We start from the raw sequence: 72,089 nt of genomic DNA on the forward strand, positions 1-72,089 counted from the left end.
CTAGAGACTCCGAAACGACAGACCTCGCAACTAGAAACTCTGCAACTAGAAACTGCACAGCTAGAAACTTGCAACTCGAAACTCTGCAACTAAAACTCCGCAACTAGAAACTCCACTGCTAGAAACTACACAACTAGAGACTCCACAACTACAAACTCCATGACTAGAAACTTCACAATTAGAAACTCCACGACTAGAAACTCCACAATTTGGAACTTTGCAACTAGAAACTCGGCAACTAGAAACTCAACAACTAGAAACTCCACAACTAGGAACTTCACAACTAGAAACTCCGCAACTAGGAACTCCCCAACTAGAGACTCCATAACTTGAAAAACCACAACTAGATACTCCACAGCTACAAATTCCACATCTAGAAACTCCAAATTTAGAAACTCCGCAACTAGAAACTCCGCAACTTTAAACTCCACAACTAGACACTCCATAACTAGGAACTCCACAACAAGAAACTCCACAACTGGAAACTCCGCAACTAGAAACTCCGCAACTAGAAACTCTACAACAAGAAATTCCACAACCGGAGACTCAACAACTTGAGATTCCACAACTGAAAACTCCACAACTTGAGACTTCGCAACTAGAAACTCAACAACTAGAAACTCCACAACTAGAAACTCCACAACTAGAAACTCCACAACTTGAAACACCACAACTAGATACTCCACAACTACAAATTGCACAAGAAACTCCAAATTTAGAAACCCCGCAACTAGAAACTCCGCAACTTAAAACTCCACAACTAGAGACTCCATAACTAGGAACTCCACATCTAGAAACTCCACAACTACAGACTCCGCAACTACAAACTTCGCAACTAGAAACTCCACAACTAGAAACTCCACAACTTCAGACTTTGCAACTAGAAACTCGGCAACTAGAAACTGCACAGCTAGAAACTTGCAACTCGAAACTCTGCAACTAAAACTCCGCAACTAGAAACTCCACAGCTAGAAACTCCACAACTAGAGACTCCACAACTACAAACTCCATGACTAGAAACTTCACAATTAGAAACTTCACAACTAGAAACTCCACAACTTGAGACTTTGCAACTAGAAACTCGGCAACTAGAAACTCAACAACTAGAAACTCCACAACTAGGAACTTCACAACTAGAAACTCCACAACTTGAAACACCACAACTAGATACTCTGCAACTACAAATTCCAACACTAGAAACTCCACAACAAGGAACTCCATAACTAGAAACTCCGCAACTAGAAACTCCACAACTAGAGACTCCATAACTAGGAACTCCACAACTAGAAACTCCACAACTACAGACTCCACAACTAGAAACTCCACAGCTAGAGACTCCACAACTAGAAACTCTACAACTAGAAACTCCACAACTACGAACCTCACAACTAGAAACTCCACAACTAGAAACTCCACAGCTAGAAACTCCACAACTTGAGACTTCGCAACTAGAAACTCGGCAACTAGAAACTCCACAACTAGAAACTCCACAACTAGAAACTCCACAACTAGAAACTCCACAAATTAAAACGCCACAACTAGATACTCCACAACTACAAATTCCACAACTAGAAACTCCACAACTAAAAACTCCGCAACTAGAAACTCCGCAATTAGAAACTCCACAACTAGAGACTCCATAACTTGAAACACCACAACTAGATACTACTCAACTACAAATTCCACATCTAGAAACTCCAAATTTAGAAACTCCGCAACTTTAAACTCCACAACTAGACACTCCATAACTAGGAACTCCTCAACAAGAAACTCCACAACTACAGACTCCACAACAACAAACTCCACAACTAGAAACTCCGCAACTAGAACCTCCGCAACTAGAAACTCCGCAACTAGAAACTCCACAACTAGAAATTCCACAACCAGAGACTCAACAACTTGAGACTCCACAACTAAAAACTCCACAGCTAGAAACTCTACAACTTGAGACTTCGCAACTAGAAACTTGGCAACTAGAAACACAAAGACTAGAAACTCCACAACTAGAAACTCCACAACTAGAAACTCCACAACTTGAAACTCCACAACTAGAAACGCAACAACTAGAAACTCCACACCCAGAAACTCCGCAACTAGAAACTCCACAACTAGAAACTCCACAACTAGAAACTATGCAACTAGAAACTCCGAGACTAGAAACTCCAAAGCTAGAACGTCCGCAACTAGAAACTCTGCAACTAGAAACTCCACAACTAGAAACTCCAACACTAGAAACTCCACAACTAGAAACTCTACAACTAGAAACTCCACAACTAGAGACTCCAAAACTAGAGACTCCGAAACGACAGACCTCGCAACTCGAAACTCTGCAACTAGAAACTGCACAGCTAGAAACTTGCAACTCGAAACTCCACAACTAGAAGTTCCAACACCAGAGACTCGACAACTAGAAACTCCACAACTAGAAACCCAGCAACTAGAAACTCCACAACTAGAAACTCAACACCTACAAATTCTACAACTTGAAACACCACAACTAGAAACGCAACAACTAGAAACTCCACACCTAGAAACTCCGCAACTAGAAACTCCACAACTAGAAACTCCACAACTAGAAACTATGCAACTAGAAACTCCGCAACTAGAAACTCCACAGCTAGAACGTCCGCAACTAGAAATTCTGCAACTAGAAACTCTGCAACCAGAAACTCCAACGCTAGAAACTCCACAACTAGAAACTCCACAACTAGAGACCACAACTAGAGACTCTGCAACTAGAAACTCCCCAGCTAGAAACTCCGCAACTAGAAACTCCGCAACTAGAAACTCCACAACTAGAGACTCCGCAACTATGAACTCCACAACTTGAAACTCTGCAACTCGAAACTCTGCAACTAGAAAATTCCCAACTAGAAACTACACAACTACAATCTCCACAACTCGAAACTCCGCAACTACAAAATCCACAACTAGAAACTCCACAACTGGGAACTCTGCAACTAGAAAATGTACAACTAGAAACTCGAAAACTAAAAACTCCAACTAGAAACTCCACAACTAGAAACTCCACAACTACAGACTTCACAACTAGAAACTCCATGCTAGAGACTCCACAACTAGAAACTCCACAAATACGAACCCCACAACTACGAACACCACAACTAGAAACTCCACAACTAGAAACTCCACAACTTGAGACTTCGCAACTAGAAACTCCACAACTAGAAACACCACAACTACAGACTCCACAACTAGAAACTCTACAACTAGAAACTCCGCAACTAGAAACTCCACAACTAGAGACTCCATAACTTGAAACTCCACAACTAGAAACTCCACAACTACGAACCTCACAACCAGAAACTCCACAACTAGAAACTCCGCAACAAGAAACTCCACAGCTAGAAACTCCACAACTTGAGACTTCGAAACTAGAAACTCGGCAACTAGAAACTCCACAACAAGAAACTCCACAACTAGAAACTCCCGAAATTGAAACGCCACAACTAGATACTCCACAACTACAAATTTCACAACTAGAAACTCCACAACTAAAAACTCCGCAACTAGAAACTCCGCAACTAGAAACTCCTCAACTAGAGACTCCATAACTTGAAACACCACAACTAGATACTCCACAACTACAAATTCCACATCTAGAAACTCCAAGTTTAGAAACTCCGCAACTTTAAATTCCATAACTAGACACTCTATAACTAGGAACTCCTCAACAAGAAACTCCACAACTACAGACTCCACAACTACAAACTCCACAACTAGAAACTCCACAACTTGAAACTCCGCAACTTGAAACTCCAACGCTAGAAACTCCACAACTAGAAACTCCACAACTAGAAACTCCACAACTAGAAACTCCACTACTAGAGACTCCGCAACTATAAACTCCACAACTTGAAACTCTGCAAGTCGAAACTCTGCAACTAGAAACTCCACAACTAGAAACTCCACAACTAGAAACTCCACAACTAGACACTTCGCAACTAGAAACTCCACAACTAGACATTCCACAACTAGAAAACTCCGCAACTAGAAACTCCACCACTAGACACTCAAAACTTGAGACTCCGCAACGACAGAGCTCGCAACTAGAAACTCTGCAACTAGAAACTGCACAGCTAGAAACTTGCAACTCGAAACTCTGCAACTAAAACTCCGCAACTAGAAACTCCACAGCTAGAAAATCCACAACCAGAGACTCCACAACTACAAACTCCATCACTAGAAACTTCACAATTAGAAACTCCACAAGTAGAAACTCCACAACTTGAGACTTTGCAACTAGAAACTCGGCAACTAGAAACTCAACAACTAGAAACTCCACAACTAGGAACTTCACAACTAGAAACTCCACAACTTGAAACACCACAACTAGATACTCCACAACTACAATATCCAACACTAGAAACTCCACAACAAGAAACTCCATAACTAGAAACTCCGCAACTAGAAACTCCACAACTACAGACTCCACAACTAGAAACTCCACAGCTAGAGACTCCACAACTAGAAACTCTACAACTAGAAACTCCACAACTACGAACCTCACAACTAGAAACTCTACAAGTAGAAACTCCGCAACTAGAAACTCCACAGCTAGAAACTCCACAACTTGAGACTTTGCAACTAGAAACTCGGCAACTAGAAACTCCACAACTAGAAACTCCACAGCTAGAGACTCCACAACTAGAAACTCTACAACTAGAAACTCCACAACTACGAACCTCACAACTAGAAACTCTACAAGTAGAAACTCCACAACTTAGGACTTCGCAACTTTAAACTCCACAACTAGAAACTCCGCAACTAGAAACTCCACAGCTAGAAACTCCACAACTTGAGACTTTGCAACTAGAAACTCGGCAACTAGAAACTCTACAACTAGAAACTCCACAACTAGAAACTCCACAAATTGAAACACCACAACTAGATACTCCACAACTACAAACTCCACAACTTGAAAGACCACAACTAGAAACTCCGCAACTAGAAACTCCGCAACTAGAAACTCCCCAACTAGAGACTCCATAACTTGAAACACCACAACTAGATACTCCACAGCTACAAATTCCACATCTAGAAACTCAAAATTTAGAAACTCCGCAACTAGAAACTTCGCAACTTTAAACTCCACAACTAGACACTCCATAACTAGGAACTCCACAACAAGAAACTCCACAACTACAGACTCCACAACTACAAACTCCACAACTAGAAACTCCACAACTGGAAACTTCGCAACTAGAAACTCCGCAACTAGAAACTCTACAACAAGAAATTCCACAACCGGAGACTTAACAACTTGAGACTTCGCAACTAGAAACTCGGCAACTAGAAACTCAACAACTAGAAACTCCACAACTAGAAACTCCACAACTAGAAACTCCACATCTTGAAACACCACAACTAGATACTCCACAACTACAAATTCCACAACAAGAAACTCCAAATTTAGAAACCCCGCAACTAGAAACTCCGCAACTTAAAACTCCACAACTAGAGACTCCAGAACTAGAAACTCCACAACTAGAAACTCCATAAGTAGAAACTCCACAACTAGAAACTCCACAACTACAGACTCCACAACTAGAAACTCCACAGCTAGAGACTCCACAACTAGAAACTCCACAACTAGAAACTCTGCAACTAGAAACTCCACAGCTAGAAACTCCACAACTTGAGACTTTGCAACTAGAAACTCGGCAACTAGAAACTCCACAACTAGAAACTCCACAACTAGAAACATCACAACTAGAAACTCAACAACTTGAAACACCACTACTAGATACTCCGCAACTACAAATTCCACAACTAGAAACTCCACAACTAGAAACTCCATAAGTAGAAACTCCACAACTAGAAACTCCACAACTACAGACTCCACAACTAGAAACTCCACAGCTAGAGACTCCACAACTAGAAACTCCACAAATACGAACCCCACAACTACGAACCCCACAACAAGAAACTCCACAACTAGAAACTCCACAACTTGAGACTTCGCAACTAGAAACTCCACAACTAGAAACACCACAACTACAGACTCCACAACTAGAAACTCTACAACTAGAAACTCCGCAACTAGAAACTCCACAACTAGAAACTCTACAAGTAGAAACTCCGCAACTAGAAACTCCACAGCTAGAAACTCCACAACTTGAGACTTTGCAACTAGAAACTCGGCAACTAGAAACTCCACAAATTGAAACACCACAACTAGATACTCCACAACTACAAATTCCACAACATGGAAGTCCACAACTAGAAACTCCACAACTAGAAACTCCGCAACTAGAAACTCCACAACTAGAGACTCCATAACTTGAAACACCACAACTAGGTACTCCACAGCTACAAATTCCACATCTAGATACTCCAAATTTAGAAACTCCGCAACTTTAAACTCCACAACTAGACACTCCATAACTAGGAACTCCACAACAAGAAACTCCACAACTACAGACTCCACAACTACAAACTCCACAACTAGAAACTCCACAACTGGAAACTGCGCAACTAGAAACTCCGCAACTAGAAACTCCACAACAAGAAATTCCACAACCGGAGACTCAAAAACTTGAGACTCCACAACTAAAAACTCCACAACTTGAGACTTCGCAACTAGAAACTCGGCAACTAGAAACTCAACAACTAGAAACTCCACAACTAGAAACTCCACAACTAGAAACTCCACAACTAGAGACTCCATAACTTGAAACACCACAACTAGATACTCCACAGCTACACATTCCACATCTAGAAACTCCAAATTTAGAAACTCCGCAACTAGAAACTCCGCAACTTTAAACTCCACAACTAGACACTCCATAACTAGGAACTCCACAACAAGAAACTCCACAACTACAGACTCCACAACTACAAACTCCACAACTAGAAACACCACAACTAGAGACTCCGCAACTATGAACTCCACAACTTGAAACTCTGCAACTCGAAACTCTGCAACTAGAAAATTCCCAACTAGAAACTACACAACTACAATCTCCACAACTCGAAACTCCGCAACTACAAAATCCACAACTAGAAACTCCACAACTGGGAACTCTGCAACTAGAAAATGTACAACTAGAAACTCGAAAACTAAAAACTCCAACTAGAAACTCCACAACTAGAAACTCCACAACTACAGACTTCACAACTAGAAACTCCATGCTAGAGACTCCACAACTAGAAACTCCACAAATACGAACCCCACAACTACGAACACCACAACTAGAAACTCCACAACTAGAAACTCCACAACTTGAGACTTCGCAACTAGAAACTCCACAACTAGAAACACGACAACTACAGACTCCACAACTAGAAACTCTACAACTAGAAACTCCGCAACTAGAAACTCCACAACTAGAGACTCCATAACTTGAAACTCCACAACTAGAAACTCCACAACTACGAACCTCACAACCAGAAACTCCACAACTAGAAACTCCGCAACAAGAAACTCCACAGCTAGAAACTCCACAACTTGAGACTTCGAAACTAGAAACTCGGCAACTAGAAACTCCACAACAAGAAACTTCACAACTAGAAACTCCCGAAATTGAAACGCCACAACTAGATACTCCACAACTTCAAATTTCACAACTAGAAACTCCACAACTAAAAACTCCTCAACTAGAAACTCCGCAACTAGAAACTCCTCAACTAGAGACTCCATAACTTGAAACACCACAACTAGATACTCCACAACTACAAATTCCACATCTAGAAACTCCAAATTTAGAAACTCCGCAACTTTAAATTCCATAACTAGACACTCTATAACTAGGAACTCCTCAACAAGAAACTCCACAACTACAGACTCCACAACTACAAACTCCACAACTAGAAACTCCACAACTTGAAACTCCGCAACTAGAAACTCCAACGCTAGAAACTCCACAACTAGAAACTCCACAACTAGAAACTCCACAACTAGAGACTCCAAAACTAGAGACTCCGCAACTATAAACTCCACAGCTAGAAACTCCGCAACTAGAAACTCCGCAACTAGAAACTCCACTACTAGAGACTCCGCAACTATAAACTCCACAACTTGAAACTCTGCAAGTCGAAACTCTGCAACTAGAAACTCCACAACTAGAAACTCCACAACTAGAAACTCCACAACTAGACACTTCGCAACTAGAAACTCCACAACTAGACATTCCACAACTAGAAAACTCCGCAACTAGAAACTCCACCACTAGACACTCAAAACTTGAGACTCCGCAACGACAGAGCTCGCAACTAGAAACTCTGCAACTAGAAACTGCACAGCTAGAAACTTGCAACTCGAAACTCTGCAACTAAAACTCCGCAACTAGAAACTCCACAGCTAGAAAATCCACAACCAGAGACTCCACAACTACAAACTCCATCACTAGAAACTTCACAATTAGAAACTCCACAAGTAGAAACTCCACAACTTGAGACTTTGCAACTAGAAACTCGGCAACTAGAAACTCAACAACTAGAAACTCCACAACTAGGAACTTCACAACTAGAAACTCCACAACTTGAAACACCACAACTAGATACTCCACAACTACAATATCCAACACTAGAAACTCCACAACAAGAAACTCCATAACTAGAAACTCCGCAACTAGAAACTCCACAACTACAGACTCCACAACTAGAAACTCCACAGCTAGAGACTCCACAACTAGAAACTCTACAACTAGAAACTCCACAACTACGAACCTCACAACTAGAAACTCTACAAGTAGAAACTCCGCAACTAGAAACTCCACAGCTAGAAACTCCACAACTTGAGACTTTGCAACTAGAAACTCCGCAACTAGAAACTCCACAACTAGAAACTCCACAGCTAGAGACTCCACAACTAGAAACTCTACAACTAGAAACTCCACAACTACGAACCTCACAACTAGAAACTCTACAAGTAGAAACTCCACAACTTAGGACTTCGCAACTTTAAACTCCACAACTAGAAACTCCGCAACTAGAAACTCCACAGCTAGAAACTCCACAACTTGAGACTTTGCAACTAGAAACTCGGCAACTAGAAACTCCTCAACTAGAAACTCCACAACTAGAAACTCCACAAATTGAAACACCACAACTAGATACTCCACAACTACAAACTCCACAACTTGAAAGACCACAACTAGAAACTCCGCAACTAGAAACTCCGCAACTAGAAACTCCCCAACTAGAGACTCCATAACTTGAAACACCACAACTAGATACTCCACAGCTACAAATTCCACATCTAGAAACTCAAAATTTAGAAACTCCGCAACTAGAAACTTCGCAACTTTAAACTCCACAACTAGACACTCCATAACTAGGAACTCCACAACAAGAAACTCCACAACTACAGACTCCACAACTACAAACTCCACAACTAGAAACTCCACAACTGGAAACTTCGCAACTAGAAACTCCGCAACTAGAAACTCTACAACAAGAAATTCCACAACCGGAGACTTAACAACTTGAGACTTCGCAACTAGAAACTCGGCAACTAGAAACTCAACAACTAGAAACTCCACAACTAGAAACTCCACAACTAGAAACTCCACATCTTGAAACACCACAACTAGATACTCCACAACTACAAATTCCACAACAAGAAACTCCAAATTTAGAAACCCCGCAACTGGAAACTCCGCAACTTAAAACTCCACAACTAGAGACTCCAGAACTAGAAACTCCACAACTAGAAACTCCATAAGTAGAAACTCCACAACTAGAAACTCCACAACTACAGACTCCACAACTAGAAACTCCACAGCTAGAGACTCCACAACTAGAAACTCCACAACTAGAAACTCTGCAACTAGAAACTCCACAGCTAGAAACTCCACAACTTGAGACTTTGCAACTAGAAACTCGGCAACTAGAAACTCCACAACTAGAAACTCCACAACTAGAAACATCACAACTAGAAACTCAACAACTTGAAACACCACTACTAGATACTCCGCAACTACAAATTCCACAACTAGAAACTCCACAACTAGAAACTCCATAAGTAGAAACTCCACAACTAGAAACTCCACAACTACAGACTCCACAACTAGAAACTCCACAGCTAGAGACTCCACAACTAGAAACTCCACAAATACGAACCCCACAACTACGAACCCCACAACAAGAAACTCCACAACTAGAAACTCCACAACTTGAGACTTCGCAACTAGAAACTCCACAACTAGAAACACCACAACTACAGACTCCACAACTAGAAACTCTACAACTAGAAACTCCGCAACTAGAAACTCCACAACTAGAAACTCTACAAGTAGAAACTCCGCAACTAGAAACTCCACAACTAGAGACTCCATAACTTGAAACACCACAACTAGGTACTCCACAGCTACAAATTCCACATCTAGATACTCCAAATTTAGAAACTCCGCAACTTTAAACTCCACAACTAAACACTCCATAACTAGGAACTCCACAACAAGAAACTCCACAACTACAGACTCCACAACTACAAACTCCACAACTAGAAACTCCACAACTGGAAACTGCGCAACTAGAAACTCCGCAACTAGAAACTCCACAACAAGAAATTCCACAACCGGAGACTCAAAAACTTGAGACTCCACAACTAAAAACTCCACAACTTGAGACTTCGCAACTAGAAACTCGGCAACTAGAAACTCAACAACTAGAAACTCCACAACTAGAAACTCCACAACTAGAAACTCCACAACTAGAAACTCCACAACTTGAAACACCACAACTAGATACTCCACAACTACAAATTCCACAACAAGAAACTCCAAATTTAGAAACCCCGCAACTAGAAACTCCGCAACTTAAAACTCCAGAACTACAGACTCCAGAACTAGGAACTCCACATCTAGAAACTCGACAACTACAGACTCCACAACTACAAACTTCGCAACTAGAAACTCCACAACCAGAAACTCCGCAACTAGAAACTCCACAACTAGAAGTTCCACAACCAGAGACTCAACAACTAGAAACTCCACAACTAGAAACCCAGCAAATAGAAACTCCACAACTAGAAACTCAACACCTACAAATTCTACAACTTGAAACACCACAACTAGAAACGCAACAACTAGAAACTCCACACCTAGAAACTCCGCAACTAGAAACTCCACAACTAGAAACTCCACATTTAGAAACTATGCAACTAGAAACTCCACAGCTAGAACGTCCGCAACAAGAAACTCTGCAACTAGGAACTCTGCAACTAGAAACTCCAACGCTAGAAACTCCACAACTAGAAACTCCACAACTAGAAACTCCACAACTAGAGACCACAAATAGAGACTCCGCAACTAGAAACTCTCCAGCTAGAATCTCCGCAACTAGAAACTCTACAACTAGAGACTCCGCCACTATGAACTCCACAACTTGAAACTCTGCAACTCGAAACTCTGCAACTAGAAAATTCCCAACTAGAAACTACACAACTACAATCTCCACAACTTGAAACTCCGCAACTACAAAATCCACAACTAGAAACTCCACAACTGGGAACTCGGCAACTAGAAAATGTACAACTAGAAACTCGAAAACTAAAAACTCCAACTAGAAACTCCACAACTAGAAACTCCGCAACTAGAAACTCCACAACTAGACAATTCGCAACTAGAAACTCCACAACTAGACACTCCACAACTAGAAAACTCCGTAACTAGAAACTCCACAGCTAGAAACTCCACAACTTGAGACTTTGCTACTAGAAACTCGGCAACTAGAAACTCCATAACTAGAAACTCCACAACTGGAAACTCCACAACTAGAAACTCCACAAATTGAAACACCACAACTAGATAGTCCACAACTACAAATTCCACAACTTGAAAGTCCACAACTAGAAACTCCGCAACTAGAAACTCCGCAACTAGAAACTCCCCAACTAGAGACTCCATAACTTGAAACACCACAACTAGATACTCCACAGCTACACATTCCACATCTAGAAACTCCAAATTTAGAAACTCCGCAACTAGAAACTCCGCAACTTTAAACTCCACAACTAGACACTCCATAACTAGGAACTCCACAACAAGAAACTCCACAACTACAGACTCCACAACTACAAACTCCACAACTAGAAACTCCACAACTGGAAACTCCGCAACTAGAAACTCCGCAACTAGAAACTCTACAACAAGAAATTCCACAACCGGAGACTCAACAACTTGAGACTTCGCAACTAGAAACTCGGCAACTAGAAACTCAACAACTAGAAACTCCACAACTAGAAACTCCACAACTAGAAACTCCACAACTTGAAACACCACAACTAGATACTCCTCAACTACAAATTTCACAACAAGAAACTCCAAATTTAGAAACCCCGCAACTAGAAACTCCGCAACTTAAAACTCCACAACTAGAGACTCCATAACTAGGAACTCCACATCTAGAAACTCCACAACTACAGACTCCACAACTGCAAACTTCGCAACTACAAACTCCACAACCAGAAACTCCGCAACTAGAAACTCCACAACTAGAAACCCAGCAACTAGAAACTCCACAACTAGAAACTCAACACCTACAAATTCTACAACTTGAAACACCACAACTAGAAACGCAACAACTAGAAACTCCACACCTAGAAACTCCGCAACTAGAAACTCCACAACTAGAAACTCCACAACTAGAAACTATGCAACTAGAAACTCCGCAATTAGAAACTCCACAGCTAGAACGTCCGCAACTAGAAACTCTGCAACTAGGAACTCTGCAACTAGAAACTCCAACGCTAGAAACTCCACAACTAGAAACTCCACAACTAGAAACTCCACAACTAGAGTCCACAACTAGAGACTCCGCAACTAGAAACTCCCCAGCTAGAAACTCCGCAACTAGAAACTCCACAACTAGAGACTCCGCAACTATGAACTCCACAACTTGAAACTCTGTAACTCGAAACTCTGCAACTAGAAAATTCCTAACTAGAAACTACACAACTACAATCTCCACAACTCGAAACTCCGCAACTACAAAATCCACAACTAGAAACTCCACAACTGGGAACTCCGCAACTAGAAAATGTACAACTAGAAACTCGAAAACTAAAAACTCCAACTAGAAACTCCACAACTAGAAACTCCGCAACTAGAAACTCCACAACTAGACAATTCGCAACTAGAAACTCCACAACTAGACACTCCACAACTAGAAAACTCCGCAACTAGAAACTCCACAACTAGACACTCAAAACTTGAGACTCCGCAACGACAGACTTCGCAACTAGAAACTCTGCAACTAGAAACTGCACAGCTAGAAACTCGAAACTCTGCAACTAAAACTCCGCAACTAGAAACTCCACAGCTAGAAACTCCACAACTAGAAACTCCACAACTAGAGACTCCACAACTAGAAACTCCGCAACTAGAAACTCCACAGCTAGAAACTCCACAACTTGAGACTTTGCAACTAGAAACTCGGCAACTAGAAACTCCACAACTAGAAACTCCACAACTAGAAACTCCACAACTTGAAACTCCACAACTAGAAACGCAACAACTAGATACTCCACAACTACAAATTCCCCAACTTGAAAGTCCACACCTAGAAACTCCGCAACTAGAAACTCCCGAACTAGAGACTCCATAACTTGAAAAACCACAACTAGATACTCCACAGCTGCAAATTCCACATCTAGAAACTCCAAATTTAGAAACTCCGCAACTAGAAACTCCGCAACTACAAAATCCACAACTAGAAACTCCACAACTGGGAACTCCGCAACTAGAAAATGTACAACTAGAAACTCGAAAACTAAAAACTCCAACTAGAAACTCCACAACTAGAAACTCCGCAACTAGAAACTCCACAACTAGACAATTCGCAACTAGAAACTCCACAACTAGACACTCCACAACTAGAAAACTCCGCAACTAGAAACTCCACAACTAGACACTCAAAACTTGAGACTCCGCAACGACAGACTTCGCAACTAGAAACTCTGCAACTAGAAACTGCACAGCTAGAAACTCGAAACTCTGCAACTAAAACTCCGCAACTAGAAACTCCACAGCTAGAAACTCCACAACTAGAAACTCCACAACTAGAGACTCCACAACTAGAAACTCCGCAACTAGAAACTCCACAGCTAGAAACTCCACAACTTGAGACTTTGCAACTAGAAACTCGGCAACTAGAAACTCCACAACTAGAAACTCCACAACTAGAAACTCCACAACTTGAAACTCCACAACTAGAAACGCAACAACTAGATACTCCACAACTACAAATTCCCCAACTTGAAAGTCCACACCTAGAAACTCCGCAACTAGAAACTCCCCAACTAGAGACTCCATAACTTGAAAAACCACAACTAGATACTCCACAGCTGCAAATTCCACATCTAGAAACTCCAAATTTAGAAACTCCGCAACTAGAAACTCCGCAACTTTAAACTCCACAACTAGACACTCCATAACTAGGAACTCCACAACAAGAAACTCCACAACTACAGACTCCACAACTACAAACTCCACAACTAGAAACTCCACAACTGGAAACTCCGCAACTAGAAACTCCGCAACTAGAAACTCTACAACAAGAAATTCCACAACCGGAGACTCAACAACTTGAGACTTCGCAACTAGAAACTCGGCAACTAGAAACTCAACAACTAGAAACTCCACAACTAGAAACTCCACAACTAGAAACTCCACAACTTGAAACACCACAACTAGATACTCCACAACTACAAATTTCACAACACGAAACTCCAAATTTAGAAACCCCGCAACTAGAAACTCCGCAACTTAAAACTCCACAACTAGAGACTCCATAACTAGGAACTCCACATCTAGAAACTCCACAACTACAGACTCCACAACTACAAACTTTGCAACTAGAAACTCCACAACCAGAAACTCCGCAACTAGAAACTCCACAACTAGAAGTTCCACAACCAGAGACTCAACAACTAGAAACTCCACAACTAGAAACCCAGCAACTATAAACTCCACAACTAGAAACTCAACACCTACAAATTCTACAACTTGAAACACCACAACTAGAAACGCGACAACTAGAAACTCCACACCTAGAAACTCCGCAACTAGAAACTCCACAACTAGAAACTCCACAACTAGAAACTATGCAACTAGAAACTCCGCAACTAGAAACTCCCCAGCTAGAACGTCCGCAACTAGAAACTCTGCAACTAAGAACTCTGCAACTAGAAACTCCAACGCTAGAAGCTCCACAACTAGAAACTCCACAACTAGAAACTCCACAACTAGAGACCACAACTAGAGACTCCGCAACTAGAAACTCCCCAGCTAGAAACTCCGCAACTAGAAACTCCACAACTAGAAACTCCACAACTAGATACTCCGCAACTATGAACTCCACAACTTGAAACTCTGCAACTCGAAACTCTGCAACTAGAAAATTCCCAACTAGAAACTACACAACTACAATCTCCACAACTCGAAACTCCGCAACTACAAAATCCACAACTAGAAACTCCACAACTGGAAACTCCGCAACTAGAAACTCCGCAACTAGAAACTCTACAACAAGAAATTCCACAACCGGAGACTCAACAACTTGAGACTCCGCAACTAGAAACTCCCCAGCTAAAAACTCCGCAACTAGAAACTCCGCAACTAGAAACTCCACAACTAGAGACTCCGCAACTATGAACTCCACAACTTGAAACTCTGCAACTCGAAACTCTGCAACTAGAAAATTCCCAACTAGAAACTACACAACTACAATCTCCACAACTCGAAACTCCGCAACTACAAAATCCACAACTAGAAACTCCACAACTAGAAACCCAGCAACTAGAAACTCCACAACTAGAAACTCAACACCTACAAATTCTACAACTTGAAACACCACAACTAGAAACGCAACAACTAGAAACTCCACACCTAGAAACTCCGCAACTAGAAACTCCACAACTAGAAACTCCACAACTAGAAACTATGCAACTAGAAACTCCGCAATTAGAAACTCCACAGCTAGAACATCCGCAACTAGAAACTCTGCAACTAGGAACTCTGCAACTAGAAACTCCAACGCTAGAAACTCCACAACTAGAAACTCCACAACTAGAAACTCACAACTAGAGACCACAACTAGAGACTCCGCAACTAGAAACTCCCCAGCTAGAAACTCCGCAACTAGAAACTCCGCAACTAGAAACTCCACAACTAGAGACTCCGCAACTATGAACTCCACAACTTGAAACTCTGTAACTCGAAACTCTGCAACTAGAAAATTCCTAACTAGAAACTACACAACTACAATCTCCACAACTCGAAACTCCGCAACTACAAAATCCACAACTAGAAACTCCACAACTGGGAACTCCGCAACTAGAAAATGTACAACTAGAAACTCGAAAACTAAAAACTCCAACTAGAAACTCCACAACTAGAAACTCCGCAACAAGAAACTCCACAACTAGACAATTCGCAACTAGAAACTCCACAACTAGACACTCCACAACTAGAAAACTCCGCAACTAGAAACTCCACAACTAGACACTCAAAACTTGAGACTCCGCAACGACAGACTTCGCAACTAGAAACTCTGCAACTAGAAACTGCACAGCTAGAAACTTGCAACTCGAAACTCTGCAACTAAAACTCCGCAACTAGAAACTCCACAGCTAGAAACTCCACAACTAGAAACTCCACAACTAGAGACTCCACAACTAGAAACTCCACAACTAGAAACTCCGCAACTAGAAACTCCACAGCTAGAAACTCCACAACTTGAGACTTTGCAACTAGAAACTCGGCAACTAGAAACTCCACAACTAGAAACTCCACAACTAGAAACTCCACAATTTGAAACACCACAACTAGATACTCCACAACTACAAATTCCCCAACTTGAAAGTCAACACCTAGAAACTCCGCAACTAGAAACTGCGCAACTAGAAACTCCCCAACTAGAGACTCCATAACTTGAAAAACCACAACTAGATACTCCACAGCTACAAATTCCACATCTAGAAACTCCAAATTTAGTAACTCCGCAATTAGAAACTCCGCAACTTTAAAATCTACAACTAGACACTCCATAACTAGGAACTCCACAACTAGAAACTCCACAACTGGAAACTCCGCAACTAGAAACTCCGCAACTAGAAACTCTACAACAAGAAATTCCACAACCGGAGACTCAACAACTTGAGACTTCGCAACTAGAAACTCCACAACTAGAAACTCCACAACTAGAGACTCCATAACTAGGAACTCCACATCTAGAAACTCCACAACTACAGACTCCACAACTACAAACTTCGCAACTAGAAACTCCACAACCAGAAACTCCGCAACTAGAAACTCCACAACTAGAAGTTCCACAACCAGAGACTCAACAACTAGAAACTCCACAACTAGAAACCCAGCAACTATAAACTCCACAACTAGAAACTCAACACCTACAAATTCTACAACTTGAAACACCACAACTAGAATTGCAACAACTAGAAACTCCACACCTAGAAACTCCGCAACTAGAAACTCCACAACTATAAACTCCACAACTAGAAACTATGCAACTAGAAACTCCGCAACTAGAAACTCCACAGCTAGAACGTCCGCAACTAGAAACTCTGCAACTAGGAACTCTGCAACTAGAAACACCAACGCTAGAAACTCCACAACTAGAAACTCCACAACTAGAAACTCCACAACTAGAGACCACAACTAGAGACTCCGCAACTAGAAACTCCCCAGCTAGAAACTCCGCAACTAGAAACTCCGCAACTAGAAACTCCACAACTAGGGACTCCGCAACTATGAACTCCACAACTTGAAACTCTGCAACTCGAAACTCTGCAACTAGAAAATTCCTAACTAGAAACTACACAACTACAATCTCCACAACTCGAAACTCCGCAACTACAAAATCCACAACTAGAAACTCCACAATTGGGAACTCCGCAACTAGAAAATGTACAGCTAGAAACTCGAAAACTAAAAACTCCAACTAGAAACTCCACAACTAGAAACTCCGCAACTAGAAAACTCCGCAACTAGAAACTCCACGACTAGACCCTCAAAACTTGAGACTCCGCAACGAGAGACTTCGCAACTAGAAACTCTGCAACTAGAAACTGCACAGCTAGAAACTTGCAACTCGAAACTCTGCAACTAAAACTCCGCAACTAGAAACTCCACAGCTAGAAACTCCACAACTAGAAACTCCACAACTAGAGACTCCACAACTAGAAACTCCATGACTAGAAACTCCACAACTAGAAACATCACAACTAGAAACTCCACAACTTGAAACACCACAACTAGATACTCCGCAACTACAAATTCCACAACTAGAAACTCCACAACTAGAAACTCCATAAGTAGAAACTCCACAACTAGAAACTCCACAACTACAGACTCCACAACTAGAAACTCCACAGCTAGAGACTCCACAACTAGAAACTCCACAAATACGAACCCCACAACTACGAACACCACAACAAGAAACTCCACAACTAGAAACTCCACAACTTGAAACACCACAACTAGATACTCCGCAACTACAAATTCCACAACTAGAAACTCCACAACTAAACACTTCATAACTAGAAACTCCACAACTAGAAACTCCACAACTACAGACTTCACAACTAGAAACTCCATGCTAGAGACTCCACAACTAGAAACTCCACAAATACGAACCCCACAACTACGAACACCACAACTAGAAACTCCACAACTAGAAACTCCACAACTTGAGACTTCGCAACTAGAAACTCCACAACTAGAAACACCACAACTACAGACTCCACAACTAGAAACTCTACAACTAGAAACTTCGCAACTAGAAACTCCACAACTAGAGACTCCATAACTTGAAACTCCACAACTCGAAACTCCACAACTACGAACCTCACAACCAGAAACTCCACAACTAGAAACTCCGCAACAAGAAACTCCACAGCTAGAAACTCCACAACTTGAGACTTTGAAACTAGAAACTCGGCAACTAGAAACTCCACAACTAGAAACTCCACAACTAGAAACTCCACAAATTGAAACGCCACAACTAGATACTCCACAACTACAAATTCCACAACTAGAAACTCCACAACTAAAAACTCCGCAACTAGAAACTCCGCAACTAGAAACTCCACAACTAGAGACTCCATAACTTGAAACACCACAACTAGATACTCCACAACTACAAATTCCACATCTAGAAACTCCAAATTTAGAAACTCTGCAACTTTAAACTCCACAACTAGACACTCTATAACTAGGAACTCCTCAACAAGAAACTCTTCAACTCGAAATTCTGCAACTAGAAACTCCACAACTAGAAACTCCACAACTAGACACTTCGCAACTAGAAACTCCACAACTAGACACTCCACAACTTGAAAACTCCGCAACCAGAAACTCCACCACTAGACACTCAAAACTTGAGACTCCGCAACGACAGAGCTCGCAACTAGAAACTCTGCAACTAGAAACTCCACAGCTAGAAACTCCACAACTAGAGACTCCACAACTACAAACTCCATGACTAGAAACTTCACAATTAGAAACTCCACAAGTAGAAACTCCACAACTTGAGACTTTGCAACTAGAAACTCGGCAACTAGAAACCCAGCAAATAGAAACTCCACAACTAGAAACTCAACACCTACAAATTCTACAACTTGAAACACCACAACTAGAAACGCAACAACTAGAAACTCCAGACCTAGAAACTCCGCAACTAGAAACTCCACAACTAGAAACTCCACAACTAGAAACTATGCAACTAGAAACTCCGCAATTAGAAACTCCACAGCTAGAACATCCGCAACTAGAAACTCTGCAACTAGGAACTCTGCAACTAGAAACTCCAACGCTAGAAACTCCACAACTAGAAACTCCACAACTAGAAACTCACAACTAGAGACCACAACTAGAGACTCCGCAACTAGAAACTCCCCAGCTAGAAACTCCGCAACTAGAAACTCCGCAACTAGAAACTCCACAACTAGAGACTCCGCAACTATGAACTCCACAACTTGAAACTCTGTAACTCGAAACTCTGCAACTAGAAAATTCCTAACTAGAAACTACACAACTACAATCTCCACAACTCGAAACTCCGCAACTACAAAATCCACAACTAGAAACTCCACAACTGGGAACTCCGCAACTAGAAAATGTACAACTAGAAACTCGAAAACTAAAAACTCCAACTAGAAACTCCACAACTAGAAACTCCGCAACAAGAAACTCCACAACTAGACAATTCGCAACTAGAAACTCCACAACTAGACACTCCACAACTAGAAAACTCCGCAACTAGAAACTCCACAACTAGACACTCAAAACTTGAGACTCCGCAACGACAGACTTCGCAACTAGAAACTCTGCAACTAGAAACTGCACAGCTAGAAACTTGCAACTCGAAACTCTGCAACTAAAACTCCGCAACTAGAAACTCCACAGCTAGAAACTCCACAACTAGAAACTCCACAACTAGAGACTCCACAACTAGAAACTCCACAACTAGAAACTCCGCAACTAGAAACTCCACAGCTAGAAACTCCACAACTTGAGACTTTGCAACTAGAAACTCGGCAACTAGAAACTCCACAACTAGAAACTCCACAACTAGAAACTCCACAACTAGAAACTCCACAATTTGAAACACCACAACTAGATACTCCACAACTACAAATTCCCCAACTTGAAAGTCAACACCTAGAAACTCCGCAACTAGAAACTGCGCAACTAGAAACTCCCCAACTAGAGACTCCATAACTTGAAAAACCACAACTAGATACTCCACAGCTACAAATTCCACATCTAGAAACTCCAAATTTAGTAACTCCGCAATTAGAAACTCCGCAACTTTAAAATCTACAACTAGACACTCCATAACTAGGAACTCCACAACTAGAAACTCCACAACTGGAAACTCCGCAACTAGAAACTCCGCAACTAGAAACTCTACAACAAGAAATTCCACAACCGGAGACTCAACAACTTGAGACTTCGCAACTAGAAACTCCACAACTAGAAACTCCACAACTAGAGACTCCATAACTAGGAACTCCACATCTAGAAACTCCACAACTACAGACTCCACAACTACAAACTTCGCAACTAGAAACTCCACAACCAGAAACTCCGCAACTAGAAACTCCACAACTAGAAGTTCCACAACCAGAGACTCAACAACTAGAAACTCCACAACTAGAAACCCAGCAACTATAAACTCCACAACTAGAAACTCAACACCTACAAATTCTACAACTTGAAACACCACAACTAGAATTGCAACAACTAGAAACTCCACACCTAGAAACTCCGCAACTAGAAACTCCACAACTAGAAACTCCACAACTAGAAACTATGCAACTAGAAACTCCGCAACTAGAAACTCCACAGCTAGAACGTCCGCAACTAGAAACTCTGCAACTAGGAACTCTGCAACTAGAAACACCAACGCTAGAAACTCCACAACTAGAAACTCCACAACTAGAAACTCCACAACTAGAGACCACAACTAGAGACTCCGCAACTAGAAACTCCCCAGCTAGAAACTCCGCAACTAGAAACTCCGCAACTAGAAACTCCACAACTAGGGACTCCGCAACTATGAACTCCACAACTTGAAACTCTGCAACTCGAAACTCTGCAACTAGAAAATTCCTAACTAGAAACTACACAACTACAATCTCCACAACTCGAAACTCCGCAACTACAAAATCCACAACTAGAAACTCCACAACTGGGAACTCCGCAACTAGAAAATGTACAGCTAGAAACTCGAAAACTAAAAACTCCAACTAGAAACTCCACAACTAGAAACTCCGCAACTAGAAAACTCCGCAACTAGAAACTCCACGACTAGACCCTCAAAACTTGAGACTCCGCAACGAGAGACTTCGCAACTAGAAACTCTGCAACTAGAAACTGCACAGCTAGAAACTTGCAACTCGAAACTCTGCAACTAAAACTCCGCAACTAGAAACTCCACAGCTAGAAACTCCACAACTAGAAACTCCACAACTAGAGACTCCACAACTAGAAACTCCATGACTAGAAACTCCACAACTAGAAACATCACAACTAGAAACTCCACAACTTGAAACACCACAACTAGATACTCCGCAACTACAAATTCCACAACTAGAAACTCCACAACTAGAAACTCCATAAGTAGAAACTCCACAACTAGAAACTCCACAACTACAGACTCCACAACTAGAAACTCCACAGCTAGAGACTCCACAACTAGAAACTCCACAAATACGAACCCCACAACTACGAACACCACAACAAGAAACTCCACAACTAGAAACTCCACAACTTGAAACACCACAACTAGATACTCCGCAACTACAAATTCCACAACTAGAAACTCCACAACTAAACACTTCATAACTAGAAACTCCACAACTAGAAACTCCACAACTACAGACTTCACAACTAGAAACTCCATGCTAGAGACTCCACAACTAGAAACTCCACAAATACGAACCCCACAACTACGAACACCACAACTAGAAACTCCACAACTAGAAACTCCACAACTTGAGACTTCGCAACTAGAAACTCCACAACTAGAAACACCACAACTACAGACTCCACAACTAGAAACTCTACAACTAGAAACTCCGCAACTAGAAACTCCACAACTAGAGACTCCATAACTTGAAACTCCACAACTCGAAACTCCACAACTACGAACCTCACAACCAGAAACTCCACAACTAGAAACTCCGCAACAAGAAACTCCACAGCTAGAAACTCCACAACTTGAGACTTTGAAACTAGAAACTCGGCAACTAGAAACTCCACAACTAGAAACTCCACAACTAGAAACCCCACAAATTGAAACGCCACAACTAGATACTCCACAACTACAAATTCCACAACTAGAAACTCCACAACTAAAAACTCCGCAACTAGAAACTCCGCAACTAGAAACTCCACAACTAGAGACTCCATAACTTGAAACACCACAACTAGATACTCCACAACTACAAATTCCACATCTAGAAACTCCAAATTTAGAAACTCTGCAACTTTAAACTCCACAACTAGACACTCTATAACTAGGAACTCCTCAACAAGAAACTCTGCAACTCGAAATTCTGCAACTAGAAACTCCACAACTAGAAACTCCACAACTAGACACTTCGCAACTAGAAACTCCACAACTAGACACTCCACAACTAGAAAACTCCGCAACCAGAAACTCCACCACTAGACACTCAAAACTTGAGACTGCGCAACGACAGAGCTCGCAACTAGAAACTCTGCAACTAGAAACTGCACAGCTAGAAACTTGCAACTCGAAACTCTGCAACTAAAACTCCGCAACTAGAAACTCCACAGCTAGAAACTCCACAACTAGAGACTCCACAACTACAAACTCCATGACTAGAAACTTCACAATTAGAAACTCCACAAGTAGAAACTCCACAACTTGAGACTTTGCAACTAGAAACTCGGCAACTAGAAACCCAGCAAATAGAAACTCCACAACTAGAAACTCAACACCTACAAATTCTACAACTTGAAACACCACAACTAGAAACGCAACAACTAGAAACTCCAGACCTAGAAACTCCGCAACTAGAAACTCCACAACTAGAAACTCCACAACTAGAAACTATGCAACTAGAAACTCCGCAACTAGAAACTCCCCAGCTAGAACGTTCGCAACTAGAAACTCTGCAACTAAGAACTCTGCAACTAGAAACTCCAACGCTAGAAACTCCACAACTAGAAACTCCACAACTAGAAACTCCACAACTAGAGACCACAACTAGAGACTCCGCAACTAGAAACTCCCCAGCTAGAAACTTCGCAACTAGAAACTCCGCAACTAGAAACTCCACAACTAGAGACTCCGCAACTATGAACTCCACAACTTGAAACTCTGCAACTCGAAACTCTGCAACTAGAAAATTCCCAACTAGAAACTACACAACTACAATCTCCACAACTCGAAACTCCGCAACTACAAAATCCACAACTAGAAACTCCACAACTAGAAACCCAGCAACTAGAAACTCCACAACTAGAAACTCAACACCTACAAATTCTACAACTTGAAACACCACAACTAGAAACGCAACAACTAGAAACTCCACACCTAGAAACTCCGCAACTAGAAACTCCACAACTAGAAACTCCACAACTAGAAACTATGCAACTAGAAACTCCGCAATTAGAAACTCCACAGCTAGAACGTCCGCAACTAGAAACTCTGCAACTAGGAACTCTGCAACTAGAAACTCCAACGCTAGAAACTCCACAACTAGAAACTCCACAACTAGAAACTCCACAACTAGAGACCACAACTAGAGACTCCGCAACTAGAAACTCCCCAGCTAGAAACTCCGCAACTAGAAACTCCGCAACTAGAAACTCCACAACTAGAGACTCCGCAACTATGAACTCCACAACTTGAAACTCTGTAACTCGAAACTCTGCAACTAGAAAATTCCTAACTAGAAACTACACAACTACAATCTCCACAACTCGAAACTCCGCAACTACAAAATCCACAACTAGAAACTCCACAACTGGGAACTCCGCAACTAGAAAATGTACAACTAGAAACTCGAAAACTAAAAACTCCAACTAGAAACTCCACAACTAGAAACTCCGCAACTAGAAACTCCACAACTAGACAATTCGCAACTAGAAACTCCACAACTAGACACTCCACAACTAGAAAAATCCGCAACTAGAAACTACCCAGGCAGCACGCCGCCGTTGGACCAATCTTGGACCAACATCGGCTAACATCGGCACCGACGTCGGGCCGACGTCGGAAGTGCAACTTCTTCCAATGTCGGGCCGACGTTCAAGCCAATGATGGGCCGACGTTTTGCCGATGTTTTAGCCAGTATGCAACCAACATTGGACCGACGAAGGCCCATCGTATTGCCGACAAAGCTGCCAATGTTCGGCCAACATTGGGCCATATTTCAGCCAATCACATGCCATTTTACGCCGATGTTTGCTGCACGACGAATATTGGCTACGGATGTACGACCGACATTGGACCAATCCAGGGCCACATTGCAGCCAATCAAATGCCGTTATTACACCGATGTTTCCTGCACGACGAATATTGGCTACTGATTGGCTTGCCATTATGTAACCATTATTAGTAGGGAATTTTTCTTACCGAAATATTTAAACAATATGCCTCGATGACCCGCTCTTGTAGCTTTGCAGCCCTGTATACTTGGGGCAACAGAAAATTGAATTCTGAAAACTGAAAGCAGTTACTCGATCTATTTCATCTTTTATTTCTCATTCCCTTTGCTAACACTACAAGTGTAGTTTATTTTTTTACCAATTTATCTTTTGCAATAGCGAGTGCTTTATTTGGTACTGGTATTTGGTACAGCAGATCGAAAAGGTCGTTAGGAAGTAAATGCTGAAAGCGTATGTCCCCCACTTGCAATCCCCACATATGTCCCCCACATGGTAATCGAGAATATTCATAGTTTAGAGCATTTTTTTGTAACTAAAACATGGTGATGGTGCTTCCGAATCAGCATAAGCTAGCCGAACAGTGCACCACCGACAGTCTGCAGACTATTTATTCTTTGTTTTTTTTTATTTATTTGGTACAACAAAAAATGTATACATTGAAAAATATATATACACAACTAAAAAAGGCCCGCTCTACTGCAGGTCAGGTTGCGTTGGAGGCACAGTGACAGTGGTGCTGTGAAGGCCCTGGCTGCTGTGGCTGGGCAGGAAGCCAGCTGCCGCGAGCAGCCGATAATCTGCACTCTGAGAGTGGGGATCATCGGGCTGCTCCACAACAAATGTTTCTCTGAAGCGCCGCTTCCTGCCCCCACAGCGATCACCAGACCCTGGCAGCCACCTCTTAATAAAGTTGAAGGCCTCCGCCTGGTCGCACCCTGCTTTTTGGCAGATGACATCTGCATACAAGAACAGAAATACCATAGTACACATGAAGCACTGCAGTACAGAGAATACACAAGGGTACACACACATAAAACAATGAACAAGTCTAACCTGTCACTAATCTACAGAGCCTCCGGTTCACAAAGGCCCTTTTCCCTTTTCTGCCATGAAGGCTGTACAGCACTTGCACGTCATGTGCCAATACAGCCTTCATGGCATTCACACCAATTTCTCGGAGGCCACGTCCCCCAATCTGCAGGAGGTGCTTGCGCTGTAAAAAAATGCAAGAAGCATAGATGGCGTAAACGCAACAGCACATCGAAATGTTTTCATGATAAATATCTGCAAGAAGAGGACACTGAAAACAACAACTTGAATTTTTGGGCATCACAACATTTCATTGTTTTTTTACGCTAACTTCAACTCACTTGACCTAAAATGGTTTCCACATCAGCCCTCTCATACTCAGTGTAAGAACCTTTCAGAGTCCTTCTCTGAATGCAGTTTCGCTGTTATGAAATCAAATACAACACTGTTATAACCCTTAATAAATATTGATTCTAGCTATGAAATAGTATAATTACTTTGTACAGTGCTCAAATTCCAATACACGTTTCTTCGAGGTTACAATGTCTTTGCCTGAATGTTGACCAGGAGTAGCTTCTACAGGTGAAAAACGATAAAATATGTGGAATTCAAAAAGAAGCTTGGACATGTTTTTAATCAATGCATTGTAAGCAGAGCACAACAAGATAAATGAACATGATCAAGGCGTACTAAGAGGCAACCTTAGAGCGACCAAATCTTGGTCATAGATGAAACTGATAGAAAAATAAAAGTCGCACTAGATGGTCGCACCATTTGCTGTTTATATTTTTCTGTGATAGCCAACAAAGAGGCATGTCGCTATAGAAATCTCATCACAATAAACAAAGGTGCATTTTTCTTCACACTGCGAAATGGGGTGCATGTTAGATTTTTAAAAAAGTAAGAAATCGGCTAACACAAGGCAGGGTGAACTGTAGCTCAAAGTAGAGAGAGCCGCAGCGGACACGAAATAGGGTGATAAATGAACAAAATTACTGAATGTCTGTTTTAAGCAGGCTATTGCTAGTCACTGCCCATCAAACACACGATGCCGCCTACATCGTCTGCTAGCTTAGGACAGTTCACTCGGACTTCACAGACTATAGTAAATACAGCCGAATCTCATTAATTCCAACACACTTAATTCGAACTGACACTGTGGTCCTATCAAAGCTATACCGCGCTCCGAAAATGCTCTCAGCACCCCGCCCAATCCTGCGGTGGCACTTCAGACACCTCATCGCTGTGCTTGAAGAAGAAAATGAAGAAAAGGAAAGAAAAGACTGCGGTGGAATGTTTGCCAAATGCCAATCTGCGACATTCCTGTGCCACGCTTCGGCTTTTTCCGTCCCTGCCACGTAGAGACTCTTCTCCACTTAACACTGCGCATGAAGAGAAAGAGGGGAAAAAACGCTGTCGCAGAGAGTTGGCTCTCTCATGCCGATCTGCAACGCGCCGGTGTCACGCTTCCCTGTTTTTCATTCCTGCTATGTAGAGACTCTTCTCTTTTCAACACCGCGCATGAAGAGAGAAAAAAAAAAGCTGCCGCGAAGTGTTTCTCTCGAATGCCGATCTGCTTTTCTCCAGGTGGAGACGCTCCTCCATTCTCATCATGTGCTGGCCACGCTCCGGCTGCAGCGCAGATGGTAACAGTGGAAACACAGTTGTCTTAGAAGAGTGTCAGCACTGGACATTGCCGCGCGCAACTTCTTTTGCCAGGAGAATACTGAAGCCGAAGTACAAATGCTTTGCAAACTGCACACAAAACTTGTTGACTCGTTGCAAGGCCAACGTGTACAGACATGTATTGACTACTTTAATTAATGACGGATGTCCTGTAATTTGTGAATAAAACTCCATGCACATGCATCACTGCATGGTGAGCCCTCCGCTCGTTTACCGTATTTACTCTATTCTACCGCGATCTCGATTGTAACGCGCGCCCGATTTCCACGACAAAAAAAAAAAAAAAAAAAAAAAAAACTAAGCCATCGGTTGCAACGCGCACCCTTTTTTTCTCGTTGGCCCGCTTGATCACACCACTTGCGAAAACGACTCTTTTTGAGAGCGTCTTCCGTTTAAATATGAAGTACGGGGGAAGCTTATGCCCATCTGACGTGCAAGAGAGCATTGCTGTCAGTCTAGTTTTACCGTGGCCCGATGTCAGTACACAAACTTGCTTCGCCCCCTTCTCCTAGACGGTTGTGGTGCCAGGCATGTCGAAGTAAAGAGGCATGTGATCGGCATTCCCGATTTGCCCAAGCAGGTAGCCGTTGTTGTGCCGCAAGTTTAGGAGGAACCTCTGAAGACTCTGAAGCTTTTCTTCGTACTCCTCCGGCAACTTCCGGTATATGCCCGTTCGCCTTCGGAGGGAAAAGCCTTTTCTCTTCATAAAGTTCGTTAGCCAGCACCTGCTCGCTTTAAAATGGCTCTGCATTAGCCCTTTTTCTAAGGCTAACTGCATAGCCTGCACTTGGAGCAGTTCTGTCGTCACGGGCCGCTGTGCCGCTCACTGCTTAATCACATGCTCGCCGAGCAGCTCTTCAATTTGTGGAAACCGACCCTGCTGTGGTCCACTGAAGCCTTTGCGTGAATCTTTGCTGTCGACAATATTCTGCTTTCGTTTCCGCCAGTCCCGCAGGCACGTTTCGGGAACTTCGAATGACCGCGATGCGGCCCGATTTCTGTCCGTTCCGGCACACGCGACGACTTTTCTTTTAGAAGCCGCATTGTGGTGCACTCGTCGAGTTTTTGGTGTCGGCCCTACCATGCCGTCGATGCTAATGTACTACAAGATGACGAACTCCTCAGCACACGTATGAAGTGCCGCGCATGGGAAACACATAGGCAGAAATGACCGACGCGCCATGCCGACGCACGTAGGGGGCGGCCATTTTGTAAGTGGCGATGGCAATAGAATGACCATATTCATTTTTTTTTTTCGTACTCGATTCTAACGCACATGCGATTTATGAACTCTCTTAATTGGAAAAAAGGTGCGTGTTAGATTCAAGTAATTATGGTAACTTTCATTATTTTGAACTTCTTTTAATTTGAACAAATTTTCTGGCCTCTTTGAGTACGAATTATTCATATTCGACTGTAGTACAGTGGCTCATGAGATAACCTGACTAGTTTGTTTCCCGAAACACAGTATCTTAAAGCAGTACTAAATTTCTGCATGTTACATAGGCATATTAAAAATCAAGAAATATACACCAAAGCCACAGCCACAGCTTTACTCTGCACAGCTGCCTCTGCTGCCTCCACTTCTCTAATTGTACCAGCAGGCAGCCGGGGAAGGTCAGAGGGGCGCTGTGCTGGCTGGGCGTGCTGAGGCACGGACAAGAGCCGTACCTCGTGCTTCAGCTGTCGCACCTCCTGCAGAACCTGTCTTTGTTGCTGCCGGATGCCAAGTTGGATCCGCAGGATCCGTAGCAATAGAGCTGAAACATACAAGAGTACATACCATATTTACTCGCACAATTTGCATCCTCACATAATTTGCTCACCAGTATAATTAGCCAGCCTGCTTTACTACAAGAAACTTTTTGCTCGCATACTTTGCCCTCCCCAACCAGCCCGAGCCACCTTGCCAGCACACACACAGACACATTTGACTTCATGATGCTCTGGTCAGGCACATCTCTTGTCGAGCAGGCGAGTGCAGTCTTACACAAAATGGACTGAGTGCAAGGTCCCTTCTTCCATGAACTTTTATGCTTTCCCTAGAATATCGAACTTGAAAACCGAAACCTGTTTATGTGTTGTCCGAAATGCCTAAAGATTTGCCTCCCATCTTCCCACCTCTTCCACGGCAAGAATGTATTCCCGAGACACAGCACAGATGTTGAACGCGTGCAAGGACCTGTCATATCAACTAGATGAGGCAGGTTTTCGCACTAATTTTTTTTTTTTTCGGTTTCGCCATCTGGCCATTGCGTTTTTACCGTTCCTTGTGATAGGCTACAATAATTATATACGAGGCAGATTGCTGTTATAAAGCTTACCGAAGAAAACTGAAACCGTGCTACCGCTAAGCACATCAGCGTGGAGTTCTTCGACATGCAATATTCAGTATGGGAGCCAGCAGAAGAGTGCGTTTAATAAGACTTAGCATAGAAGCTTGGGTGTGTCGGTTAGATATCGGAGGGAACACAACGCAATAGAAGACTGGGACAAGGAATGGACACACACACACATGAAGGGCGACACACACAGCACTGTGTTGGCATCGCGCTTCCTTGTCTGCATCTTACTTTACGTTGGGTTCCCGACAATTATTGGAGAGTACTTATGTTCTCTGGTATAACCCTGTCATGGGAACTGGTTTTTGTGAGCACTGTTGGGAAGAACTTCAAGAAAATGGGGGCATTTGAACAGGCTTAGCAAACAAATGACAATCCGCTTTGAGACAGCTGTGACAGCGCCTGCAACATATATTCCCAGTTGAGCTTTTAGGCCAGCGATTCCTACTAGCTTCGCACATGACCGGATTGACAAAAAAAGTACACATAATACGCGAGTATATACCGCATTTGACTCTGTAGCTTTGATGAACCAGGCAGATACACAAATTTATCCGAAACTCCGCTGATTCTGTTGCAAAATTATTCAACAAACAAATTGCGATGTTATCCATGTTACTATACGATTGTGGCACTTTACCATTGCAGCTTTCCAGGAGGCACACATAGTGCAGCACCACTCGCAGTTAATTGTATGCAGTAGGTTGCTCACAGCAACTGACTGCATGCAATGGTGAACATCTTGCATGCTTGCACCGCTGTTTCAGCATGCTGGCTGCTTCCCATACGGCTATCAATTGATGTTCACAAAATTGGGAAGATGAAGAAAGACTACACAGAGCCCTCTGGCCACCCAATACTCCAAACCTCCAGCCAACAAACAAACAAAAGAAACAGAAGTATGCAAATGAATATTATTCCTAATGCAGCTGGAATGAAGTGTAGTTTTCACCAATTCTGTGTGTTAAGTCAATATGGAGTGAGTTAACTCCATAAAGTAGCTTTTCTCATTACAGTGTTCACTCTATTGTAACACAAGGAGTGACTACATAGCACCTAGAAGGAAAAATAGAACCTTCAGTATTTGATAGAAATGTGAGGCTCTACCTTAAAACAACAATAATCTGGAAAAAGAACTCATTACATTCGAAAAAAAAAAAAGGTAGCACAGTTGATCCCCTTTACAAGAGACACTGATGTAACAGACAAACGGGGATAAGAGGCACCAGTGTGCAGGCTGACATTTGGCCCATCATGCATCAGGCACTCCGTAGATGCGCCTGTGCAGCCAGGAGCCCTGCAGTCAAGCATGCTGAGCAAGACTGTTGACCACTGTACAATGACACATTGCCACAAAATTTCAAAACTTCATTTCACAGACTTACGCAAAAGCTTCTTACACTCTCGCATAATTTTTGCACAAGCTTCTCTCATTCTTGCGTGATTTTCGTCAGAACATATAAGTGTTGGAAGTTGTATGTCCCCAAAAACATGCACAATACAAATAGCCTACATTAAAGTCTATCACTTAATATGTGCATAGTGTAACAATGAAAGGAAACTCACGCATGGTTTGCTCCGAGCCTTCCCCGTGTGGTGCCTCCTTGAGCCTTGGAGAGCACTGTACAGCTAGAGCAAAGTAGCATCAATCCAGTGTTAATGGCAGGTTAACAAGACAACAAAACTAACCCCCATATTCATAAACGCTCCCCGACTCGACTTTCACCCTTCACTTGACAGAGTTGAGCACTGTGCCGCTGCTCGTTTGAAAGCGACGCTGCGCTACTCGAGAATCATAGCAGATTATTGCTGACATGCAGCGATTTTCTCTGCTTAGAGACGGCGCTCCCATCAGCCATCTCAAGTGAAGGTGAAGCGTTGAGTGGAGGGACGTTCTAGAATACGGTGGTAAGATTGGTTGCAAGAACACTACAATATACACACTTAATTTTTACACTTCATCTATATTGTACAGCTACACACATTCTGCATCCTTATAATGCAACATATACATACAGGCTTATAAAGTAAACACAGTAGGCTGCTCAAATAACACCTACACAAAAAATTACCCAAAAGTGGCCATGCGCAAAGTACTTTTATTTGAAACTCACAAAACTTTTGTGGTGATGGAGAATAAATAAGACAGGTTACGCTTGGAGGCACATGAGACCTTCGCAGCTATCATAAAGTACAAAAAACAATATGGTATGTGTGTGTGTATGTACGCATGAAGCTTCAGCCTTTACATACGGTTTCTTGAAAGAATCGACTATGAATTTTATGGCACCTGTGTCCTTCAGCGCAATTGAAAGCCTGCTGATCAGTGTGTGCAATTGTGGAATAGTTACATAGAAAATGGCGTGAAACACCTAAAATCAAATTTTTCTAGCTAGGAAATATGCAGCTGTGTATACACAACACATGCTGCAAACAGTGGGAGGTGACCACAAGAGTGATTTGAGTGTAAGCGGCAGTATTCCGCATTCATGCACCCCGCCATTTTCAACTGTTGCCCAAAAGCAGCACCACTTCAGCGTGCTACTTTTTTTTTTACATCATAAACAGCACGGAATACAGCGAGGATGAAAACAACATATGCAATTAAATTTTGAGCACTATTTATGGTGCGCATGATTGATTGATATGTGGGGTTTAACGTACCAAAACCACTATATGATTATGATAGACGCCGTAGTGGAGGGCTCCGGAAATTTAGACCACCTGGGGTTCTTTAACATGCACCTAAATCTGAGCACACGGGCCTACAACATTCCCGCCTCCATCGGAAATGCAGCCGCCGCAGCCGGGATTCGAACCCGCGCCCTGCGGGTCAGCAGCCGAGTACCTTAGCCACTAGACCACCGCGGCGGGGATGGTGCGCATGAAAAAAAAAAATAAAAAATAGGCCTTTGTACAACGACGAATGCATAATTTGCCTTCACGGACCTTCTGTTAGGCTGCACCACATACAGATTTTTTGTGGCTTTCAAAAGAGATTTGAAAAAAAAAATAATAATAACCGTGTTTACTCTCGTCATGAGCGCACTCACTAAGCCACCCTCATTTCAGTCGCCAAAATTTTGAATTTTTTTTTTCTTCCACATATTAAACACACACCTTACGTTCATCCGCTGAAGTCCCACAGGCTCCCCCCCCCCCTTGCCGCCTTCGCTCGCTGCCACGTGCCATTTTATTTTTGTTTCTATTTGTTCACGGAACGTCCCCTGTCTTTTTTAATTATCTCTTGTAACATATGTGGCATTATCTTGTTCCCGAGGTGCCACAGGTGCTCTGCTATGTAGATGCACCATTAAACTAGTATTTTTGATCAACTGTGCATTTCTGATGTTTACCTTGCAAGTACGTAAAACTGGCATGCTTCTTGATCTACGATACACATGTGGCTTGTCTCACTTTGAAGGAAAAGTTAGCATACAATGGTGTAAATGCTTAGAATTTGAAATATTGAGGCAGCAGCACACCGGAGATGATCATATGGTAAAGAAACAAGTGCTGCCTTATCCGTCAATAAATTTTGCGAGCTAAAAGAAGTACAAAAGCACAGCGAGGCTATGATGTGGTTCAACCTGTGGATTCGCTTCATTTATCACGCCATATGATGAAGCTTCCTTTGGTAAAACTGCTCAGATAAGAAAAAAAGTTTGCTGTCCAATACAGCAACTATACAAAGTGTGCACGTGCATCTCGCAGCGCCTTTTCGTCACTTCCGAAATGCGCCACCAACATGCCCGGGCACCAACCGAATCTATCGCCTACAACTGCCATGTTGTCTCCTCGTGCTTGCACCCGTTTAGTTTTGCCTCACGATGCAAGTTTGAGAAATTATGAGCTGCTAGTGAGGCAAGTTGATTTAGTAGTCCACGCAGAGGGAGCAGAGCTTAGGGTGTTTCTTCGCTGAAACTTATAACCTGAAATTGAGAACGCACATTCCAATTTTCCTAAAAGTACCAGCGTATTTGGCTGGTGCAGATTAACAAAAGCTACTTGAAGAAACTTTGCAATATTTGCATCTTCAGGTGCAACTTCATTACGGGTAAGTGCCATAGCCAAGTATTTACCTGCAAACAGATATAGCTTACCAAGATACTGTACATACAAACTTGTCCGCAGTTAAAATCATGATGGCGAGGAAGGCGGTTAAAATCGTGATGGCGATCGCGGAGATTTGGTATTGCATTGAAACAAACTATAAAGAATGGGAAACAATATTAGTTCACTTTGAAGTATAGCCGATCGGTTCAAGTTGGGCGTCAGGATTTTTTTTTATTAGTCAATTAATTCTATACACGGTCTCTATCATGTTCAGTGACTCCACTGTACATTAGCGTACAACAAAAGCAAAATACAAAGTGAAAAGTGTGTTAAAGCATACGCTAAAAATAAAGTGATGACTGGCATTACTGCGGCACACACCACGCAAAGTCGCTATCTGCCTTGTATAATATTTTCCTCGACTATTTCCACAAATTGCAATCAAAGAGGCTCAAGCTCAACATCAGCACTGTTTAAAACACTTGGGGGGGGGGGGGGCATTGCTACTTTGGTGGCGTAGGCCGTGACAATATATTCATAATATTATATCTCTTGTAAACTTTCCTAGCTCTGCACGACTAGTTTTCGATGGGAGCAGCTGCGCTTCGCACATCCACTCTTAAAATTGCGGCTCGAGAGATTTTGAGCTTTCACTTGTTTTTGGGCCAGGCAATTTGTAGTAAAAGCAAGATAATAAACCCTCATAGGTTGTGGCGGGCAGCCGGTGTACGCCGTGGCTGGTATATGTGTCGCACATCTTGATTATCTGGTCTTGTATCGAGTGAACGAGCGAGGCCTTCCTAATCCAATGAGCTCGTTAAAGTAAGACAACAAAAAACCACAATGCTTCCACATCGTTCACAGCAACAGATGACCAGCCCCCAACAAACCACACTGCAGCACGTGAACTGCCGTAGGTACCCAGGGAGTTACCCGGGCATGGCAGGAGAGGGCGACAACGGCAGAAGTGACATCACAAGAACACTATGTATAAAGGGGACATTTAAAGACTTTTTTCCCATTTTTAAACTTCGTGCACTGTTCTGTCACAATTTATAGCTCAGAATAGTTGTATTTTGAAAAGGGCACTAATTTATAAGCCCAATGGTTCAAGGATGGGTGCATTTAGGGGACCCATTCTACGTTTTACTTATGCCCTTCAAGAACTTGCTTACAGGGCCAAAGTCCTGTTTCAGAAAGAACACGCTAGTGCGTGGCCAGCAGTCCGTCAAGCATTAGTGCTGGTGAGATTTGGAAATGCAGCGCATGAGCATCCTCATCTGCTACTTCTCTGCTCATGCTCTCGGGGCTTACTTGCGAGGCACGGTCCTTCGCACTTTTCATTTTCACACTGTAAATCAACTGATACCAACTCTGCTTTCCATTATTTAATAAACCAATATTTCATGGTCACGAGGACGAGCTTAAAATGTTTGCTACATCAGACCTGAACAGCATTTTGAGTCATCGAAACTTGCTAGTTGCAGCGAGCATTATGCGAAAAATATGATGTGCTTTACGGTGACAACTTGTAAAACACTGCAGCAACGATTAAAATCATGCATTTTTTGTGCTCACAGGAAATCCCTGAAGCAGGAGGCACTGGGCTAGATAAATTGCGCAGCTAAAATACGGATGCGCTTTCCAATGCTGTCATGCGTACAGGCGGAGAAATGGCAGACAAAACTGGGCGCACCCCGATTCTATGCGCATGCGTCCCATTCACAAGCCTCGCTGCCAGTTAGCACAACATGGCTCACTGTCCATGAGCTCGCTTGTTTCCTGTAACAGTGGACCATACGGTACACCTATTTAAAAACGAGGATAGAATGTATATAATGCAGCATCTGATGAAGCCATGATGATGTGTTGCTGATGAAATCTGGAACTCTAGTTAGTACCCTATTGTTAACCAGCCGACCGACTAGCAAAAAGATTTGCGACTGAAATGATGGCATCTACACCTGCCCTTAAAGGGACACTGAACAAAGTTTTTGCCGCCGAGATTTTCAGCCAAAGCAAAAGATTGGGCCATGAAATTCATAGACAATAATTTCAAGCAGAAACTACGAAAACATACTGAATTTAATGAGCCTTTTACAAAATGCCGCGTCTAGCTCTTAGACACGGCGTTTTCTAAAAGGTCGCGACATTTATTTTTCAAGTTTTTTTTTTGTTATTCAAGACAAATCTACGGTGCATGGTTCACAGAAAACAAAATTGCCTCTGTAAGATTTCTTTGCGAGCAGCTTACTAATTTTAAGGCAGGCGCGTTGATTTGTGAACTGAAGGATGCGAGTGATCGATCTTGCCTGCTAGTGGCTAGGCGACAAAGGCTTTACCTCATGTCCTGGTGTAGCTAAGTCACGCAAATGGAGCAGAAAATGTGCATTATAATTTATTTCACCTAAATATCACACGTATGTGACTTATTGCCGGTGACAGGTGATCAGGATGAAGTCGACAAGTTGCAAATCTGAACAAGAATTCACTCGAATGAAAAACCAACCTATACTCACGTGCACGGTGAAGTCGAACACGTCGTCCGTCAATGTTGTCGCTGATGCTCGAAGGAAAAGAGAAGAGGACAAGCGACGGGGTCGTCTCTTTCTATAAAGTCGGCGGAACTGCCAGAACGGCCAACACAAAAGGCATCGGGTTGACATTCCTCCATCTGGGCATCAGTCGCTCCACCCGGGCATGCAGCTGCTACTGCAGTGTTGCTGCCATACTCGCGAACCTTTTTAAATTAAAGCACGCAATCATGTATTATCGTGCGCCATACTAAACTTAAAAACAGTGCGCCGGTACATGAGATCACGAAGCGCGGTCCACGCCATCACAAGAGCAATTAGAGAAATGAAACAAAGAAAACAAAAATGTATAAAATATTTTGTCTCAATACGATCCGCAATCCAGTTTCCTGCAGCGGCTTTTGGCTCTGTATGAACGGCCAAGCCAGTGCCAAGCCAAGCTTGCGTCCCTGATCAGCTGTTTGTTTCCATCGAGAATTCAACAGTGAACTGGCAATTTGTTTAGATGATATTGCTTAAGGGCTTGAAATTAAATATTTCTCTACGTACTACTGCTGTACTTTTCCTCTCTGTTTCCTGATCACAGTGATGAGATTGAGGAGGTTACAATTTAGAAAACAGCAAGTGCAGCTCAAGCATTGCTAGGATCGCTGTTTCGGTAATAAAATGTTACAAAGATTTTGCCCCGCGACCTGCTTGCCGTGTTCGAGCACCCAGTAGAAATTTACGGTGCCGCGTTTGAAAGAGTTGAATAAAATTACAATATTACGAATGAAAGGCTCTGAAGCAACATCGCATTTTATCAGGCCTACACCTCCCACACCTAGACGAGTAAAACTCGTCGATATTATCTTGCAAAGCTGTGTATAATATTTAAAACACATTCTTTAGCCCACGATGAATTGTTCTCTCGTGTGGCTTCTCCATTTGGTACTGTCATGTTAACTTACAAAGGCAACTTTCCATATTTAGTCTCTTTAGATGTTGCAAAAGCTTGACACGTGGTGTGTATGCCATACTGATAATTCTCCTCGTAACCTGGGTCCGCCTCTTTAGACAGCGTCGCATTTTATTGTTCGCAATTATGTTTGTTTTATACTGTAAGCGAGCTGTGTGATTTCATCAATATTCACGAGTGTTCCCTGACTGTACAAACACGTGCGTCTTATTTGGTGCGGTGCACGTTTGTATGTAGCAAAAAATGTCATTTCGTCAGCGTGTGTCTGCATACACCTGCATGCCCTCCAGTACGTGTACATAATTAATGCAGTAAGGACTGCAATGCATAGCCTTGCATGGGACATATATTCCATGCACCCTCAGAGAAATGTTGTTTGTTATGAGCCTACTGTTTATCATTACATTTTTTTTTTCGTTAAAGTTTCATCTCCATATAAGGCAGCTGTATACAGGCACGAGCTTCAGCAGCTTCCTCGTTGTTCCATTTTAAATAAAAACACCAGGCTTACCCGAATCAATGATCTGTTTGCTATCATTACTGTTATGTGTTCTACGATGTACACAAGGACAGTAGTATACAAAAAATAGGGAGGGATTTGAATGCCCTGCCTGCATGGCTGCGCCGTTTCACAAGATCAGGCGCTGCGCTGTGAAGCTTCCTACCGGCCTGCAGAAATTCAAGGGAGCGTACAATAGCGTGGTTCAAGAGGACTTGTGGGGAATACTAGACACACTGGGTGTAAAAGATGGAGTCACTAATCGTTTAACGGAAATCTATAAAACTAACAAGGTAGTTAAAAAGTGGGAAAAACAGGTATCCAAGCCCACAGTGGTGAAACGTGGACTTAGGCAGGCGTGCCCACTGTCACCCTTCTTATTCATGATGTACCTACAAGGATTAGAGGCCAAATTAGAGGCAAGGGGACTTGGCTTCAACCTCTCTTTAGTCAAACAAGGAAAACTCATTGATCAGGCACTACCAGCATTAACCTGCGCAGATGATATAGTGCTAATGGCCGACAACAAGGAAGATTTGCAGAGGTTGATGGACATCTGCGGTAATGAGGGAGATAGGTTAGATTTTAGATTCAGTTAGGAAAAATCAGTAGTCATGATTTTTAATGATAACAAAGGTAGAGAGCTTAGAACACAGGAAGTCACGCTAGAGATAACAGATAAATACAAATAACTGGGCATATGGATAAGCAATGGGACCGAGTACCTGAGGGAACACGAAATATGCGTGACGACTAAAGATAACAGGAATGCAGCAGTGATGAAAAATAGGGCACTGTGGAATTACAATAGGTATAATCTTGTGAGAGGAATATGGAAAGGGGTCATGGTTCCTGGGCTGACGTTCGGCAACGTGGTCTTGTGCATGAGGTCAGAAGTTCAAGCAAGATTAGAAATTAGGCAACGTGAAATATGTAGGCTTGCTTTAGGAGCTCACGGGAATACACCAAACCAGGGAGTACAAGGTGATATGGGATGGACATCATTTGATGGCAGGGAAGCTAGCAGCAAGATAAAATTTGAGAAGCGATTGAGAGAAATGGGGGAGGAGCGTTGGGCTATGAAGGTTTTCAGCTACTTGTACATGAAGAATGTCGATACAAAATGGAGGAAGCGAACCAGGAAGTTGACTGGTAAATACTTAGAAAACAGCAGGTGGCCAAACCAGAAAGAACTATCGGTTAAAAAGGAACTGCAGGAAACGGAGACTGACATGGGGAGAATTGGCATGATTAAGAAGTCTGCACTAGAGATCTATCAAACTTTTAAGCAGGAAATTGCCAAAGAAAGAATCTATGATAATACTCAGGGTAGTTCTCTACTGTTTGAGGCCAGGACGGGAGTATTGCGAACCAAGACATATCGGGCCAAATATGAAGAGGTAGACACAATATGTAGTGCGTGCGAAGAGAAAGAAAAAACTGCCGAACACTTGACAATGCTCTGTAAAGGGCTTCACCTTATAGTTCAAGATGATGGGGCAGAGTTTTTCAAAGCACTGGTGTTTAGGGACAGGGAGGGCAAAATAGACTTTAAGCGGGTAGACTTAACTAGAAGGAGGTTATCTGATTGGTGGCTAAAGTCAAGGCACGATTGAAAATTAAACCCTTCACTTCAAAGTACCCGTCCAACTTTACTATTTAAAGGGGAAAAAAAAATCTAGTGGTTAGTTCACTAAGCATTACGGCTAGGTGACGTTAGCCGCCGCCCGATCTAAAGGGTACAGCCACATCCATCCATCTATCCAGCCAAGAATATGCTCTCTGGCTTGTTGCTCCAGGCCTAGTCAGGTAGATTTTCTGGCCTCACCGTTGAATTGTTTGCTCGGGTTGTGGCTTGCAAACATTGCGGTTTTGGGCTTCGTATCATCTTGTTCCGTCATCATGTCCTCCAAGTGGAGGACATGTCGCAGTGGGAGGAGGGAGTACGACAAGGCGCTGATAGAATGAGCTATCAGTCTTACCAGGCAGGCGGTTGAGAGCGCACCGAGGCAGCTGACGCACACCAGCACTATCCGCTTCCTGTATAATACAGGCTAGGGAATTATAGAAACACAGAGCAGAAATCAACTCTTGTGCCTCTCTCATGCACTCACAAGGCAGAACCTGCTTCGAACACTGAGGACCGAGCTAAGCAACACCATGCGTGACGATAAATCTTGGTCTCCTATTGCAATAATGATTAAGGCACGCATGCAACTTAAACCATTGTCACGCAAGATGAATTCACAACACCATCGAAGTGAACCCAAGGCACGTGCTGATTATTATGTACGGTACTAGCGCTAAATTCATGCAGACGTTTAGTTGGCGCCGCAGTAGGCCTAGTTGAAGGAATGGCCACAGCTACTGCTGTGATGGAGAACGGGCTCATTAACATCTTCATGTAGATTAAAACGGCTTACCCCGAAATGGCTGGGAGTGTCACGCTATCCCTAGCAGTGGCACATGCAGTTGCATATTTAACGATTACAGAAATGGCGTACCGATTTCCAACGCACCCATCAATACTTCCGTCAAGGCGTAGCACCAAACTCTTTATCGCACATTTCGGGAAACATTCCTTTTTCTCCCAATCTGGTGGCTAGGCATGACTACGCCCAAGAATAAGCATGTTATTATCTATGTCGGAGGTATTTTCATCTGATCCCTGAAAAATTATTTCCCTAAACCCATGGAAAAAAAGAGAAAATGGAATTCGCACTTGTCATCATATTGCACCCCATCACAGGAATGGGATCAGATTGGCCTGGCGCTCAATACTCCCTTACGCTTAATCAGAGCTCGGTCTGGCACCAGCTCCAGACAAAACCATTTATAATCTCCTGTCTGGCACATCTGTTTTACTCTGCTCTCTCTCAACCAGAGTGCACCATGTACCTGTGGTTCACCCCTGGTGGATCTTTTTCACTGTTTGTGAATTGCACACAAAGCCCTTACCGGTAGATCCTATTCCCAATTCTTCACTATTCTCACGGGAGGCCACTCTTTGGGCAGCTTACATCACGACATGTGCGTGTCATGATGTCAGTGCCGTCTTTTTCAGAGTCGGCGCTGTCTTTTCTTTCTCTTTTGCTCCTTCCCTGTCCTGTGTTTCTGGTGTTGCGCTGCAAACAAGTGAAGATGTTAAAGAACACCAGGTGTTCAAAATTTGCTTCTCATTAATATATCGTGGTTTTGGGAATTAAAACCCCAGATATATTGAAAGAAGATGCATGAAAAGGGAAGGATGATATTGGAAACTGGCAAAAAAGGGATGACAGACTTCTTAAGCTATGCTGCCATTGAGATTTTTAGCTGTTCACGCAATTCTCACACATGGCTTTGATGCAGCTATGCACATATCACACAAGCATGCTGACTGTACAGTTAGTATAACTGCAACCTTCATGTACCCAGCCTTCATGTACCCTCTACGACATTTCAGAACATCTGAGTCAGTGTTAGCATCAAGTTATGTTCTTCATGCTGGGGAACCAGTGTGATGAGTTACCATTTCTACAGAATGAAGCCCTGTCTACCTGGAACAAGCTGCAAGATATATAACTAAACGGCCCTTTTCAGGGCCAGTCAATCTCTGTCCGGCTTGGATGCACCAACTGATTCCCTTTATCGTCAACCCTCAATAAAACTAGAAAATGTTTGTACATGTGCAAGCAGTGTCATTCAATATCTTAGGAAATGCTTGTGAAGCAATTTCAAGGAGAATCATTTTTTTGATCTCATAGTGAGGCATTACGAACACCTTAATCACACCAAATGCCATTATTCAATGAGAGGAACAAGAGAAATATTTCACTGGGAACTATGAAGTAAACAAAAAAACAAATGTTTTCAGATACTGCGAGATCATTTCATAAAAAAGCTCAGAAGTTGCTATGTGTGGCCACATTTAATCTGTGCAAGCATCGTGTGGTTACAAAATTCTGTACCAAACATAGGTTCAGCTTTCTGGGATTGACCGTGCTGCACAAGCTAGCTCAGTGCATGCACTTCTGTACCCTGCCAGAGAATATTTTTACCACCAGTATGTTGTAACGTGAAGTGAAATGGTGATTGCATACTAGGGCACGTCTTGCAGGACCCCAATAAAGTTGTTTCACTTGATCGGTTGGTGTGCTGTAAGCAGAACATTTCCAAGAAAAATCGTATAGTTTGGAGGAGGACTTAAGCAAGGAAAGGTGTAGATAAGACACTGGATTCACTGGCATTATCCTCACCAAGTATAACATTGTTTTTCTGGTGAAGCTTTGTGTCTGAACAGCGAGGAGGATAAGCTGGTAAAAACATGTAAAATGGGAATTCTAGCACAGCAATCTGTGCAGTACTGCTCATTTCATGGAGCATTAATTTCACAGGCTTTGCTCATTGTTAGCGTTAAGCCTATATTATGTCCACTGCAGGGTGGAAGCCCAATCAATGTTCCCTGTCCTGTATGAGCCAATTTCATATTATGGCTGATAATTTCTTGATGTCATTGGAACTAATCACCTGCCACCCTCTGCTACATTTCATGTGTCCTAATATAAATTAATTGACATTACTGACTTGTCATCCATCTTTTTTTCTCATTCCCAACTAATGCATTCATTTTTGATAACCTCTGCTTTCTTCCCATGTCTTAATATTATGCTAGCCTTTTTTCATTTTTCTGAAACATTATCTTTGCTCAGAAGCTAGAAGTTATCAGAAAGAACATAACGACATTCTACCTCCTGAGCATATGGCATCATCAATACAAAAATGTAATAAAAGTGAGAAAACATCCTATCTATATAAGAGGCCCTAAAATACTGCAGGAGGCAACAAATAAACTGGTATTTGTATAAAGGCAGTGACAAAAACTTTGACTACTGTCACTTATTCTGATTCTTGGGACATCTTTTTTAGTACATCATAACACATAATTACACATTTACACAATTTACACAGAGGAATTGCCACCACGTGCATTGAGGCCACCCTTCAGAAGTCATGTGAGCACAAGGTTGAGGTAAGCCTTGAAAACCAGATTAAAAGACTAAAGTATGCTGGATATCCCAACAGCACCATCACACCCGTGTGCTAAACCCTCCTGCAGAAAGTCAAGTTAAACAAAACAGGACCAAAATAAAAACAGAATGACCAAAGATCTTTGCATGCTATACCGTACGTACATAAGGTACACAGAGGAATTGCCACCACGTGCATTGAGGCCACCCTTCAGAAGTCATGTGAGCACAAGGTTGAGGTAAGCCTTGAAAACCAGATTAAAAGACTAAAGGATGCTGGATATCCCAACAGCACCATCACACCCGTGTGCTAAACCCTCCTGCAGAAAGTCAAGTTAAACAAAACAGGACCAAAATAAAAACAGAATGACCAAAGATCTTTGCATGCTATACCGTACGTACATAAGGTGTTTCACAATATAAAGAAAATAGCGAGCCGATATCATTTTATCTTGTTATTTGCCATCCCTTGCAAGTTTTCAAAAGTGTGTGTACTAAAAACCAACAGGAATAGCCATTATTTCACCATTCGTCACGAGAATAGGTATACTGAATGCTAATATAATGTTGTGTATGAGATACTATTGACACGTGGAAACGTAAACATAAGACAAACTGGGCAATGCCCCAATGTTTGAGCAAGACAGCATGCTCAAAATGTTAAGAATGGCTATGGTAGTCGCATGGCCATACACTGTAAAGAATGTAAGTGCAGTTCTATGTTTCATAAAACACTGTTTTTGAAAAAAGCAAGAACAAGAAATGAAAGAGAGACTGTGAAAGCATTTTCTTGTCAGGAAGGCTATGGATCAGTGCATCAGTATACCTTCACTCATCCATTCAGAGAGAGAGTATTCTTTTCTCAGTTAAGATTATATTATCATGGTCTCACATGTGTCGTTGTGCATGAGCACTGTTCTTGTACTCTGTAAAAAAGTGGGAGTAGTACCTTCAATAAAATTTAGTTGGCAGTCAGCGCTCTTTCCTGTCCTTTTCGTGTCTTCCTGAACTTCTCTCACTGTTACTAGAACACAACCACGATGAACCAACTTGCCCAGATTAAGCTATTGTTGACGAAAAGTCAGAGCATGAAAATACTTCAGGGGCTCAGAACCTCCTCACTACCCGTCTAGTTACGGCCCTGGTCTATGTGTTCCGAGAGTGAAGCACTAGTGGAACTATCTAACTACCTAACGGTGAGGAGGGTTTGTGTATACTCGAGCTTGTTTCATGACATGGTGAAAGGTGGCAGGTTGTTGAAATAATATGCTGTGTGGGAGGTCAAGATTTTGATTGAGAACGCTGAGTATGAGCCAGTGACATTAGGCGTTCAAGACTTTTTGCGATATTCACTCTAGCATAGGACCTTGGTTGGTGGTTGACGTGTGCATTTGATCACATTGTAGTCTTCCATCATAATTTTTTTGCCACTTGGCCTCGACGCTCTTGAGTTGTACCAAAGTAATTAAGCATCCAGGTACAAGTATCTTCTGTCAATGTTTCAATGAAGAGCTGAATATGAATAATAGCTTCCATCGATACTTCTGGCATTGGTGTATGCACATTTCTTTTGAAGTTCTCCTTTAAAAAAGGCATTAAAGGTATGTTTTTGTGACTTTTTAGTGTTGGCCAGAACTGCTGGTGTGTCCGAACGGCTCTTCGATTGGTTGTGGTGTTGTCTTGTTCAGGGCCACAGAGCTTTCAGTCTTTTTTTATATTTGCCTTCACAGGAATGCTCTTTGCATGCTTCTTCAGTACTTTGTATTATTCCTAAAGCATTGACTTCCAGATTTTGATTGTGGTGCTTTAATCTAGTGTTCAACTTCACGCTAGCTTCATTTGCACGCAAAGCAAGAACTCAGGAGTATGGTAACTTTTGCTATGGGTTTTCCCTTCTTCAGTCTACTGTATTTTTGCCTGTGTTGTCTAAGCGCTGACAGCCTCGTGCGACAGCTTTTTTTTTGTGCACTTATTGTGTGCCAATGACTTATTTGCCTCCTCAGCTAAAGACTTTTTGTATTATAAGAGAAAGCTCTGTCTGTATTGCTTTTGTCATTTGCTGATGGTGTATCTTCAGTATCTTTTCTCAGTGTACACTATACTTGAATGGAAGAGCAGCATGACTACCTTCAGCTGTTAGCAGGCTTTTAGCGGCTGTAATACTGATTGATGCTCCTTTCTCGGGCATTCTATTTTGGATGGTTGGCATGTCATTGCTTCTTTTAAACTTTAAAACAGCAGGTGCACCTTTTTCTGGTTACACCTGGTATATTTTTCCAGTGGTTATATATATATATATATATATATATATATATATATATATATATATATATATATATATATATATATATACATATATATATTGCTAACTTGAGAAACAAGGCCTCTTTACGTTAGGTGCACATCAGGTGGGAAGAGTACTTCTATTACTTGCCAAGATTGTGGCCCCTTATGGTGGGAATCATAATGCACTGTTGATGTGTCAAATTCACATAGCATAATTCCAAGGCACTCGATCAATATCCAAGGAAAAAAATTATGTTCTTTTGCGTGAGTTTCAGCAACTCATAGTAATTTGTATGTAAATGAATACTTCATCATTCTTGGCTGTCATGTTTTATGGAAGCACATGTGCTTCGTTGATAACAAAAAAACACGCACGCTCCCACCACTGCAGTGGCGTGAGCGTGCGTGTTTTTTTTTTTGTTATTAGCGATTTGCCCTACACATTCACGTTTCTTCTTTTTTTGTGGGTCGTACTTCTCGTATCGCGCAGCCTACCGTTTTGGGCACACGTAAAAAAGTACATAAAAAAGATGCGTTCCACGCCGAAATTCGCGTTCGCAACGAGATGGGCACCGACAGGGTGCCCTACGACGCCCACACACTCCGCAACACCTTACCAACCGTTCGCTGCGATGTTGTTGGGAATTCGTGTGGTCGTTGCATGAATATAGCGCGTGCGTGCGTGCGCACGCGCGTTGTGTTAGATCACGGCAACTGCATATGTTGTATGATTCAGTCACCATAACGCAACTGACGACCCCCGCTCTTCCCACACGTCAAGCAGCAGCAAGTGCCGTTAACCGTACTGTGCTGTGAACGCAAAACAGATTCGAATAGGTCGCGTAGATAGCTAGCCCGACACATGATACGATAAGATTTGCCTCAGATATTCGACGTCTACATGCACGCGTAAGACAGCGGTATCCGCAGCAGCTTCGTCATACGTACGGATAGCACCGCATCGGACGTCACGTCTGACAGAGAAACTTAATCGGTAATTTTTTCTCACTTAAAAAGTCTACCTTGCACAACTTCAACCAACGATTATGCATTTCAACGAGCTGTGCATGGTTTAATGATTGATTGATTGATATGTGGGGTTTAACGTCCCAAAACCACCATATTATTATGAGAGACGCCGTAGTGGAGGGCTCCGGAAATTTCGACCACCTTGGGTTCTTTAACGTGCACCCAAATCTGAGCACACGGGCCTACAACATTTCCGCCTCCATCGGAAATGCAGCCGCCGCAGCCGGGATTCAAACCCGTGACCTGCGGGTCAGCAGCCGAGTACCTTAGCCACTAGACCGCCGCGGCGGGGCATGGTTTAATGACGAAAAGATAGTTATAATATTGTGCCCGGCACATATATTACTCTCTCTCTAACTTGAAAAATCGGCGCGTGAATTGGGGCCAGAACAGCGCCAAAAAGCAGCACACGCAGAAATAGGCTCATATTCTAATATTATGACATCGTGATGTTCACTTTTCAGCTGACGCCGGCAATAACGTTCAAACGGCGGGCCAATAATGCCGGTCTTATTGGATGGCTCCGCCCATATTGGCTGCTACTTGTACAACCTGGCCCGATGTGTCCGTTCTAATAGGCCGGCACAGCCTATATGGGCGGAAAGTTCTGAAAGCTGGCCCAATATAACCAATCTAATAGACTGGCACAGCCATCATTGGCGGAATGTTGTTAATGCTGGTCCAACATAGCCGTTCTATTCGGCTGGCAGAACCAATATTGGGGGTACGTTGTCAACGCTGGTCCAACGTCGCCGTTCTATTTGGCTGGCATAGCCAATCTTGGCGGTACGTTGTGAAAACTGGGCCGTTCATGGGCCAGGCAATGCCGATCTATCCCCAATATTGGGCCAACCTTCTGTGCTGCCTGGGTACACAACTAGACACTCAAAACTTGAGACTCCGCAATGACAGACTTCGCAACTAGAAACTCTGCAACTAGAAACTGCACAGCTAGAAACTTGCAACTCGAAACTCTGCAACTAAAACTCCGCAACTAGAAACTTCACAGCTAGAAACTCCACAACTAGAAACTCCACAACTAGAGACTCCACAACTAGAAACTCCACAACTAGAAACTCCGCAACTAGAAACTCCACAGCTAGAAACTCCACAACTAGAAACTCCACAACTAGAAACTCCACAACTAGAGACCACAACTAGAGACTCCGCAACTAGAAACTCCCCAGCTAGAAACTCCGCAACTAGAAACTCCGCAACTAGAAACTCCACAACTAGAGACTCCGCAACTATGAACTCCACAACTTGAAACTCTGCAACTCGAAACTCTGCAACTAGAAAATTCTTAACTAGAAACTACACAACTACAATCTCCACAACTCGAAACTCCGCAACTGGGAACTCCGCAACTAGAAAATGTACAGCTAGAAACTCGAAAACTAAAAACTCCAACTAGAAACTCCACAACTAGAAACTCCGCAACTAGAAAACTCCGCAACTAGAAACTCCACGACTAGACCCTCAAAACTTGAGACTCCGCAACGAGAGACTTCGCAACTAGAAACTCTGCAACTAGAAACTGGACAGCTAGAAACTTGCAACTCGAAACTCTGCAACTAAAACTCCGCAACTAGAAACTCCACAGCTAGAAACTCCACAACTAGAAACTCCACAACTAGAGACTCCACAACTAGAAACTCCATGACTAGAAACTCCACAACTAGAAACATCACAACTAGAAACTCCACAACTTGAAACACCACAACTAGATACTCCGCAACTACAAATTCCACAACTAGAAACTCCACAACTAGAAACTCCATAAGTAGAAACTCCACAACTAGAAACTCCACAACTACAGACTCCACAACTAGAAACTCCACAAATACGAACCCCACAACTACGAACACCACAACAAGAAACTCCACAACTAGAAACTCCACAACTTGAAACACCACATCTAGATACTCCGCCATTACAAATTCCACAACTAGAAACTCCACAACTAAACACTTCATAACTAGAAACTCCACAACTAGAAACTCCACAACTACAGACTTCACAACTAGAAACTCCATGCTAGAGACTCCACAACTAGAAACTCCACAAATACGAACCCCACAACTACGAACACCACAACTAAAAACTCCACAACTAGAAACTCCACAACTTGAGACTTCGCAACTAGAAACTCCACAACTAGAAACACCACAACTACAGACTCCACAACTAGAAACTCTACAACTAGAAACTCCGCAACTAGAAACTCCACAACTAGAGACTCCATAACTTGAAACTCCACAACTCGAAACTCCACAACTACGAACCTCACAACCAGAAACTCCACAACTAGAAACTCCGCAACAAGAAACTCCACAGCTAGAAACTCCACAACTTGAGACTTTGAAACTAGAAACTCGGCAACTAGAAACTCCACAACTAGAAACTCCACAACTAGAAACTCCACAAATTGAAACGCCACAACTAGATACTCCACAACTACAAATTCCACAACTAGAAACTGCACAACTAAAAACTCCGCCACTAGAAACTCCGCAACTAGAAACTCCACAACTAGAGACTCCATAACTTGAAACACCACAACTAGATACTCCACAACTACAAATTCCACATCTAGAAACTCCAAATTTAGAAACTCTGCAACTTTAAACTCCACAACTAGACACTCTATAACTAGGAACTCCTCAACAAGAAACTCTGCAACTCGAAATTCTGCAACTAGAAACTCCACAACTAGAAACTCCACAACTAGACACTTCGCAACTAGAAACTCCACAACTAGACACTCCACAACTAGAAAACTCCGCAACTAGAAACTCCACCACTAGACACTCAAAACTTGAGACTCCACAACGACAGAGCTCGCAACTAGAAACTCTGCAACTAGAAACTGCACAGCTAGAAACTTGCAACTCGAAACTCTGCAACTAACACTCCGCAACTAGAAACTCCACAGCTAGAAACTTCACAACTAGAGACTCCACAACTACAAACTCCATGACTAGAAACTTCACAATTAGAAACTCCACAAGTAGAAACTCCAGAACTTGAGACTTTGCAACTAGAAACTCGGCAACTAGAAACTCAACAACTAGAAACTCCACAACTAGGAACTTCACAACTAGAAACTCCACAACTTGAAACACCACAACTAGATACTCCGCAACTACAATATCCAACACTAGAAACTCCACAACAAGAAACTCCATAACTAGAAACTCCGCAACTAGAAACTCCACAACTACAGACTCCACAACTAGAAACTCCACAGCTAGAGACTCCACAACTAGAAACTCTACAACTAGAAACTCCACAACTACGAACCTCACAACTAGAAACTCTACAAGTAGAAACTCCGCAACTAGAAACTCCACAGCTAGAAACTCCACAACTTGAGACTTTGCAACTAGAAACTCGGCAACTAGAAACTCCACAACTAGAAACTCCACAAATTGAAACACCACAAATAGATACTCCACAACTACAAATTCCACAACTTGGAAGTCCACAACTAGAAACTCCGCAACTAGAAACTCCGCAACTAGAAACTCCACAACTAGAAACTCCACAACTAGACACTTCGCAACTAGAAACTCCACAACTAGACAATCCACAACTAGAAAACTCCGCAACTAGAAGCTCCAAGACTAGACACTTCACAACTTGAGACTCCACAACTTGAGACTTTGCAACTAGAAACTCGGCAACTAGAAACTCAACAACCAGAAACTCCACAACTAGAAACTCCACAAATTGAAACACCACAACTAGTTACTCCACAACTACAAATTCCACAACTCGAAAGTCCACAACTAGAAACTCCGCAACTAGAAACTCCGCAACTAGAAACTCCGCAACTAGAAACTCCACAACTAGAGACTCCATAACTTGAAACACCACAACTAGATACTCCACAGCTACAAATTCCACATCTAGAAACTGCAAATTTAGAAACTCCGCAACTAGAAACTCCGCAACTTTAAACTCCACAACTAGAGACTCCATAACTAGGAACTCCACATCTAGAAACTCCACAACTACAGACTCCACAGCTACAAACTTCGCAACTAGAAACTCCACAACCAGAAACTCCGCAACTAGAAACTCCACAACTAGAAGTTCCACAACCACAGACTCAACAACTAGAAACTCCACAACTAGAAACCCAGCAACTAGAAACTCCACAACTAGAAACTCAACACCTACAAATTCTACAACTTGAAACACCACAACTAGAAACGCAACAACTAGAAACTCCACACCTAGAAACTCCGAAACTAGAAACTCCACAACTAGAAACTCAACACCTACAAATTCTACAACTTGAAACACCACAACCAAAAACGCAACAACTAGAAACTCCACACCTAGAAACTTCGCAAAAAGAAACTCCACAACTAGAAACTCCACAACTAGAAACTATGCAACTAGAAACTCCGCAACTAGAAACTCCACAGCTAGAACGTCCGCAACTAGAAACTCTGCAACTAGAAACTCCAACGCTAGAAACTCCACATAGGAACTCCACAACTAGAAACTCCACAACTAGAGACCACAACTAGAGACTCCGCAACGAGAAACTCCCCAGCTAGAAACTCCGCAACTAGAAACTCCGCAACTAGAAACTCCACAACTAGAGACTCCGCAACTATGAACTCAACAACTTGAAACTCTCCAACTCAAAACTCTGCAACTAGAAAATTCCCAACTAGAAACTCCACAACTAAAAACTTCGCCACTAGAAACTCCGCAACTAGAAACTCCACAACTAGAGACTCCATAACTTGAAACACCACAACTAGATACTCCACAACTACAAATTCCACATCTAGAAACTCCAAATTTAGAAACTCCACAACTTTAAACTCCACAACTAGACACTCCATAACTAGGAACTCCTCAACAAGAAACTCCACAACTACAGACTCCACAACTACAAACTCCACAACTAGAAACTCCACAACTGGAAACTCCGCAACTAGAAACTCCACAACTAGAAATTCCACAACCAGAGACTCAACAACTTGAGACTCCACAACTAAAAACTACACAGCTAGAAACTCTACAACTTGAGACTTCGCAACTAGAAACTCGGCAACTAGAAACTCAACATCTAGAAACTCCACAACTAGAAACCCCACAACTTGAAACTCCACATCTAGAAACGCAACAACAAGAAACTCCACACCTAGAAACTCCGCAACTAGAAACTCCACAACTAGAAACTCCACAACTAGAAACTATGCAACTAGAAACTCTGCGACTAGAAACTCCAAAGCTAGAACGTCCGCAACTAAAAACTCTGCAACTAGAATCTCCGCAACTAGAAACTCCAACGCTAGAAACTCCACAACTAGAAACTCCACAACTAGAAACTCCACAACTAGAGACCCCAAAACTAGAGACTCCGCAACTACAAACTCCATAGCTAGAAACTCCGCAACTAGAAACTCCGCAACTAGAAACTCCACAACTAGAGACTCCGCAACTATAAACTCCACAACTTGAAACTCTGCAACTCGAAACTCTGCAACTAGAAAATCCCCAACTAGAAACTACACAACTAGAATCTCCGCAACTCGAAACTCCGCAACTACAAAATCCACAACTAGAAACTCCAAAACCGGGAACTTCGCAACTAGAAAATGTACAACTAGAAACTCGAAAACTAAAAACTCCAACTAGAAACTCCGCAACTAGAAACTCCACAACTAGAAACTCCACAACTAGACACTTCGCAACTAGAAACTCCACAACTAGACACTCCACAACTATAAAACTCCGCAACTAGAAACTCCACGAATAGACACTCCACAACTTGAGACTCCGCAACGACAGACTCCGCAACTAGAAATTTTGCAGCTAGAAACATCACAGCCAGAAACTTGCAACTCAAAACTCTGCAACTAGAAACTCCGACACTAAAAACTCCACAGCTAGAAACTCCACAACTAGAAACTTCACAAATATAAACTCCATGACTAGAAACTCCACAATTAGAAACTCCACAATTAGAAACTCCACAGCTAGAAACTCTACAACTTGAGACTTTGCAACTAGAAACTCAGCAACTAGAAACTCAGCAACTAGAAACTCCACAACTAGAAACATCACAACTAGAAACTCCACAACTTGAAACACCACAACTAGATACTCCGCAACTACAAACTCCACAACTACAGACTCCACAACTAGAAACTCCACAGCTAGAGACTCCACAACTAGAAACTCCACAAATACGAACCCCACAACTACGAACCCCACAACAAGAAACTCCACAACTAGAAACTCCACAACTTGAGACTTCGCAACTAGAAACTCCACAACTAGAAACACCACAACTACAGACTCCACAACTAGAAACTCTACAACTAGAAACTCCGCAACTAGAAACTCCACAACTAGAGACTCCATAACTTGAAACTCCACAACTAGAAACTCCACAACTACGAACCTCACAACCAGGAACTCCACAACTAGAAACTCCGCAACAAGAAACTCCACAGCTAGAAACTCCACAACTTGAGACTTCGAAACTAAAAACTCGGCAACTAGAAACTCCACAACTTGAAACTCCACAACTAGAAACTCCACAAATTGAAACGCCACAACTAGATACTCCACAACTACAAATTCCACAACTAGAAACTCCACAAATAAAAACTCCGCAACTAGAATTTCCACAACTAGAAACTCCTCTACTAGAGACTCCGCAACTATAAACTCTGCAACTCGAAACTCTGCAACTCGAAACTCTGCAACTAGAAACTCCACAACTAGAAACTCCACAACTAGACACTTCGCAACTAGAAACTCCACAACTAGACACTCCACAACTAGAAAACTCCGCAACTAGAAACTCCACCAATAGACACTCAAAACTTGAGACTCCGCAACGACAGAGCTCGCAACTAGAAACTCTGCAACTAGAAACTGCCCAGCCAGAAACTTGCAACTCGAAACTCTGCAACTAAAACTCCGCAACTAGAAACTCCACAGCTAGAAACTCCACAAGTAGAAACTCCACAACTTGAGACTTTGCAACTAGAAACTCGGCAACTAGAAACTCAACAACTAGAAACTCCACAACTAGGAACTTCACAACTAGAAACTCCACAACTTGAAACACCACAACTAGATACTCCGCAACTACAATATCCAACACTAGAAACTCCACAACAAGAAACTCCATAACTAGAAACTCCGCAACTAGAAACTCCACAACTACAGACTCCACAACTAGAAACTCCACAGCTAGAGACTCCACAACTAGAAACTCCACCGCTAGAAACTCCACAACTAGAAACTCCACAACTAGAAACTCCACAACTAGAGACCACAACTAGAGACTCCGCAACTAGAAACTCCCCAGCTAGAAACTCCGCAACTAGAAACTCCGCAACAAGAAACTCCATAACTAGAAACTCCGCAACTAGAAACTCCACAACTACAGACTCCACAACTAGAAACTCCACAGCTAGAGACTCCACAACAAGAAACTCTACAACTAGAAACTCCACAACTACGAACCTCACAACTAGAAACTCTACAAGTAGAAACTCCGCAACTAGAAACTCCACAGCTAGAAACTCCACAACTTGAGACTTTGCAACTAGAAACTCGGCAACTAGAAACTCCACAAATTGAAACACCACAACTAGATACTCCACAACTACAAATTCCACAACTTGGAAGTCCACAACTAGAAACTCCGCAACTAGAAACTCCGCAACTAGAAACTCCACAACTAGAGACTCCATAACTTGAAACACCACAACTAGGTACTCCACAGCTACAAATTCCACATCTAGAAACTCCAAATTTAGAAACTCCGCAACTAGAAACTCCGCAACTTTAAACTCCACAACTAGACACTCCATAACTAGGAACTCCACAACAAGGAACTCCACAACTACAGACTCCACAACTACAAACTCCACAACTATAACTCCACAACTGGAAACTGCGCAACTAGAAACTCCGCAACTAGAAACTCCACAACAAGAAATTCCACAAGCGGAGACTCAAAAACTTGAGACTACACAACTAAAAACTCCACAACTTGAGACTTCGCAACTAGAAACTCGGCAACTAGAAACTCAACAACTAGAAACTCCACAACTAGAAACTCCACAACTAGAAACTCCACAACTTGAAACACCACAACTAGATACTCCACAACTACAAATTCCACAACAAGAAACTCCAAATTTAGAAACCCCGCAACTAGAAACTCCGCAACTTAAAACTCCACAACTAGAGACTCCAGAACTAGGAACTCCACATCTAGAAACTCGACAACTACAGACTCCACAACTACAAACTTCGCAACTAGAAACTCCACAACCAGAAACTCCGCAACTAGAAACTCCACAACTAGAAGTTCCACAACCAGAGACTCAACAACTAGAAACTCCACAACTAGAAACCCAGCAAATAGAAACTCCACAACTAGAAACTCAACACCTACAAATTCTACAACTTGAAACACCACAACTAGAAACGCAACAACTAGAAACTCCAGACCTAGAAACTCCGCAACTAGAAACTCCACAACTAGAAACTCCACAACTAGAAACTATGCAACTAGAAACTCCGCAACTAGAAACTCCCCAGCTAGAACGTTCGCAACTAGAAACTCTGCAACTAAGAACTCTGCAACTAGAAACTCCAACGCTAGAAACTCCACAACTAGAAACTCCACAACTAGAAACTCCACAACTAGAGACCACAACTAGAGACTCCGCAACTAGAAACTCCCCAGCTAGAAACTTCGCAACTAGAAACTCCGCAACTAGAAACTCCACAACTAGAGACTCCGCAACTATGAACTCCACAACTTGAAACTCTGCAACTCGAAACTCTGCAACTAGAAAATTCCCAACTAGAAACTACACAACTACAATCTCCACAACTCGAAACTCCGCAACTACAAAATCCACAACTAGAAACTCCACAACTAGAAACCCAGCAACTAGAAACTCCACAACTAGAAACTCAACACCTACAAATTCTACAACTTGAAACACCACAACTAGAAACGCAACAACTAGAAACTCCACACCTAGAAACTCCGCAACTAGAAACTCCACAACTAGAAACTCCACAACTAGAAACTATGCAACTAGAAACTCCGCAATTAGAAACTCCACAGCTAGAACGTCCGCAACTAGAAACTCTGCAACTAGGAACTCTGCAACTAGAAACTCCAACGCTAGAAACTCCACAACTAGAAACTCCACAACTAGAAACTCCACAACTAGAGACCACAACTAGAGACTCCGCAACTAGAAACTCCCCAGCTAGAAACTCCGCAACTAGAAACTCCGCAACTAGAAACTCCACAACTAGAGACTCCGCAACTATGAACTCCACAACTTGAAACTCTGTAACTCGAAACTCTGCAACTAGAAAATTCCTAACTAGAAACTACACAACTACAATCTCCACAACTCGAAACTCCGCAACTACAAAATCCACAACTAGAAACTCCACAACTGGGAACTCCGCAACTAGAAAATGTACAACTAGAAACTCGAAAACTAAAAACTCCAACTAGAAACTCCACAACTAGAAACTCCGCAACTAGAAACTCCACAACTAGACAATTCGCAACTAGAAACTCCACAACTAGACACTCCACAACTAGAAAAATCCGCAACTAGAAACTCCACAACTAGACACTCAAAACTTGAGACTCCGCAACGACAGACTTCGCAACTAGAAACTCTGCAACTAGAAACTGCACAGCTAGAAACTTGCAACTCGAAACTCTGCAACTAAAACTCCGCAACTAGAAACTTCACAGCTAGAAACTCCACAACTAGAAACTCCACTACTAGAGACTCCACAACTAGAAACTCCACAACTAGAAACTCCGCAACTAGAAACTCCACAGCTAGAAACTCCACAACTAGAAACTCCACAACTAGAAACTCCACAACTAGAGACCACAACTAGAGACTCCGCAACTAGAAACTCCCCAGCTAGAAACTCCGCAACTAGAAACTCCGCAACTAGAAACTCCACAACTAGAGACTCCGCAACTATGAACTCCACAACTTGAAACTCTGCAACTCGAAACTCTGCAACTAGAAACTCCGCAACTAGAAACTCCACAACTACAGACTCCACAACTAGAAACTCCACAGCTAGAGACTCCACAACTAGAAACTCTACAACTAGAAACTCCACAACTACGAACCTCACAACTAGAAACTCTACAAGTAGAAACTCCGCAACTAGAAACTCCACAGCTAGAAACTCCACAACTTGAGACTTTGCAACTAGAAACTCGGCAACTAGAAACTCCACAACTAGAAACTCCACAAATTGAAACACCACAAATAGATACTCCACAACTACAAATTCCACAACTTGGAAGTCCACAACTAGAAACTCCGCAACTAGAAACTCCGCAACTAGAAACTCCACAACTAGAAACTCCACAACTAGACACTTCGCAACTAGAAACTCCACAACTAGACAATCCACAACTAGAAAACTCCGCAACTAGAAGCTCCAAGACTAGACACTTCACAACTTGAGACTCCACAACTTGAGACTTTGCAACTAGAAACTCGGCAACTAGAAACTCAACAACCAGAAACTCCACAACTAGAAACTCCACAAATTGAAACACCACAACTAGTTACTCCACAACTACAAATTCCACAACTCGAAAGTCCACAACTAGAAACTCCGCAACTAGAAACTCCGCAACTAGAAACTCCGCAACTAGAAACTCCACAACTAGAGACTCCATAACTTGAAACACCACAACTAGATACTCCACAGCTACAAATTCCACATCTAGAAACTGCAAATTTAGAAACTCCGCAACTAGAAACTCCGCAACTTTAAACTCCACAACTAGAGACTCCATAACTAGGAACTCCACATCTAGAAACTCCACAACTACAGACTCCACAGCTACAAACTTCGCAACTAGAAACTCCACAACCAGAAACTCCGCAACTAGAAACTCCACAACTAGAAGTTCCACAACCACAGACTCAACAACTAGAAACTCCACAACTAGAAACCCAGCAACTAGAAACTCCACAACTAGAAACTCAACACCTACAAATTCTACAACTTGAAACACCACAACTAGAAACGCAACAACTAGAAACTCCACACCTAGAAACTCCGAAACTAGAAACTCCACAACTAGAAACTCAACACCTACAAATTCTACAACTTGAAACACCACAACCAAAAACGCAACAACTAGAAACTCCACACCTAGAAACTTCGCAAAAGAAACTCCACAACTAGAAACTCCACAACTAGAAACTATGCAACTAGAAACTCCGCAACTAGAAACTCCACAGCTAGAACGTCCGCAACTAGAAACTCTGCAACTAGAAACTCCAACGCTAGAAACTCCACATAGGAACTCCACAACTAGAAACTCCACAACTAGAGACCACAACTAGAGACTCCGCAACGAGAAACTCCCCAGCTAGAAACTCCGCAACTAGAAACTCCGCAACTAGAAACTCCACAACTAGAGACTCCGCAACTATGAACTCAACAACTTGAAACTCTCCAACTCAAAACTCTGCAACTAGAAAATTCCCAACTAGAAACTCCACAACTAAAAACTTCGCCACTAGAAACTCCGCAACTTAAAACTCCACAACTAGAGACTCCACAACTACAAACTTCTCAACTACAAACTCCACAACCAGAAACTCCGCAACTAGAAACTCCACAAATTGAAACGCCACAACTAGATACTCCACAACTACAAATTCCACAACTAGAATTTCCACAACTAAAAACTCCGCAACTAGAAACTCCGCAACTAGAAACTCCACTACTAGAGACTCCGCAACTATAAACTCCACAACTTGAAACTCTGCAACTCGAAACTCTGCAACTAGAAACTCCACAACCAGAAACTCCGCAACTAGAAACTCTACAACTAGAAGTTCCACAACCAGAGACTCAACAACTAGAAACTCCACAACTAGAAACCCAGCAAATAGAAACTCCACAACTAGAAACTCAACACCTACAAATTCTACAACTTGAAACACCACAACTAGAAACGCAACAACTAGAAACTCCACACCTAGAAACTCCAACGCTAGAAACTCCACAACTAGAAACTCCACAACTAGAAACTCCACAACTAGAGACCACAACTAGAGACTCCGCAACTAGAAACTCCCCAGCTAGAAACTCCGCAACTAGAAACTCCGCAACTAGAAACTCCACAACTAGAGACTCCGCAACTATGAACTCCACAACTTGAAACTCTGTAACTCGAAACTCTGCAACTAGAAAATTCCTAACTAGAAACTACACAACTACAATCTCCACAACTCGAAACTCCGCAACTACAAAATCCACAACTAGAAACTCCACAACTGGGAACTCCGCAACTAGAAAATGTACAACTAGAAACTCGAAAACTAAAAACTCCAACTAGAAACTCCACAACTAGAAACTCCGCAACTAGAAACTCCACAACTAGACAATTCGCAACTAGAAACTCCACAACTAGACACTCCACAACTAGAAAAATCCGCAACTAGAAACTCCACAACTAGACACTCAAAACTTGAGACTCCGCAACGACAGACTTCGCAACTAGAAACTCTGCAACTAGAAACTGCACAGCTAGAAACTTGCAACTCGAAACTCTGCAACTAAAACTCCGCAACTAGAAACTTCACAGCTAGAAACTCCACAACTAGAAACTCCACTACTAGAGACTCCACAACTAGAAACTCCACAACTAGAAACTCCGCAACTAGAAACTCCACAGCTAGAAACTCCACAACTAGAAACTCCACAACTAGAAACTCCACAACTAGAGACCACAACTAGAGACTCCGCAACTAGAAACTCCCCAGCTAGAAACTCCGCAACTAGAAACTCCGCAACTAGAAACTCCACAACTAGAGACTCCGCAACTATGAACTCCACAACTTGAAACTCTGCAACTCGAAACTCTGCAACTAGAAACTCCGCAACTAGAAACTCCACAACTACAGACTCCACAACTAGAAACTCCACAGCTAGAGACTCCACAACTAGAAACTCTACAACTAGAAACTCCACAACTACGAACCTCACAACTAGAAACTCTACAAGTAGAAACTCCGCAACTAGAAACTCCACAGCTAGAAACTCCACAACTTGAGACTTTGCAACTAGAAACTCGGCAACTAGAAACTCCACAACTAGAAACTCCACAAATTGAAACACCACAAATAGATACTCCACAACTACAAATTCCACAACTTGGAAGTCCACAACTAGAAACTCCGCAACTAGAAACTCCGCAACTAGAAACTCCACAACTAGAAACTCCACAACTAGACACTTCGCAACTAGAAACTCCACAACTAGACAATCCACAACTAGAAAACTCCGCAACTAGAAGCTCCAAGACTAGACACTTCACAACTTGAGACTCCACAACTTGAGACTTTGCAACTAGAAACTCGGCAACTAGAAACTCAACAACCAGAAACTCCACAACTAGAAACTCCACAAATTGAAACACCACAACTAGTTACTCCACAACTACAAATTCCACAACTCGAAAGTCCACAACTAGAAACTCCGCAACTAGAAACTCCGCAACTAGAAACTCCGCAACTAGAAACTCCACAACTAGAGACTCCATAACTTGAAACACCACAACTAGATACTCCACAGCTACAAATTCCACATCTAGAAACTGCAAATTTAGAAACTCCGCAACTAGAAACTCCGCAACTTTAAACTCCACAACTAGAGACTCCATAACTAGGAACTCCACATCTAGAAACTCCACAACTACAGACTCCACAGCTACAAACTTCGCAACTAGAAACTCCACAACCAGAAACTCCGCAACTAGAAACTCCACAACTAGAAGTTCCACAACCACAGACTCAACAACTAGAAACTCCACAACTAGAAACCCAGCAACTAGAAACTCCACAACTAGAAACTCAACACCTACAAATTCTACAACTTGAAACACCACAACTAGAAACGCAACAACTAGAAACTCCACACCTAGAAACTCCGAAACTAGAAACTCCACAACTAGAAACTCAACACCTACAAATTCTACAACTTGAAACACCACAACCAAAAACGCAACAACTAGAAACTCCACACCTAGAAACTTCGCAAAAGAAACTCCACAACTAGAAACTCCACAACTAGAAACTATGCAACTAGAAACTCCGCAACTAGAAACTCCACAGCTAGAACGTCCGCAACTAGAAACTCTGCAACTAGAAACTCCAACGCTAGAAACTCCACATAGGAACTCCACAACTAGAAACTCCACAACTAGAGACCACAACTAGAGACTCCGCAACGAGAAACTCCCCAGCTAGAAACTCCGCAACTAGAAACTCCGCAACTAGAAACTCCACAACTAGAGACTCCGCAACTATGAACTCAACAACTTGAAACTCTCCAACTCAAAACTCTGCAACTAGAAAATTCCCAACTAGAAACTCCACAACTAAAAACTTCGCCACTAGAAACTCCGCAACTTAAAACTCCACAACTAGAGACTCCACAACTACAAACTTCTCAACTACAAACTCCACAACCAGAAACTCCGCAACTAGAAACTCCACAAATTGAAACGCCACAACTAGATACTCCACAACTACAAATTCCACAACTAGAATTTCCACAACTAAAAACTCCGCAACTAGAAACTCCGCAACTAGAAACTCCACTACTAGAGACTCCGCAACTATAAACTCCACAACTTGAAACTCTGCAACTCGAAACTCTGCAACTAGAAACTCCACAACCAGAAACTCCGCAACTAGAAACTCTACAACTAGAAGTTCCACAACCAGAGACTCAACAACTAGAAACTCCACAACTAGAAACCCAGCAAATAGAAACTCCACAACTAGAAACTCAACACCTACAAATTCTACAACTTGAAACACCACAACTAGAAACGCAACAACTAGAAACTCCACACCTAGAAACTCCAATGCTTAAAACTCCACAACTAGAAACTCCACAACTAGAAACTCCTCAACTAGAGACCACAACTAGAGACTCCGCAACTAGAAACTCCCCAGCTAGAAACTCCGCAACTAGAAACTCCGCAACTAGAAACTCCACAACTAGAGACTCCGCAACTATGAACTCCACAACTTGAAACTCTGCAACTCGAAACTCTGCAACTAGAAAATTCCCAACTAGAAACTACACAACTACAATCTCCACAACTCGAAACTCCGCAACTACAAAATCCACAACTAGAAACTCCACAACTGGGAACTCCGCAACTAGAAAATGTACAACTAGAAACTCGAAAACTAAAAACTCCAACTAGAAACTCCACAACTAGAAACTCCGCAACTAGAAACTCCACAACTAGACAATTCGCAACTAGAAACTCCACAACTAGACACTCCACAACTAGAAAACTCCGCAACTAGAAACTCCACAGCTAGAAACTCCACAACTTGAGACTTTGCAACTAGAAACTTGGCAACTAGAAACTCCACAACTAGAAACTCCACAACTAGAAACTCCACAACTAGAAACTCCACAGATTGAAACACCACAACTAGATACTCCCCAACTACAAATTCCACAACTTGAAAGTCCACAACTAGAAACTCCGCAACTAGAAACACCGCAACTAGAAACTCCCCAACTAGAGACTCCATAACTTGAAACACCACAACTAGATACTCCACAACTACAAATTTCACAACAAGAAACTCCAAATTTAGAAACCCCGCAACTAGAAACTCCGCAACTTAAAACTCCACAACTAGAGACTCCATAACTAGGAACTCCACAACAAGAAACTCCACAACTACAGACTCCACAACTACAAACTCCACAACTAGAAACTCCACAACTGGAAACTCCGCAACTAGAAACTCCGCAACTAGAAACTCTACAACAAGAAATTCCACAACCGGAGACTCAACAACTTGAGACTTCGCAACTAGAAACTCGGCAACTAGAAACTCAACAACTAGAAACTCCACAACTAGAAACTCCACAACTTGAAACACCACAACTAGATACTCAACAACTACAAATTTCACAACAAGAAACTCCAAATTTAGAAACCCCGCAACTAGAAACTCCGCAACTTAAAACTCCACAACTAGAGACTCCATAACTAGGAACTCCACATCTAGAAACTCCACAACTACAGACTCCACAACTACAAACTTCGCAACTAGAAACTCCACAACCAGAAACTCCGCAACTAGAAACTCCACAACTAGAAACCCAGCAACTAGAAACTCCACAACTAGAAACTCAACACCTACAAATTCTACAACTTGAAACACCACAACTAGAAACGCAACAACTAGAAACTCCACACCTAGAAACTCCGCAACTAGAAACTCCACAACTAGAAACTCCACAACTAGAAACTATGCAACTAGAAACTCCGCAATTAGAAACTCCACAGCTAGAACGTCCGCAACTAGAAACTCTGCAACTAGGAACTCTGCAACTAGAAACTCCAACGCTAGAAACTCCACAACTAGAAACTCCACAACTAGAAACTCCACAACTAGAGACCACAACTAGAGACTCCGCAACTAGAAACTCCCCAGCTAGAAACTCCGCAACTAGAAACTCCGCAACTAGGAACTCCACAACTAGAGACTCCGCAACTATGAACTCCACAACTTGAAACTCTGTAACTCAAAACTCTGCAACTAGAAAATTCCTAACTAGAAACTACACAACTACAATCTCCACAACTTGAAACACCACAACTAGAAACGCAACAACTAGAAACTCCACACCTAGAAACTCCGCAACTAGAAACTCCACAACTAGAAACTCCACAACTAGAAACTATGCAACTAGAAACTCCGCAATTAGAAACTCCACAGCTAGAACGTCCGCAACTAGAAACTCTGCAACTAGGAACTCTGCAACTAGAAACTCCAACGCTAGAAACTCCACAACTAGAAACTCCACAACTAGAAACTCCACAACTAGAGACCACAACTAGAGACTCCGCAACTAGAAACTCCCCAGCTAGAAACTCCGCAACTAGAAACTCCGCAACTAGAAACTCCACAACTAGAGACTCCGCAACTATGAACTCCACAACTTGAAACTCTGTAACTCGAAACTTTGCAACTAGAAAATTCCTAACTAGAAACTACACAACTACAATCTCCACAACTCGAAACTCCGCAACTACAAAATCCACAACAGAAACTCCACAACTGGGAACTCCGCAACTAAAAAATGTACAACTAGAAACTCGAAAACTAAAAACTCCAACTAGAAACTCCACAACTAGAAACTCCGCAACTAGAAACTCCACAACTAGACAATTCGCAACTAGAAACTCCACAACTAGACACTCCACAACTAGAAAACTCCGCAACTAGAAACTCCACAACTAGACACTCAAAACTTGAGACTCTGAAACGACAGACTTCGCAACTAGAAACTCTGCAACTAGAAACTGCACAGCTAGAAACTTGCAACTCGAAACTCTGCAACTAAAACTCCGCAACTAGAAACTCCACAGCTAGGAACTCCACAACTAGAAACTCCACAACTAGAGACTCCACAACTAGAAACTCCACAACTAGAAACTCCGCAACTAGAAACTCCACAGCTAGAAACTCCACAACTTGAGACTTTGCAACTAGAAACTCGGCAACTAGAAACTCCACAACTAGAAACTCCACAACTAGAAACTCCACAATTTGAAACACCACAACTAGATACTCCACAACTACAAATTCCCCAACTTGAAAGTCCACACCTAGAAACTCCGCAACTAGAAACTGCGCAACTAGAAACTCCCCAACTAGAGACTCCATAACTTGAAAAACCACAACTAGATACTCCACAGCTACAAATTCCACATCTAGAAACTCCAAATTTAGTAACTCCGCAATTAGAAACTCCGCAACTTTAAACTCCACAACTAGACACTCCATAACTAGAAACTCCACAACTAGAAACTCCACAACTAGACACTTCGCAACTAGAAAGTCCACAACTAGACACTCCACAACTAGAAAACTCCGCAACTAGAAACTCCACCAATAGACACTCAAAACTTGAGACTCCGCAACGGCAGAGCTCGCAACTAGAAACTCTGCAACTAGAAACTGCCCAGCCAGAAACTTGCAACTCGAAACTCTGCAACTAAAACTCCGCAACTAGAAACTCCACAGCTAGAAACTCCACAACTAGAGACTCCACAACTACAAACTCCACAACTAGAGACCACAACTAGAGACTCCGCAACTAGAAACTCCCCAGCTAGAAACTCCGCAACTAGAAACTCCGCAACTAGAAACTCCACAACTAGAGACTACGCAACTATGAACTCCACAACTTGAAACTCTGCAACTCGAAACTCTGCAACTAGAAAATTCCCAACTAGAAACTACACAACTACAATCTCCACAACTCGAAACTCCGCAACTACAAAATCCACAACTAGAAACTCCACAACTGGGAACTCCGCAACTAGAAAATGTACAACTAGAAACTCGAAAACTAAAAACTCCAACTAGAAACTTCACAACTAGAAACTCCGCAACTAGAAACTCCACAACTAGACAATTCGCAACTAGAAACTCCACAACTAGACACTCCACAACTAGAAAACTCCGCAACTAGAAACTCCACAGCTAGAAACTCCACAACTTGAGACTTTGAAACTAGAAACTCGGCAACTAGAAACTCCACAACTAGAAACTCCACAACTAGAAACTCCACAAATTGAAACGCCACAACTAGATACTCCACAACTACAAATTCCACAACTAGAAACTGCACAACTAAAAACTCCGCAACTAGAAACTCCGCAACTAGAAACTCCACAACTAGAGACTCCATAACTTGAAACACCACAACTAGATACTCCACAACTACAAATTCCACATCTAGAAACTCCAAATTTAGAAACTCTGCAACTTTAAACTCCACAACTAGACACTCTATAACTAGGAACTCCTCAACAAGAAACTCTGCAACTCGAAATTCTGCAACTAGAAACTCCACAACTAGAAACTCCACAACTAGACACTTCGCAACTAGAAACTCCACAACTAGACACTCCACAACTAGAAAACTCCGCAACTAGAAACTCCACCACTAGACACTCAAAACTTGAGACTCCACAACGACAGAGCTCGCAACTAGAAACTCTGCAACTAGAAACTGCACAGCTAGAAACTTGCAACTCGAAACTCTGCAACTAACACTCCGCAACTAGAAACTCCACAGCTAGAAACTTCACAACTAGAGACTCCACAACTACAAACTCCATGACTAGAAACTTCACAATTAGAAACTCCACAAGTAGAAACTCCAGAACTTGAGACTTTGCAACTAGAAACTCGGCAACTAGAAACTCAACAACTAGAAACTCCACAACTAGGAACTCCACAACTTGAAACACCACAACTAGATACTCCGCAACTACAATATCCAACACTAGAAACTCCACAACAAGAAACTCCATAACTAGAAACTCCGCAACTAGAAACTCCACAACTACAGACTCCACAACTAGAAACTCCACAGCTAGAGACTCCACAACTAGAAACTCTACAACTAGAAACTCCACAACTACGAACCTCACAACTAGAAACTCTACAAGTAGAAACTCCGCAACTAGAAACTCCACAGCTAGAAACTCCACAACTTGAGACTTTGCAACTAGAAACTCGGCAACTAGAAACTCCACAACTAGAAACTCCACAAATTGAAACACCACAAATAGATACTCCACAACTACAAATTCCACAACTTGGAAGTCCACAACTAGAAACTCCGCAACTAGAAACTCCGCAACTAGAAACTCCACAACTAGAAACTCCACAACTAGACACTTCGCAACTAGAAACTCCACAACTAGACAATCCACAACTAGAAAACTCCGCAACTAGAAGCTCCAAGACTAGACACTTCACAACTTGAGACTCCACAACTTGAGACTTTGCAACTAGAAACTCGGCAACTAGAAACTCAACAACCAGAAACTCCACAACTAGAAACTCCACAAATTGAAACACCACAACTAGTTACTCCACAACTACAAATTCACAACTCGAAAGTCCACAACTAGAAACTCCGCAACTAGAAACTCCGCAACTAGAAACTCCGCAACTAGAAACTCCACAACTAGAGACTCCATAACTTGAAACACCACAACTAGATACTCCACAGCTACAAATTCCACATCTAGAAACTGCAAATTTAGAAACTCCGCAACTAGAAACTCCGCAACTTTAAACTCCACAACTAGAGACTCCATAACTAGGAACTCCACATCTAGAAACTCCACAACTACAGACTCCACAGCTACAAACTTCGCAACTAGAAACTCCACAACCAGAAACTCCGCAACTAGAAACTCCACAACTAGAAGTTCCACAACCACAGACTCAACAACTAGAAACTCCACAACTAGAAACCCAGCAACTAGAAACTCCACAACTAGAAACTCAACACCTACAAATTCTACAACTTGAAACACCACAACTAGAAACGCAACAACTAGAAACTCCACACCTAGAAACTCCGAAACTAGAAACTCCACAACTAGAAACTCAACACCTACAAATTCTACAACTTGAAACACCACAACCAAAAACGCAACAACTAGAAACTCCACACCTAGAAACTTCGCAAAAAGAAACTCCACAACTAGAAACTCCACAACTAGAAACTATGCAACTAGAAACTCCGCAACTAGAAACTCCACAGCTAGAACGTCCGCAACTAGAAACTCTGCAACTAGAAACTCCAACGCTAGAAACTCCACATAGGAACTCCACAACTAGAAACTCCACAACTAGAGACCACAACTAGAGACTCTGCAACGAGAAACTCCCCAGCTAGAAACTCCGCAACTAGAAACTCCGCAACTAGAAACTCCACAACTAGAGACTCCGCAACTATGAACTCAACAACTTGAAACTCTCCAACTCAAAACTCTGCAACTAGAAAATTCCCAACTAGAAACTCCACAACTAAAAACTTCGCCACTAGAAACTCCGCAACTAGAAACTCCACAACTAGAGACTCCATAACTTGAAACACCACAACTAGATACTCCACAACTACAAATTCCACATCTAGAAACTCCAAATTTAGAAACTCCACAACTTTAAACTCCACAACTAGACACTCCATAACTAGGAACTCCTCAACAAGAAACTCCACAACTACAGACTCCACAACTACAAACTCCACAACTAGAAACTCCACAACTGGAAACTCCGCAACTAGAAACTCCACAACTAGAAATTCCACAACCAGAGACTCAACAACTTGAGACTCCACAACTAAAAACTACACAGCTAGAAACTCTACAACTTGAGACTTCGCAACTAGAAACTCGGCAACTAGAAACTCAACATCTAGAAACTCCACAACTAGAAACCCCACAACTTGAAACTCCACATCTAGAAACGCAACAACAAGAAACTCCACACCTAGAAACTCCGCAACTAGAAACTCCACAACTAGAAACTCCACAACTAGAAATTATGCAACTAGAAACTCTGCGACTAGAAACTCCAAAGCTAGAACGTCCGCAACTAAAAACTCTGCAACTAGAATCTCCGCAACTAGAAACTCCAACGCTAGAAACTCCACAACTAGAAACTCCACAACTAGAAACTCCACAACTAGAGACCCCAAAACTAGAGACTCCGCAACTACAAACTCCATAGCTAGAAACTCCGCAACTAGAAACTCCGCAACTAGAAACTCCACAACTAGAGACTCCGCAACTATAAACTCCACAACTTGAAACTCTGCAACTCGAAACTCTGCAACTAGAAAATCCCCAACTAGAAACTACACAACTAGAATCTCCGCAACTCGAAACTCCGCAACTACAAAATCCACAACTAGAAACTCCAAAACCGGGAACTTCGCAACTAGAAAATGTACAACTAGAAACTCGAAAACTAAAAACTCCAACTAGAAACTCCGCAACTAGAAACTCCACAACTAGAAACTCCACAACTAGACACTTCGCAACTAGAAACTCCACAACTAGACACTCCACAACTATAAAACTCCGCAACTAGAAACTCCACGAATAGACACTCCACAACTTGAGACTCCGCAACGACAGACTCCGCAACTAGAAATTTTGCAGCTAGAAACATCACAGCCAGAAACTTGCAACTCAAAACTCTGCAACTAGAAACTCCGACACTAAAAACTCCACAGCTAGAAACTCCACAACTAGAAACTTCACAAATATAAACTCCATGACTAGAAACTCCACAATTAAAAACTCCACAATTAGAAACTCCACAGCTAGAAACTCTACAACTTGAGACTTTGCAACTAGAAACTCAGCAACTAGAAACTCAGCAACTAGAAACTCCACAACTAGAAACATCACAACTAGAAACTCCACAACTTGAAACACCACAACTAGATACTCCGCAACTACAAACTCCACAACTACAGACTCCACAACTAGAAACTCCACAGCTAGAGACTCCACAACTAGAAACTCCACAAATACGAACCCCACAACTACGAACCCCACAACAAGAAACTCCACAACTAGAAACTCCACAACTTGAGACTTCGCAACTAGAAACTCCACAACTAGAAACACCACAACTACAGACTCCACAACTAGAAACTCTACAACTAGAAACTCCGCAACTAGAAACTCCACAACTAGAGACTCCATAACTTGAAACTCCACAACTAGAAACTCCACAACTACGAACCTCACAACCAGGAACTCCACAACTAGAAACTCCGCAACAAGAAACTCCACAGCTAGAAACTCCACAACTTGAGACTTCGAAACTAGAAACTCGGCAACTAGAAACTCCACAACTTGAAACTCCACAACTAGAAACTCCACAAATTGAAACGCCACAACTAGATACTCCACAACTACAAATTCCACAACTAGAAACTCCACAAATAAAAACTCCGCAACTAGAATTTCCACAACTAGAAACTCCTCTACTAGAGACTCCGCAACTATAAACTCTGCAACTCGAAACTCTGCAACTCGAAACTCTGCAACTAGAAACTCCACAACTAGAAACTCCACAACTAGACACTTCGCAACTAGAAACTCCACAACTAGACACTCCACAACTAGAAAACTCCGCAACTAGAAACTCCACCAATAGACACTCAAAACTTGAGACTCCGCAACGACAGAGCTCGCAACTAGAAACTCTGCAACTAGAAACTGCCCAGCCAGAAACTTGCAACTCGAAACTCTGCAACTAAAACTCCGCAACTAGAAACTCCACAGCTAGAAACTCCACAACTAGAGACTCCACAACTACAAACTCCATGACTAGAAACTTCACAATTAGAAACTCCACAAGTAGAAACTCCACAACTTGAGACTTTGCAACTAGAAACTCGGCAACTAGAAACTCAACAACTAGAAACTCCACAACTAGGAACTTCACAACTAGAAACTCCACAACTTGAAACACCACAACTAGATACTCCGCAACTACAATATCCAACACTAGAAACTCCACAACAAGAAACTCCATAACTAGAAACTCCGCAACTAGAAACTCCACAACTACAGACTCCACAACTAGAAACTCCACAGCTAGAGACTCCACAACTAGAAACTCCACCGCTAGAAACTCCACAACTAGAAACTCCACAACTAGAAACTCCACAACTAGAGACCACAACTAGAGACTCCGCAACTAGAAACTCCCCAGCTAGAAACTCCGCAACTAGAAACTCCGCAACTAGAAACTCCACAACTAGAGACGACGCAACTATGAACTCCACAACTTGAAACTCTGCAACTCGAAACTCTGCAACTAGAAAATTCCCAACTAGAAACTACACAACTACAATCTCCACAACTCGAAACTCCGCAACTACAAAATCCACAACTAGAAACTCCACAACTGGGAACTCCGCAACTAGAAAATGTACAACTAGAAACTCGAAAACTAAAAACTCCAACTAGAAACTCCACAACTAGAAACTCCGCAACTAGAAACTCCACAACTAGACAATTCGCAACTAGAAACTCCACAACTAGACACTCCACAACTAGAAAACTCCGCAACTAGAAACTCCACAGCTAGAAACTCCACAACTTGAGACTTTGCAACTAGAAACTCGGCAACTAGAAACTCCACAACTAGAAACTCCACAACTAGAAACTCCACAAATTGAAACACCACAACTAGATACTCCACAACTACACATTCCACTACTTGAAAGTCCACAACTAGAAACTCCGCAACTAGAAACTCCGCAACTAGAAACTCCCCAACTAGAGACTCCATAACTTGAAACACCACAACTAGATACTCCACAGCTACACATTCCACATCTAGAAACTCCAAATTTAGAAACTCTGCAACTAGAAACTCCGCAACTTTAAACTCCACAACTAGACACTCCATAACTAGGAACTCCACAACAAGAAACTCCACAACTACAGACTCCACAACTTCAAACTCCACAACTAGAAACTCCACAACTGGAAACTCCGCAACTAGAAACTCCGCAACTAGAAACTCTACAACAAGAAATTCCACAACCGGAGACTCAACAACTTGAGACTTCGCAACTAGAAACTCGGCAACTAGAAACTCAACAACTAGAAACTCCACAACTAGAAACTCCACAACTAGAAACTCCACAACTAGAAACTCCACAACTTGAAACACCACAACTAGATACTCCACAACTACAAATTTCACAAAAAGAAACTCCAAATTTAGAAACCCCGCAACTAGAAACTCCGCAACTTAAAACTCCACAACTAGAGACTCCACAACTACAAACTTCTCAACTACAAACTCCACAACCAGAAACTCCGCAACTAGAAACTCCACAAATTGAAACGCCACAACTAGATACTCCACAACTACAAATTCCACAACTAGAATTTCCACAACTAAAAACTCCGCAACTAGAAACTCCGCAACTAGAAACTCCACTACTAGAGACTCCGCAACTATAAACTCCACAACTTGAAACTCTGCAACTCGAAACTCTGCAACTAGAAACTCCACAACCAGAAACTCCGCAACTAGAAACTCTACAACTAAAAGTTCCACAACCAGAGACTCAACAACTAGAAACTCCACAACTAGAAACCCAGCAAATAGAAACTCCACAACTAGAAACTCAACACCTACAAATTCTACAACTTGAAACACCACAACTAGAAACGCAACAACTAGAAACTCCACACCTAGAAACTCCAATGCTTAAAACTCCACAACTAGAAACTCCACAACTAGAAACTCCTCAACTAGAGACCACAACTAGAGACTCCGCAACTAGAAACTCCCCAGCTAGAAACTCCGCAACTAGAAACTCCGCAACTAGAAACTCCACAACTAGAGACTCCGCAACTATGAACTCCACAACTTGAAACTCTGCAACTCGAAACTCTGCAACTAGAAAATTCCCAACTAGAAACTACACAACTACAATCTCCACAACTCGAAACTCCGCAACTACAAAATCCACAACTAGAAACTCCACAACTGGGAACTCCGCAACTAGAAAATGTACAACTAGAAACTCGAAAACTAAAAACTCCAACTAGAAACTCCACAACTAGAAACTCCGCAACTAGAAACTCCACAACTAGACAATTCGCAACTAGAAACTCCACAACTAGACACTCCACAACTAGAAAACTCCGCAACTAGAAACTCCACAGCTAGAAACTCCACAACTTGAGACTTTGCAACTAGAAACTTGGCAACTAGAAACTCCACAACTAGAAACTCCACAACTAGAAACTCCACAACTAGAAACT

The 72,089-nt window shown here is 42.3% G+C and overlaps 1 protein-coding gene across 2 annotated transcripts; it reads right to left on the minus strand.

The window, feature by feature from the left end:
* Positions 1 to 25,517: 25,517 nt before the first annotated feature.
* LOC142786753 (uncharacterized) lies at positions 25,518 to 36,728 on the minus strand. 2 transcript variants are annotated; one of them, XM_075884388.1, is made up of 5 exons: positions 36,544 to 36,728; positions 31,535 to 31,597; positions 29,298 to 29,386; positions 25,965 to 26,124; positions 25,518 to 25,867 (listed from the first exon to the last, which is right to left on the minus strand). In XM_075884388.1, the coding sequence occupies exons 2-5, from the start codon at positions 31,536 to 31,538 to the stop codon at positions 25,605 to 25,607; spliced, it is 516 nt and encodes a 171-aa protein (XP_075740503.1). In that variant the 5' UTR covers positions 31,539 to 31,597; positions 36,544 to 36,728; the 3' UTR covers positions 25,518 to 25,604. The 2 variants fall into 2 exon arrangements, with proteins under 2 accessions (XP_075740503.1, XP_075740502.1); XM_075884387.1 differs by having other exon boundaries at positions 29,160 to 29,386.
* Positions 36,729 to 72,089: the final 35,361 nt, after the last annotated feature.

The sequence above is a fragment of the Rhipicephalus microplus genome, unplaced genomic scaffold, assembly GCF_043290135.1.
Source record: "Rhipicephalus microplus isolate Deutch F79 unplaced genomic scaffold, USDA_Rmic scaffold_30, whole genome shotgun sequence".
Lineage (NCBI taxonomy): Eukaryota > Metazoa > Arthropoda > Arachnida > Ixodida > Ixodidae > Rhipicephalus > Rhipicephalus microplus.

What these genes read in the sequence shown, in the direction of transcription:
- LOC142786753 (XM_075884387.1), bottom strand. An exon ending in AAGCTGTGGCTGTGGCTTTG is followed by an intron (nt 26,125 to 29,159) that starts GTGTATATTTCT and finishes ATTTTTTTACAG; the next exon opens with CGCAAGCACCTCCTGCAGAT. An exon ending in GCTCTGTAGATTAGTGACAG is followed by an intron (nt 25,868 to 25,964) that starts GTTAGACTTGTT and finishes TCTTGTATGCAG; the next exon opens with ATGTCATCTGCCAAAAAGCA.